The 71,384-nt window shown below is 37.1% G+C and overlaps 6 protein-coding genes across 15 annotated transcripts in view; 3 read left to right on the forward strand and 3 right to left on the reverse strand.

Moving 5' to 3' along the window:
* Nucleotides 1-823: 823 nt before the first annotated feature.
* On the forward strand, nt 824-8,131 carry LOC140881462 (la-related protein 1A-like). 7 transcript variants are annotated; one of them, XM_073286793.1, is made up of 14 exons: nt 824-1,215; nt 1,925-2,474; nt 2,624-2,795; nt 3,306-3,396; nt 3,685-3,756; nt 3,883-4,385; nt 4,867-4,927; nt 5,167-5,274; nt 5,356-5,696; nt 5,844-5,987; nt 6,143-6,206; nt 6,592-6,737; nt 6,818-6,955; nt 7,569-8,131. In XM_073286793.1, the coding sequence occupies exons 1-14, from the start codon at nt 967-969 to the stop codon at nt 7,714-7,716; spliced, it is 2,787 nt and encodes a 928-aa protein (XP_073142894.1). In that variant the 5' UTR covers nt 824-966; the 3' UTR covers nt 7,717-8,131. The 7 variants fall into 7 exon arrangements, with proteins under 7 accessions (XP_073142894.1, XP_073142898.1, XP_073142896.1 ...); XM_073286797.1 differs by having other exon boundaries at nt 6,851-6,955; XM_073286795.1 differs by having other exon boundaries at nt 5,176-5,274.
* Nucleotides 8,132-12,493: 4,362 nt separating this feature from the next.
* Nucleotides 12,494-14,509, reverse strand: LOC140885128 (uncharacterized). Of its 2 annotated transcripts, XM_073292062.1 has the most exons (6): nt 14,473-14,509; nt 14,166-14,371; nt 13,943-14,074; nt 13,431-13,581; nt 13,167-13,344; nt 12,494-13,044 (listed from the first exon to the last, which is right to left on the reverse strand). In XM_073292062.1, the coding sequence occupies exons 5-6, from the start codon at nt 13,281-13,283 to the stop codon at nt 12,754-12,756; spliced, it is 408 nt and encodes a 135-aa protein (XP_073148163.1). In that variant the 5' UTR covers nt 13,284-13,344; nt 13,431-13,581; nt 13,943-14,074; nt 14,166-14,371; nt 14,473-14,509; the 3' UTR covers nt 12,494-12,753. The 2 variants fall into 2 exon arrangements, 1 of the variants encoding a protein (XP_073148163.1); XR_012150814.1 differs by lacking the exon at nt 14,473-14,509 and having other exon boundaries at nt 12,494-12,858; nt 12,990-13,344; nt 13,943-14,199.
* A 592-nt stretch (nt 14,510-15,101) lies between these two features.
* Nucleotides 15,102-16,799, forward strand: LOC140884202 (ubiquitin-conjugating enzyme E2 19-like). The gene is made up of 6 exons (XM_073290882.1): nt 15,102-15,331; nt 15,724-15,751; nt 15,868-16,095; nt 16,188-16,251; nt 16,370-16,429; nt 16,575-16,799. Exons 1-6 carry the CDS (start codon nt 15,192-15,194, stop codon nt 16,616-16,618), a joined length of 564 nt encoding a protein of 187 aa, XP_073146983.1. The 5' UTR covers nt 15,102-15,191; the 3' UTR covers nt 16,619-16,799.
* A 33,455-nt stretch (nt 16,800-50,254) lies between these two features.
* LOC140884544 (uncharacterized) lies at nt 50,255-54,960 on the forward strand. 3 transcript variants are annotated; one of them, XM_073291324.1, is made up of 6 exons: nt 50,255-50,369; nt 51,698-51,875; nt 51,995-52,097; nt 53,258-53,426; nt 54,311-54,427; nt 54,637-54,960. In XM_073291324.1, the coding sequence occupies exons 2-5, from the start codon at nt 51,798-51,800 to the stop codon at nt 54,378-54,380; spliced, it is 420 nt and encodes a 139-aa protein (XP_073147425.1). In that variant the 5' UTR covers nt 50,255-50,369; nt 51,698-51,797; the 3' UTR covers nt 54,381-54,427; nt 54,637-54,960. The 3 variants fall into 3 exon arrangements, with proteins under 3 accessions (XP_073147425.1, XP_073147424.1, XP_073147427.1); XM_073291323.1 differs by lacking the exon at nt 50,255-50,369 and adding an exon at nt 50,922-51,097; XM_073291326.1 differs by lacking the exons at nt 50,255-50,369; nt 54,311-54,427 and adding an exon at nt 50,922-51,097.
* A 2,117-nt stretch (nt 54,961-57,077) lies between these two features.
* LOC140884794 (transcription factor BEE 3-like) lies at nt 57,078-58,528 on the reverse strand. Its single transcript, XM_073291652.1, has 5 exons — nt 58,089-58,528; nt 57,852-57,977; nt 57,689-57,754; nt 57,531-57,599; nt 57,078-57,435 (listed from the first exon to the last, which is right to left on the reverse strand). Exons 1-5 carry the CDS (start codon nt 58,476-58,478, stop codon nt 57,205-57,207), a joined length of 882 nt encoding a protein of 293 aa, XP_073147753.1. The 5' UTR covers nt 58,479-58,528; the 3' UTR covers nt 57,078-57,204.
* A 3,936-nt stretch (nt 58,529-62,464) lies between these two features.
* LOC140879439 (DDT domain-containing protein PTM) overlaps nt 62,465-71,384 on the reverse strand; it is a 12,851-nt gene continuing 3,931 nt past the window's right edge. The window contains exons 3-9 of the mRNA XM_073283133.1: nt 67,281-68,436; nt 66,262-66,550; nt 66,045-66,169; nt 65,246-65,706; nt 64,885-64,913; nt 63,449-64,051; nt 62,465-63,219 (exon numbers count right to left, since the gene is read on the reverse strand). Of these exons, the coding sequence (XP_073139234.1) occupies nt 62,615-63,219; nt 63,449-64,051; nt 64,885-64,913; nt 65,246-65,706; nt 66,045-66,169; nt 66,262-66,550; nt 67,281-68,436 (3,268 nt within the window). The 3' untranslated portion in view covers nt 62,465-62,614. The remainder of the gene's footprint in view (nt 63,220-63,448; nt 64,052-64,884; nt 64,914-65,245; nt 65,707-66,044; nt 66,170-66,261; nt 66,551-67,280; nt 68,437-71,384) is intronic.

Consider the following 71,384-nt stretch of genomic DNA (forward strand, 5'->3'; position numbering starts at 1 on the left):
CTTCTAAATACCATTATGGCACATAAAATTGATGGTAAAATCGTTTCACATAAGTTTTTTATGTTTTTAATTTAAAGTTCATCAAATTAATTGAAATTTAATTAATCTTAGATACATATTTTGATTAGATAATAAGATAATTTTATTGATAAAACATTTTTTTAAAATTTTTAAAAAATAATATTTCTTTTTAAATCTTTATATCCTATCGTTATCTATATTTTTGAATCCCATCCTAATTTTATCTATAAAAACAAATCTATCATATTCTCGAATAATTTTTTTTTAATCATATGTTCTCGATTTAGCCCATCCTAATTTTATTTTATTTTTAGTATCCGAAAGGAAGAAGATTATAAGAATACTAATTAAAAATCCAATATATATACCTATATCTTACTATATTATTATAGTAAAGAGCCATTAATTAACTAACTTTAAATTAATTGGTGAAACTTGAGATTAAATTACGATTATATTTTAATTTAATTTCAAACAAAATCAAAAATATTAGACAAATTAGTCATTTTATATGATCTCCTATTTTTTTGCCATTAGATTTTATCTTATTTACCAACATGACATTCTCTATCTTTATTTGTATGTTTAAATATTTAGATTAGATTTTTATCACTTTTAAAATTTTAAATATTTAATTCATCATGTGACTTCTAAAAATAAATGAAAATCAATTAGTATAAAAAAATTTTATATATATGCACGCATCGCGTGCAATGAACACTAATATAATATAATACTAAAGTAATATATGAATGTTTTGTGTCACTATTGTACGATACAATTTGGGGAAGCAGTATAAATAGTGTCCCTCTAGCGCACGCAACTGTTTCCCTCTCGCGGTCAAACTGTGAACTCGGGTCGGAAATTCTTAAAAACCCTAGTCTCCCCATCACCCCAACACACACTTCGTCACATTTTTCACACTCTTTTGTGCTATTCATTGCGATGGGGATGGGTGGCAATGGAGGTGATGTTGATCAGCACCACCGTCAGACTGATGCCGTTGATGTCCCGCCTGAGTCACCGTGGAAGACTTACACCACCGCCTCTCCTGTCAAGGACGCCGATACGGACTCCTGGCCAGCACTTTCCGAAGCCAAGCAGCGCCCAAAGATCACTGCTAATATGTGTTCCGACTCCGTTCAATCTCCTCCGCCGCAGCAAGCTGTGGGTGATGGTTTTGATGCTACTCAGGTGATTGCTTCCCTGCGTTGTTGGGTTTGTTAATCAATTTTGTTCATTGTTTGATTACTTTTGATTGTCGTTTTTAATGCATACTTGATCAAGAACTGAATTTCTTCAATCAATTAGAGAAGAGTTATGAAGTAAAGGGTTAGTCTTTTGATGTCAACGGAGGATTTTTTTTGTCTGAGTTATGAAGTAAAGGGTTAGCCTTTTGATGTCAACGGAGGATTTTTTTGTCATAGCTTTTGTTATATGTATGCATATTTTAATTGTTACATTCTTTTTTCAAAAGAGCAATTTGCTGTGCATTTTTGTTGTGAATGGGTATTGTCTCCACAGTTTTATGGACCCAATGCTGTAATCACAGCAACATTATCGCCTAGTTAATTGATAAGGTGGACCGACCATCAAAAACCTTAAGCATGGTCTCTGTGCTTGCTTTGACATGCCTAATAGACATATCTATGAGCTTTCCATGTTTGACCACATGCAGACACATTTTAGTTTCTGGAGTTATCAAGTCTTTATCTGTCATATAACTTGTAACTGCTTCCCGAACTTAAAAAAATTATATTACCATTTGGAAAGGTGGTATAGCTCTTTTACATCAGATGGAGGGTGACTGCAAATTCTCTGTTCATAAACAAATGTAATGCTTTGCAAATGCATGATGTATCTGTAGTTTGTACTTACAAGAAAATTTCATCTGATCCTGCAGGCTAAAGTTGACCAACTGAAGACAAATGGGCGAGGTAATTTTAAATATCCTCGCAAGCCGCATGGTATCTATCATAATAAAACTGGCCCCAAACTGGGCTCAAGTGGTGCACCTCCGATTCCTATACGGACACCAGCACCCAAACCCATCTATTACCATCCAACTGTTCCACCAGTTTTTAATGCCATGCTTCCTATGCCACCCATTTCCGGCTGTGGATATGCTCATCCGGTTTCCCATGGTTCTTTTCCCGGAGCTGATACTCAAGTTTTAAAGTCTGGCAGTGATGCTCCAGCCCAAGAGTTTGTTCCACCAGTAAATGGTGTATTTTATCCTTCGCCGCACATAGATTCTAGTGCCAATTATTCCAATTCTGTTCGAAGAAGCCCCGGGGTAAAAAATAGAGGTGGCCAAATGAATCCTTCCTGGAATAATCAGAGGCCAGTTGCTTATTATGACACTCACTTGCAACAGAATATGGGGCCGAGACCTTTCGTTAGTCCTCCATTTTTTGGTCCTTCAGGCCTTGTCGACGGACCATATCTCGCAGGTATTCGAATTTCTGTGCAAGGCACTGTGCAAGTGAATGTGAATAGACCTCACGCTATGGTTGATCACTCACCCAGATTTCATTTTATTTCTTCTTATTCTTAAGATTATTTGCATGCACATTACCTAACGAATTCATCAATGATACAGGTCGCCCTGGTTTTATTAGTTTTTTTCCTACTGCTCCTCCTCCAGGCTATGTTAGAATACCTTATCAACCGCATTTGGTTCCATATCCTGTGAAACCTGGTGTTCCCATGCCACCCACACCAACAATGTCCTCGAGAGCCCGCATTGTCACACAAATTGAATATTATTTCAGGTGAGTTGTCTTGGAGGATCTCGGTGGCGGTATCTAAACTTTCTTTGAAATAAGAAAGAAAAACGAGTCATGCTCCTCTGCTCCTGTAGCGCTATGAGATTGATATTTACTATGAACTTCAATCCCAGACTGAAGGCGTCAGCTACTATATTAAATTTCATATCGATAAAATGCAACGTTAATCTGGTTCTTATGGATAAGTTTTTACCCCATTTTATTTTCTAGGCTAGTGAAAGTGCATCTGTTTTAGCAGAATGATAAGTTTTTGCAACCTTGCAGAATAATGATTTTTCATTGTGATGGGCTTAACTGTAAAATGGATACATGCTTGTTTCTTTGGAGCTGCCATGATTAGTGATTCCTTAAACAATTTTATATTTCGAGTAAATAGTTGACAGCTGGGATATGTTGATGTTTCAAAGATCCTTCTCGAGTAGGATACAGCTAACACAGAAACATTATTATATAAACAACATATGGCATCTAAGCATTGATATTTATGTTTGGCAGTGACAAGAATCTACAGAGTGATCACTACTTGATTTCCTTGATGGATGGAGAAGGTTGGGTCCCAATATCAACTATTGCAGAGTTTCCGAGGGTAATTTTTTCTTTTTGTTTTTTTTATGACCAACTTTACCTGAACATTTGTCAAATTTTGACTTCCCTTTCTTTTCCCTCATGGAGACTGAGAAATTGTTTACAAAATCATATTCCTTGGCGGAAAGCCCAGATCGTTTATATTCTCTTTCTTTTTAACAGATTTGCATGGTGCATGATGGTGTTAGTAAATTTTTCTGTCCTATTTTCTTGAGTTACTTTGTCAAAATTTAAATTGTTGATATGTTAATTATTCTACCAATTTTTTTCCTCAAATTTTGAATTTCAGATTAAGATAATGAATGCAGAGATACCATTTATCCTTGATGCGTTGCTGTCTTCAGAAACCATTGAAGTGCAGGTTGATATTTTACCTCTTTTGAACATCTTTAGTTCTCAGATTATCCTTGATTATAATATTGGAATTTCTATTGCTGTTTCTTGTCCAAACAATATTTCCTTGATCTTTCAACTTCATTGTATACAGGGTGAAAAGATAAGGAGACAGAACACATGGTCTAAGTGGGCTCCTTCTACTGCTATTAGCAAATCTTCACCTCCTGTCTCGACTGCATCAAAGAATGATGACCTCAATGATAGTAAAACAGACAGCTTTGAAGAAACAGAAGAGTTTCATGCACCAAATAAAAGCTCTGGGGATTACCTATCCATCAGCGCAGATTCTAAAAAAGAATCTGTCGTTGCAGATGCAAGACAACATGGGGATAAACCTTTTGTCAGTGGTGAAACACTAAATATTACTTCAGGAAATAGTAATTTAAGGATGGCATTGGATTTGAATCCTGATAACAAGAACAGTTGCACTGAAAATAATAATGACCCAAAAAAAGAGATCCCGGTGCTTATGAATCAGGATGTGGATGATATAGATGGCTCAGCAAATGATTTTTCCAGCACACTTATATTAGATAAAGCTCTGGAACTGGAGCTGAAAATGGCTAGGGATTGCCATAATTTAACTCTGGGAAGGTGTTCTATTCTTGATTTACTGTTATTTGCATTTGTTAAGTGTGTGTTTGCTATATTATTTTTGTGGTCGCGGTTATTTTTAATGTCTGTCCTTATTTAGAGTTTTGGATTCATTCAACGACCCAATTCCATGATATTTGTTCAAAAGTGTTTGAACCAAAAATTGCAGTTTTTGCAAGGAACACATGATGCAGTACTCGTGTAAATGACATTTTAGTTAGGTTCATCCTTGATATACTATCTTATATACGTGAGATGCCACCTACGACAGCACTAGAAACACATGAAACACCCTCTCACAAGTTAAGTTGTTACTTTAAAGTACATGCTCAGTTGAAAATTCTAGTATTTTTGTCTTTAGCATGTATGCTGTCTTTATACACAATGTTGATTGATTGATTCATATTTCCCGTCTCGTGTGATTTTTGTTGCACGTTCAAGGCACTTTTTACTTACACACATCTCTGGTCATTCGTTACAGGAGTGAAGATGACAATGATTTCAATGACCAAGTCATTGAGAGACTTGTAATTGTCACTCAGGTGAGGCCAAAGGATTATCTTTCAGTATCATTTAACAAACTTTTAACATGAAAGAGCATTGTTCGAATATACTGTCCTCATTTTTTAATTTTTCAGCTTGTATAGGGCGTTTGTAGTTTTTACTGCTATCGTAGGCTATAATTTTTTTAAAAAAAATATTTACATGTAGAATTTTTTCTCTGAAAATTTGAATAAAAGATATAGAAAGTTAAATTGTTGAAATAATAATTAATAACTAGGCTATGCAGCAGAATAATCGGACGAGTGAAGTACCTGGTGAAGAATCAAAAACCATGTCCAGTGAGCTTGCTTCTGCCATAAACGATTCCCTCTATTTTTATGAGCAGGTTGATATATTATTTTTGAAATTTTTGTTGCTTTTGTACTCCCTGTTAAATCAATTGTTTTAGTTATCTTGCGTAATGCAGGAGATCAACTCAAAACTTTCTCCTCATTGGGATTCCAAGACTTGCAACGAGACCTGTGACGAGAACTCAATATATCCCCGGAATGATTTTCCTTTGAATTCAAAAGCTCCTGATTGTTCGACCAGGGAAATCGATTGTGAATGCCCCTGCCTTGTAAATTTTAATTCTCAATGGAAGCAAAATGAAGACTGCTTCAAGCCGCATTCCTTGCAAAAGCAGCGACTTTTTCCTGGGAATTTTAGATCTCAGGGAAGTGATCAAAACTCTCTTGGCATCGTGTCTGAGAGTCCACCAAGTAATTCGATTGGTTTTTACTTCTGTCCACCTCCAGATACTAATGGGTGAGCACTGCAGTTGTTGTCTCATGCTTCCTCAAACTTTTGATCAAGCCTTTTTCTGTCAAATGATATAGGAAATATCTGAATTGCTTTCAGAGTTTATTGCTGAACATACTCTGGTCCAATAAAATGCGATTTGAATATTTGCAGGTTGAGGGATTCAAAGTTGTGTGCTTCACCTTGCAAAAAGCTCTCAGGCACGAGTCCACCGGTTGGGTATGTGCCAAAGTCATTTCCACCATTTCGGCATCCAAATTATAGGCTTCTGGAGGAAAATCATTTCAAACAGCAGATGTAAGGAGATATATTATTAGGATATTCATACAATTGTGCACATCTGGATATAGGACATATTCATAGTAATATACTTGCTTTGACATTTCCTTGATGATTTGGGCTTTTTTTTGCAATGAGTATTTTTTAACTGGGGTCACTAATTTTTGTCTCAGCTACAAGGAGTATCACCAGTGCTGCCTTGGTGAACGAAAGAATCTTGGGATTGGCTGCAGTGAGGTATTGTTCAAAATTTTAAGAGAGAAGCTTATTCGACATTTGTTTGGAGATGATTTTGTTCAAGTTCTTATGGAAAAATAGGTCTAATTGGGTGTATGGATAAGCATGGTGGCCATGTGAGTGCAAGATTATTGTTCCCCTGAGTAATATGTACACCCATAGACGTTCATCTGCCTATGACCTATCTGCTCTTATGGTGGTTAAACTTGGTTTTTCCAGATGCAAGTGATGAATATTATCCAACATTATCTCATTAGCCCGTTCATAGTTTTAGAAATAATAATAATTTTATGCAGGAAGAGCTGGGAATTCTGTTGCTGGCAATAGGCATTACTAATCTATTTTGTATGTGATGTTATCTACTAAAGCCTCTTGTTACTTGCAGAAAATGAATACGCTGTACAGGTTTTGGTCTTATTTCTTGAGGGATAGATTTATTCCTTCCATGTATAACGAGTTCCGGACTATAGCTCTAGAAGATGCTGCTGCAGGTTGTAATTATGGAATCGAGTGCCTTTTTAGGTTTTATAGGTACGGCTCGTATCTTTCTTAGTTTACTTCTCGTCCACATTAGTTGAATTTTGTCTTATTCTCCTGCCTTGCTTTGCTAGATTCTCATGGCGTGCAGCTATTTGTTGTTTCAGTTATGGTTTGAAAAACGTATTCAGAGAGCACCTGTACGAGAGTTTTGAGCAGCTGACATTTGACTTCTATAAAAAAGGGAACCTTTATGGCTTTCAAAAATATTGGTAATTTTAGAGTTCTATGACTCTTTGTATTTTCACTTGCGCAAAATGTTAGAAGTGCGATACATTAGACTTGAGAGGTCGTGTTTTACTATGCATATCACTAAAATATATTAACATTTGTCAAGTTATAGTGCATAGAATTGCAAAGCAAGTGCGGATAAGCTACTTCAATGGAACGAGAAAGGGAACAGATGCCATTGTTATGGTGGAATATGAATTAGGAATGGATCTAATGAGTTATTCACTGAACTTAGGGTCTATTCGCATAATTACTGTCTGTACCAAATAACTCGACGATCATTTTTAGTCATGTCTATTTCGATACGTCTTGTCTTGTCTCCCTGTTTGAGGGAAGATGTCCGTGTCAGAGCTGTTTTCTATTTGATAGGCTAAATTACTCATTAGCATTCCGGGGTTGTGTTATGGAGAGGTTTTGGGATGAAGATTACATGCATATCCATGGTTAATCTGGATAAAATAACACCACTTACTGCTCTGAACAGCATGATTTTCTCATATGCCGTGAACTATATGCATGATGCATGACATTTGATTTTCCTCCCATGTTTCACACCTTCTGTTACACTTACACCAGGTTGCTCGTTCTTGACAGGGAGTTTCACCATTTTCGGAAGGACCATGGCCAGACAGAACCACTGAAGAAACATCCAGAATTGGAGAGACTGCTCAGAGATGAGTATCGCACTCTAGATGACTTCCCCCGACCCGAAGATCAGAGTGCTGTCCTTGAGAGCTGCTGATATTCTACCAGCACAGGTGCTGTGATGTTGCAGTGGCAATCAACTGGCAAAATCTCAATTTTTGGGAAGAGAATGCTGACACAAAGTTGAGTATGATTTATGTACATAATCCGTCGACCGCGCTCGTGTCGTCCTCTTCAAACCGGATACGACCTTTGACGGGTGAGAGGTTCCGAGGTCTCGCTCGTGCTTTCTTTTTTAACTTGGCTGGTCGCTAGTTGAGACTTTTTCTTTAGTCAATCGGGCTTCTAACTTGTATATATTGAGAGGATGGAGATTTTTTTTTTCCAAAAGGCAAAAAAAAAAAAAAAAAAAAAGAAAAAAAAGAAAAAAAAAGAAAGGAGATAGGGGTAATGAAAATAAATAAATAAAAAAGCTGTCGAATGAAATTTATCGAGAGATTAAATAAATATATTTGAAATTTATCCTTTCTTTGTTGTAATGCTAATGTTCCATCTCTAATGGGTTCTATTATTTTTACTTTTACTAAAATATGGATAGGTAAAATATTGGGCGTGTGGACTGTGGGTGCATCTATTTACACATTTAGAGTTAGGCACGTTTGGTATAAAAGCTAGGCTAAAAAAATATTTTTTTTAAAAAAATTGCTTTTTCAATTAATAAGGTGTTTAGATGATCAAATAAGTGTTTAAAAAAGTATATTTTTAAGTAAAAAATAGCTTTTTTTAAAGCAAAAAATTATAGCTTAAAAAAATATTTTTTAAAAAGGTATTTACGAAATCCAAATGGACTCTTAGATATATTTTCTTAGATATGTTTTCTGATTGGTACTTGGGCTAGGGGCTAGATTTAAATAAAATTGGGTATTATATATTCAATTACATTCCTTGTGTGCCTATTTGGGAATGTTTCGTCCCATTATTTTATACAATTAAGTTTTTATATTTTCTACTACATGTCTATAAATATTCGATATAATATTTTTATTGTTAAATAGATGTAGAAGTAGAGTCAAAAAGCCCAAAAAATTATAGCTTCTAAATTATTTTTTAAAAAAAAAAAAATGCCTCTCGTAAGTCGTAACCAAAAAGTGTATTTTTAAGAAATTTTTTATTTTTTGGAAAAAATGTTATCCTACAACACAATTAAAATAAGTAGAACGAATTGAAAATCTTTCAAAAATGGTTTGACACAAAGAATATTAATAAATTTTAATTTCAGCCAAATCAAAAGTAAAAGTACTTCAAGAAATGAAATTGGTATTGATAGCTCACTTGATTTCTTTAAGTTCGTTCAAATCCTTCAGAACAGTTAATATAAACTTAATCCGCAATGCATTTTATGAACAATTAATCTGTTGTGTACAGATACACAAGTTATTTGATGTCTTGATATTCCACTCTTTGTTTGACAAATGCGGGGTACAAAACACGACAAGCCACAAAGCATAAACATCATATGTCAATGATCTTACAATTAATGTATTTATTTGGAACAATATATATGTTCTAAAATCGCTAAATTCTATAGAAACATGAACATATATTATTTTTTCTATGGTCCAATTTCCCTTAGTTACACATGAACACAACAATTAAAAGATGTCATACTCAGATGAATTTCAACTCATGGAGTATTACCTATATCATTTTATTGATATGGATCAATCTCACACATCTTGTGAGGACCCCGACAATCCAAAGATCGACTACACTCATGCAAACACTGCCTAAATGTTAAACAAATGTAAATGCAAAAGAGTAGTGCCTAAACCAGTTCATGAATATGCATAGACTTGAAACGAAACTCAAGCCACAAGGCAAAAAAAAAGAAAAAAAAAAGAAAAAGGGGTAACTAATTACCCATATCACTGAATGAACTTGATAGACCTACAAGCTGCAGATTCAAGTACAGTTTGCAGAAGGATCTTCATGATGATCTTCTTCCTTGGGCAACTGATTCAGATCAAAATCCAAGATTTTAGGAGCAGATTGCGTCTTCATATTATGGCGTCCCTGCTGGTGACCTCCAACTCCAAGAGCTTGGGCAGATGGGAGAAGCCTGTAGATTAATCTTGATATCCGCGGCCTGACCATCATGATCAGTACATAAACATCCCTCCCCGGATGAAGTAATTTTGGCGGCGCTCAATGATTTTTCTTCAATTATATTTGCATTTTTGGTCATGTATATTTGTTATTTTACGATTTCGATCCTTTAAATTTTTAGATCTCTGTGTGTTTTTTTTGACAATTTTATTCATTTTTTCGATGTGACACAAATGTAGTGCTGATGTGGAGCTGATGTGTATATAGTGTCACGTAAGCATTTTCGAATTTTTTTTTTATTTTTTTTTGAAAAAATATATTTTAAATTTTAAAACCTTAATTTAATATTTCAATATATATATACAACATTATTTGGAATTTGTACTTCATTAAAAATATTATTTTAGTAATAGTAGAATTTTTTAATTAATTAATTTATTTTTAAAAAATATATAACTAAAATTAATATTTTGAATATATTTATATGGTTATTTAGTTTTCAAACTATGATAAATCTATAATTTTTTCTATTTATATAAATCTTTTAGTTTTTAAGAATTTAAAATATATTATTAATTATATTATATTATATAAACGGTTAAAACGGTCCGACCGGTTGGACCGTTTTTTTATGGTAAATCGGTTCGATCACCGGTCCGGTTATGAAAACATTGACTAAAATTTAAATATGAAAATATAGAGAATCGAAATCACAAAATGACAAATATACATTACCAAAATTGACGTTTTCCCAAAAATATAAATATAAAAAAATTGATCGTTAGAAGTAGATAAGAACCTTCTACTGTATTTATACCGATCAAATTAAATCTTAGTTTGAATATAATTATCTTTTAAATTAGATTAGATGATATAAATTTTTCAGTTTAAAAATAATATTTAATGATTATGGTATGCTAATGTGCAGTTTCACACACATATATATATATATATATATGAATTTCTTTCAAGTGCCTACCTACCATACCCACCACCATGCCCACCAATGATGTGGCACTATTCTATTGGATATGATAAAGATGTGATAAATTGTAGGTCCAATAGAATAGTGTCATATCATTGGTGGACATGGTGGTGGGCATGATAGGTAGGCACTTGAAAGAAACTCATACATATATATATATATTTCATCTTTAAAAGAAAAAAAAAAGAAATTTTGGATACAATAGTATGTTGAAAGTTTAATTTAAGGATAAGGTTTTTATTACATTTTGTGATACAATACCATAAATTTCAAAAAAAAAATTTCCAGAATATTGCACAAAAAACTGGCAGATGGAGACTTGCGGGCATGCCAAGCACGATGCACGCTATGGAAAATGGAAATTCTGATTTCTATCCAAACAATTTGAATCCCAAATACACCATCGGTCTCGGTTTCATCCATAATGCATAAAAAACGCCAAATACTTGTACTACAAAGAAAACAAACACAAGATGAAAGCAATCAAATTAATGACAAAACTTAATTCAGTTGTCATTAATACGATGAACACGAACTATTACGTAAATGAAGTTGAAGGAGACGAATAGACAACGATATACAAAGATAAACATCCCAAGACTCGCCCCGCCTCCTCTTGGCCCCTACCCGCCCCACCCCGTCCCATGAACCCGACAGATTCAATTTGGGTTAGATCCGTTGGATTCGCCAAATTTTATATAATTTAAATTTTATTAAATAAAAAATTTAAATAAGTTAAAAATTTAACAAAACATCATTAAATTTATTTTTTAAACTTATATTAATAATATTTATGACAAAAAATATTCTTACAAGTTAAAATATATCATTTTTTTAATTAATAATTAATAACAAAAGAAAAGTTATAATAATATATTTTCATATTAATAATATCATAATATATTAAAATCATTTCAATCCAAAAATATTATAAATTCAAATTATAGATAAAATATTGATTATTTAATATAAAAAAATATAATTATATATTATTAATATATATACAAATAAATTTTACATTTACATATTAATATTTATATTTTTGGCGGGACGGGTCCGGTCCGGCGAACCCCTAGACCCGTCCCAGAGGGTCGAGTTCAATGCCGGATTGGATTTAGACACGAATCATTGCAAAAGATATCCTCTTGCTTGACTTAAAGAGAGGTTTATCCGTTCATTAGATTGTACCAAACCCACGGTCATAAAAAATCAAAGTGGCAAAATAAAAAAAGGCATAAATAAAACACTGGTTTAAAGAATGTCATAAATAATAATCCAGTCTAATACTTTTATATCTAAGCGGCCCTCAAAAATCAAAATGAAAAAAATAAAAAAGGCATAAATAAAACACAAAGAAATGGAACAAAAGAGTCAAAAATCGAAGAATACAAAAGCACAAGGAGAAATGGAATATGTTTACGAAAATGAAGGTCTCAACATGTTAAGTACCGCTGCATCCAAAATGAAGGTCTCAACACCCAACTATCACTCCAAACAGATAGCAGAGCACAGTGAGCAGCAGGAGAATATGTAAATATAAATGTACGCATCTGTATTACAGACATACACGGGTTGATGTATATTTAATTTCATGGCTTTAGAAGAATAACCATTTAAGATCTGGATCAATTGTATGGCAGTATACTTCCAGGGATTTTTGGTAAATATTTATTTATTTATTAGTTCCATTTTGCCATTAATTAAATGCACTGAAGTTTAGTAGTATATATACACCAAAATATTGACCTAAATGTGGTAGAATACATTATTCAACATGGTGATGAAGAAGGGTCACGACAACCCCTGTAAAGCTTCATTAAACAAGAAAGAAGACGTCCACTCAAGAAAATTACGTAGTGATGTGAATCACAAAGTAAACATGGATCTCCATACAAATCCACACAAGGGGCAATTGTAGTGTCAAAAGCCAAAACCAGAACACCAGGGGCAACAACACTTCTAACTCAATGAATCATTTACTGCTGAGCACATGCACTCTTTGGACTAAACAAATATTCCTCCAGGACTGAATTTGATCTGGATTTAGTGCATCTGGGAACTCAACGTTGCAATGAATGTACAGTTCACCCCTAACAAATGGCCTTTGATACATTGGCATTCCTTCATCATTGATGGCCTTGTAAGAACCTGCAAGAATATTATGAACAAAGAGAAGCCGTGTGAGTATTGCGGATAAACCAGTACACTGATTGTTCGTGAAGCAGGAAGTATCACGACCTCAGTCAGAGAAAGTGCATGTTCAACAGGAAGGTCGTCGCCTTTTCTCTTGAATTTAGGATGCTCTTTCTGCTGGAATACAAAAACTGTGTCAGGCTGCAAAGGAAACACAAATTTAAGAGTGCAATTCAACTAGAATATAATCCTACTAAAGAACACAGAGGATCACGTCACTTTCAACATGGACTTCCAAGACTTCTACTGAACAACCTTCTCACCTTTGCACTGGGGGCCATCCATCTTAATACAGATTTCTGCTGAAAATGATGATGCGCTGCCAATTCTTCTTGCTGTTGGAAAACAAGGATGCTGCATTTCTGAATCATCAACACCATTTGCACTTCATTGAAGCTTCGTGCCAGATCCTTGACACCCTGTGCACTTCATTGAAGCTTACTGCAGAATTTGAAAATTCACAGGTGAGCTGATAGGAACAAGTAAACTCTGAATCATTCGTTAGATAAATAGAACTGATCCAGTACATTTCCTAAATACAGATTTCTGCTGAAAATCACTATGCACTGCCAACCTCTTCTTGGTGCTGGAAAACAAGGATGCGGCATTTGCTGTATTATTCCGGGCCCAAGCTGCTTAATTGAGACCTTCACCGAAGCTCCTGACTTTGATCCTTTACTGCAGAATTTGAAAATTAAAAGGTGAGCTAAAAAACAAGATAGGAACAAGTAAACTCCGCAACAACAAGATAGATTCAATACACAAAGACAAAAACCGAAAAAGAATGACATAGGCCAACAATAACATTTGCCAGAATTCGATGTGAAGATGTATTGTGCGTTATAGTTCCATCAATATCCTTCATTCTTCACATACAATCACAAGTTTTAATATGCATGAAACCACAACTGCCAAACTCATAAACTACTATATTTAAGATCCAAAGCCCATCAACCCAAAAAAACTTTCATCACTCAGACCCATTAAAAATCAACCAATAATCAAGTACATCAATCACATGTATATCGAAATATGTTACCTGGCTTCAAGACTGCTCCAGGGGATTTGATAAGTAGCTGTCTATTGTCCAAGTGAGTTAATACAAATTGTAATCCACACAATGCCTCAGTCAGAGTTCATCGCCCATTCTCTTGAATTTGGGATGCTCCTTCTGCAAAGGAAACACAAATTTGAGAACATGTTAATTCTATAAATTCAAATAGAATATAATCATACTAAAGAACACAGAGGGATCATGTCACTTTCAACATGGAGTTCCAAGACCTTCTCCTAAACAACCTTCTCAACCTTTGCGCTGAGGGCGTTGATCTTTATCATCAATAGACTCTCCAATGCCTTTGCCTTCATTACAAGGATGCTGCATTTGCTGAATCATTCCAGACCAAAGTCTGCCTAATTGTGACCTTGATGCCAGATCCTTGACACCTTGTGCACTTCATTGAAGCTCCTGATTTTGATCACTGCAGAATTTGATAATTCACGGGTGAGTTAAAAAAACAAGATAGGGGGAAATAAACTCTGCAACCAACTAACGATCCCATTCCTGACCTCCAAATTGGCTCTCACCAAAGAAGGATGAGAAGATTTCATTCACACTGTCTGAATAGAACAATAAAAACAATTTTATATTTATTTTTTTGAGAAATTTGTAGTTGCCAAAATCTCGATTCACTCTTGAGACATGGGTTGTTGGTTAAAATATAGTTGAGAAGTTTGAGCAATATTTTATTTTATTATTAATAATAATTTATGTGTATAATTTTTAAAAATCCAAATTATTGAAATATTAACATTAAATAAAAAAACTGAGACTTTTCTTTTTGTTACAAGGTTCGGCACGACAAATACATTGGATGTGATGGTAAATAATTTATTTTTTTGAAAGAATATGGTAAATGATTTATAATACGATGATAATATATAAAGTGAAAGATATGCATAGTTCCAAAAAAAATAAAAAAAAATAGTTTAATTTAAAATTATTCCAGAATTCAACCCAAATATGTTCGGGTTTGCAGACCCGATACCATGGACGCCCAATTGGCCTATTCAAATCTAGCCGTTAGACAGCAAGACTTTTCCGGAGTATCTGTAACGGTCAATATTTTTATTTGAATTCATAACCCAAAACTGAGGCCATTTTTAATTTATACATCTTATTCTATTCACTCCTTCATATCTCTCCGCCGAACAAGAACAGAATCCGTCCATTCTTCTTCGATTTACTGTATTTCTCAAATCTTCAATTCGATTTCCGGGAATTGAAGATGTCCGCCGTAAGCAACTCCTACAGCCAAGACAGGAACCCCAACACAAACACCCCGGCGGCTGATGCTCCGGCGGCGGCGCCGTCAAAACAGCCTGTACCCACCGCGAAAACCGTGGATACCCAGTCTGTTTTGAGAAGGTATGCATGAGTTGATGAATTCTGGGATTTTTCTCCTTTGCCCTAATTTTCTTGATGTTTCTGTTGATCCTAGTAAACTCTTATTCTATGATGATTCACGTGTTGTATTTTAGGGTTTCTGTGATCCCTCCTCCTGATATTTATGATTTGAGAGGGCGGGGTCGATTGAAATCGTGTGATTTTTTTTTTTTTTTTTATCTACACTAACACACGCCAATCCCCGATCTGTTCGAGTGATTGATGGATTTTTCTAACAGCGAACATGTATTGATTTGGGGGTTTTTTCCATTTATTTTGTCGGTCTCTAATGGAGCCCAAAATGTTGTGATTATTAATGCCCTTGGTACTCTGATGTTACGGCAAAGTCTAACTTTTGCTGATTCAATGAACAGGTTACAATCTGAGCTCATGGCACTTATGGTGAGGACTATGAAATTCCACCTAGTATATTTATTTGAAGGCCTTAAATGTAAAACTTATATGAATATCTTCGGCGGCCTGATTTTTTTTCCATGTTTTCTTGCAATTATTTTTAGATGGGTGGTGATGCTGGCATATCTGCATTTCCAGAGGAGGACAACATATTCTGCTGGAAAGGAACAATCACGGGGAGCAAAGATACGGTTTTCGAAGGAACCGAATACAAACTCTCCCTTTCCTTCCCAGCTGATTATCCTTTTAAGCCTCCGAAGGTTAAGTTTGAGACCAGTTGCTTCCATCCCAACGTCGATTTGCATGGGAACATATGCCTGGATATATTACAGGTTGCTAATGAATTGCATCTACTACTGTATTCTTGAATGCATTACCTGATGTTTTTCATGCCATTTGATTATTTCTTCTCTGATATTCACAGGATAAATGGTCGTCTGCTTATGATGTGAGGACTATCTTGCTGTCAATTCAGAGTTTACTTGGAGGTGAATACATTTTCCTTCCATTATCGACCTCAAATTTAGGAATCAAGAACTGTTTCCCCTTTGGATTCCTTCTATGATTGTTTTTGATCTTATTTTCCTGCTTCTGATGGTATTATAGAGCCAAACACAAGCTCACCTCTGAACAACGTGGCGGCTTCACTTTGGGAAAACCAAGATGGTAATATCACACGCTATACTCCTTTTAATGGAGATCTGTAACGAATTCACGTGCTTCCATTTTTATAAATCCCTGAAGAGCTGTGTGGGGTATGTCCGTATGTGTGATGTGTCTGATTTGAGTTTCGTTGCTTTGTCAATCTCAGAATATAGGAAGATGGTCGAGAAATTGTACAAGCAATCTACCTAAAGTTTATCGGTGGAGATGTTTTCTGCTGTCAAATGCCGATCAAGTACCCTTTGGAAGGGGAAGAGATAATGGGTTGAATGAAGAGATTGTTTTTTACATGCTAGCATAGTTATTTGCTCGTGGGAAAAATTGATTGATTGTCAGACTGTTGATTGTTTTTTTATTGTTCTTTTCATTAATAGAAATCTTGGCTCAGAATGCTATATTTTCGAACTTCCCATGATTGTTCCCTACTCTTGTTTTACTCTCATGTTTCAGACAGCAGTTTGTTCCTACTCTCGTTAACGAAGACATTGAAGGGGGTATGCACAATGACCACCAAATCTGCATTTTGTTGAAATAACAAAATGGTATAATCACATAGGATAATGATTAAATGATCAAAATATATTGTAATAAGATTATAAACTGATTTCAAGTTGGGAGACAAATTTAAGGAAGACTTCCATTTTCAAGTTGTTCCAAAATTTGAAACTTGGTGTTGTATGAACTGGCAACATTGCTTATTCATAAAACCAGTATGATTGGAGTAGGATATGATTGATATCGCACTAAACGTTTTCTAATCTATCTGTTTTTTATAAAAATATTTCGCTATATACGAAATTTTAATGAGAGAAATATATATATTTTTTGTCTAGTAATTTATTAAATTTTTTTGTCCACTAACTTTTCAATTTTTAGTACAATAAATTTTGAATTTCGGCTATTTTGATCCATCTATCACCCAAATGTTTAATGTTTGCTAAAAACAATGATTAGGAGATTGTTAAAACACATTCTTGAGTCACAATCATCCAATGGTTTTGTTGGAATGCATGAAACTTATAAAGTTTATTTGTCTTTTTTTTATGTTAATTTATTTTCATATAAATTAATTTTCCCTCCAAAATCAAGAAATTCGCAAATTTTGGGCAACATTAGCTTTAGGCATTGTCTAATTGGCATTTTCCAACCAAAAAAAAAAAAATTGAACATTTCGGTTTTAGATTGACAAAAATAACCGAAATTCAGAAGTTATTGTACCAAGACAACACTTAAAAATTAATGAACTAAAATAAAAAGAGAATTTACTAGCCGAAGGAAAGTGAGAAGAACCTGAAATTGGTGAGAGAGACGAGTGAAAGCGGTTGTTGTCAGCTGGTGTGGTGGGTGAAAAGACCCGATACTATTACTATTTTTTTTTTTAAATCCTTGCATGCAAGATTCGTAACATAAAAACTTAAATAATATACTCTCATAAATCCATGCATACGCAAAACTCATGCATACGCAAAACATTTCAAAACCAATAAACTGTGAAAGAGAAAATATTAAAACATGTGCAGAAATAACTGCTTTAAATCTCAAAAAAACCACTGAACATAAACTGAGCATCGGTCACGGGTGTACTAGCTGCATTGGATACTCATACGCCTTCATTGCCAGTAGGGACCTCCTCATCATCATCATACCCATAATACCTGCACCATCTAAATCTAGTGAGCCTAGAGGCTCAGCATGCTCTATCCAGTAATAAAAATATGAAACCACATGCAAACACATATCGTATAAAATATCGTGAATATATCATATACGTGCATGATTTTAAAATAATGCATCATAAGAAAATATGTCATCATCGGTCATACATACATCATAACTAATCATACATAGCATAATTGAGCATGTCATAATCATAAAAAAATGAGTATGGTCATATCCATGAATGTGACTAATAACTGTGCCGACTGATCAGTCTAAAAGAAACAACGTACGTGGCGGTGAATAATCACCTCTATACCGATAGTAAACTACCTCCGTGCCAGTGGTAAAACCACCTCTATGCCGGTAGTAGAACTACCTCTGTGCCGGTGGTAAAACCACCTCTATGTCGGTAGTAGAACTACCTCTGTGCCAGTGGTAAACCACCTCTGTGCCGCCACATCACTTCAATTTCCATAAAAATATTTTTCATGTTCAATTCTCAATCATAAACACATTATAAAAATATTTCATGTATGCATGTACTTAAAATTTATCATTATTTCTTTATTTCATGAAAAATTACCCGTAAATATATATTTAATTCATGCATGTATTTTTTTAGATATATATATATATAAGTATGAATTTTATGAAAAATATATATTTACGGACCATTTATTTTCATAGACTTGTTCGAGCTGCTGACCCCCTTAACTTAAGCCCATAAATTGCTAGAATGGCCCGTTATCAATTTAGACTGACTTATAAATTTAAAAATTGATTCATCAACTTAAGCTAGCTCATTAATAACTTAATCTAGCCCATAAACTCTTAATCTGACCCGAATCATACTTAGCTCAATTATGCATTAAAGCTAACCAAGTACATGATCCAATAATTAGCCATTTAAACAACTAATTAAATTATTCAAACTCAAAAATAAAATAACCCGACCATAAGGACCCTAACTCAAACTCCAACCCATGGATCAACAGGCTTGAACGAGTACATGGTAGAAATACATCATAAGTTGAGTCATATGCATGCTTTCATGAGTTTGTTCTAAACCACATACAATGCACTCCAACATACTTTTAATGCATAAAACCTTGTACATATGATTTAAATGGGGAGCAAGAATGGATAGAAACATGCCTTTGCGTTTCTAACGCACGAAAACTTAACTGGTTTCGTAGATCGTGATTCGTAAATCTCATAACCTTTCAATTCTGGAAAGCTCAAATCCCTAACTACTGATTTATGCCTCTTAATATCCTCAATTAGCTTTCGATCTGTGAAAAATCATATAATGGTCAAAAGTCAACCTTAGTCAACTATGGTCAAACTTTGACCAAAGAAATTTTGCAAACTTTATTGCGTTCTCACCGCTTCACGACTTTGAATCTCGACTCGAAACTTGAATATTTGGATCTATCACGTCGAGATGATAAAAAATGGTTAACATGTCAAAATCCGGTAGCTCGCCGGAGAAGACGGCGGCGACGGCGAAACTTTGTCCAAAAATAATTAAATTTTCCAGATTTGTAGAGTTCGACGAGACGATTCCAACCATCTAAGCCACGACCGGAACGGAGCTCCGACGCGGCCGGGATCTTAAAATTTCAGTCAGCTCCGATTAGCTCGATTTATTCACCAAAAATACTACAATAAGCTCGGGAAATGTTCTACACATCACCTACTATCATTTAGAAATTCAAAAACTAACAAAAACAAGCTCGAATCGTGAAAATCTCGGCAAAGAAGACGATGAATAGTACATTCACCAAACTCGTCTGTTCTTCGTCGATTTCCCGGCGATCCAACCGTTGGATTTTTGATTTCTTTATACCAATAGATTCTTTTTGATATTTTCTACAATCTGACCGTTCGGATCTTTGATCGGTGTTACGGTGAATGGCCGGAAAAATAAAAAACGTGGACTGCTACAGTGAAACCGAATTCTGTGCAGAATCCGTCTGTTCTAACTCAATTTCTTAACGATCCAACCGTCCGATCGTCGATATCTTTACACCAATAGCTTTGTCTTGATGTTGGATACAAAGTGACCGATCGGATCTTTGATCGGAGAAGCGATGAACAACCGGCAACGCGATCTTTGCGACCTGCTATAGTACAAGTCGAGAAAATCCCTTGAAAATGGGGAAAAATCCGAATTTGTGTTTTCTTAATGGTGTTTCAGTGTGTGTTTTGCTATTTATAGCAACTCGATAATTTCCTGACCCGGATCAATTTATTTGATACTCAACTGGTAAAATTAGTCTCTAATCTGATATTTTTTTTTCCGGTATACACCCAACATCTATAAATTTAAATTTCTGAAATTATTGACTTTGACCAGTCAGTTGGACTCATAATTTCTCAAATTAATTATTGAGTCAAACTTAGACTATGACCAGTCAACTTTGTCAAATACTTTTCTAAATTAAATTATCTGGCATAAATAATTATTTTTATTTCAATATCTCAATAATTATTTCCGAATGCTAATATTCCAGATATCCAAAAATAGTCAAACTCATTGACTAATTGTCAAGTGTATTTTATGAATACATTCTATAACTCATTTGGAAATAATAATTATTTCATCCACTCAATAATTATTTTAATTTCCAATTAATTCGTTAATAAATTTTCGGGGCGTTACAATTCTCCCCCCCTTAAATGGAATTTCGTCCTCGAAATTGAAATGCAAACTGAAAGTCTCTGGATAACGTGTTTGCATATCAGCATCGGCCTCCCAAGTAGCCACTTCTGAATGATTCAGTAATCGAACCTTGACCATGAGAAGAACTCGCGTCCTAAACTTCCACTCCTCACGTGCTAAGATTTGCACTGGTCGTTCCTCGAACGACAAGTCTGGTGTCAAATGCAGAGGTTCTTAGTCTAGTATGTGAGATGGATCTGAGATATACTTTCGCAACATCGATACGTGGAATACAATGCACAAGTAGTTGTAGTAACCCAGGAACCATTTTAAGATAATAATATGTTAAACATGATTAAGGGTTGGTAAGTAACCAATTCCGAGGTTTAGTCGGACTTTAGAATTAAGAATTTAAATTTCATGTTTCTGAGTTAGTTCGGACAATCCGAAGACAACTTCGGACGACCCGAACTCGACCATCGGGGGCTCCGAAGGTGATCTTGTTGACTTCGGAGTTAAGGCACATTCGGACGATCCGAAGAGGACTTCGGACGGCCCGAACTCCCTTGTGCCAAGCAAGCAGGATTACTCAGCATGGTGTTTTGACAAGTGTCGGATTTAGGCCACTTCGGACGACCCGAAGAGACGTTCGGACGGTCCGAACTCGACGTGTCTCGCATGCAGACAGTGAGTTGGAACGGACGATCCGAACTCAGCTTCGGAGGATCCGAACTCGTCCGGAAATTTTCCTATAAATAAGGCTCGTTCGATTTCATTTTGAAATACGAATTTTTGAGTTTCCTTCTACAGTTATATAGTGTGAGATATACACTTGAGGGCCCTATCGGTTATAATAGAGGTTCTGGAATAACCAAGTTGTGGTTATAGTCATCCAGGACTAGCGTCTCCAAAGGGCTATCTACGGACGAAGGTATGGTTCGGGAATCTATTTAAGTTTTGGGAGTACTTATTAGCTTAGTTAAGGCTTATAGAATTTATGTAGTGATACGGTGAACTTTTGAATATAGGCTTGGAACCTAGGATCCTACTATACTTGAACTAGCCTAGAGGTACGTACACATTGACTGAGATTGCCAGCGAGTATACATGTTTATATGTTGCATTTATTTGGCATTATTATATGGCATGATATATGATTTACCGCTTTCTATATTCATATGTCATGTGCATATACACGTTGAGCCTATACCTTGTTATACCTGACTATAGAGCCGCTCAGCTCTATACTCGATAGTCTGTCACTGAGAGTACCGCGACGGAGGGGGCATTTATGTCTGTCTACTCTGGTGTACTAGACGAGTGTGGTTGCACCCAGAGGTTGATCCGTGCGGTGGCAGCACTCATGTGGCGCCGGTACTGAGCATGACTTTTCAGATGACCCTTCGTCTGTCATCATGTTGCATGCATTATATACATATGTTTACTGATGTCTATGTACTGGGCGTTAGCGCTCACGTCCTACTTGTTATCTTGGACACCCTATGCCATGGGCAGGTCGCAGGATGGACGGAGCTGGTAGTTCAAGGCAGGATTAGGGAGCAGGAGCCTTGAGGAGTTTATTATACAGCAGGATCCGTTATAGCTGTATAATGTTTACTTTTAAGAATTTCGATTTGGTTGTATCACTACAGTATTAAGCCTGGATTTTTTTTACTAAGCTGCTATGTAAATTATGGATTATGTTTCCGCACATTTTTACTCTGTTAAGTATGTTGCTGTATTAAGTTTAATACATGCTATTAGTTGCCAGTTAGTAGGTGATTCCATGAAGGGTCACTACATTTTTGGTATCAAAGCATGACTTAGATTTTGGGATTAGTACTTGGGATTTAGTTTAGTCTTGAGTAATTCTTGCGCATTTGGAATTTTAATGCGCAATTCTTTTCAGGATATGGCTGACAAGAGTCACGGTAGTGTTGTCCAGGGAGGTGGTCATCATCATCGTCATCACCGTCATCATGAGGGTAGACGTCGCTACACTATCAATAAGTTCATGCAAGTAGGACCGAAACCCTTGGTGGGAGGCGAGAATCTTGAACAAGCTAGAAGCTGGATGTCTAAACTCGAGAGTACTTTCCGAGCTTTCGATTGCACTGAGGAGCAGAAACTGAAAGTTCTAGAATTCGTTCTAGAGGATCGAGCACGTTTTTGGTGGGTTGTCAAGGCTGCTCAGTCACGTACTGAGAGAGGACAGGTGACTTGGGGGGATTTCTGTCGGGAGTTTCAGAAACTGTATTTTCCTCCGGCTGTTCACCAAGCACGATCTATGGAGTTGCTTACTTTGAGGCAAGGATCAATGACTATTGATCAATATCAGCAACGATTTCTTGATCTGCTATCTTTCAGTCCTCATATCAATGAGAGTGATGCGTCGAAGTATGATATCTTTCTACAAGGTTTGAACCAAGATATCTACTCTCAGGTGATTGTCTGTGATGACCCGGTATCTTTTGAGACTTTGGTGAAACGTTGCCGTCTTGTGGAGACTAGCAACAGGCGGGCACAGTTGATGATGCCAGGACATCCTAGTGGATCTTTTGAGCCTCGAGCTCAATCTGTAGTGCAATCTGTACCTACGTCTTCTTCTACTCCTAGTACTTCGTCTGGTTCTCGTGGTTCACGAGGTACATTCCGTTTCGGAAAGAAGAAGAAGAAAGAGGAATTCTGTAGCCATTGTGGAGGGAAGCATCCTGCAGCTTCATGTCGGAGAGCTACTGGTGCTTGTTATATTTGTGGTCAGCAGGGACATCTGCGGAGAGATTGTCCTCAGCGTATGGGTTCTGATAGTGGATCGGGATCACAGGTTGGATCTCAGGCTTCTAATTTTCCACGTCAGCAGCCAGCACCACAGAGTTCTTCTGGTTATCGTCCACAGACTCAAGGGCAGGTGTTTGCTCTGTCTCAGGAGCAGGCTACTGAGGAAAGCGATCGTATGTTGGCAGGTACCTTTCTGTTATGTGGTATTCCTGCACTTGTATTAATTGATACTGGAGCATCGCATTCCTTTATTTCTAGTCGCTTTGTTAAGAGACATAGATTACCTTATGTATCATTAGATATGGATTTAGTTGTATCTACTCCGTTGGAGCAAGAGATAGTAACTAAGCGTCTAGTGATGGGTTGCCTTCTGGAGTTTGAGGGTAATGTGTTAGCAAATTTGATGATATTAGCAATGGCAGATTTTGACTGTATCTTGGGAATAGATATGCTGACTTTGTATCACGCTACTGTGGATTGTTATCCGATTGTTATCAGGGTCTGCAACATATAAACATGTATACTCGCTGACAATCTCAGTCAATGTGTACGTACCTCTAGGCTAGTTCAAGTATAGTAAGATCCTAGGTTCCAAGCCTATATTCAAAAGTTCACCATATCACTACATAAATTCTATAAGCCTTAACTAAGCTAATAAATACTCCCAAAACTTAAATAGATTCCCGAACCATACCTTCGTCCGTAGATAGCCCTTTGAAGTCGCTAGTTTCGGATGACTATAACCACACCTTGGTTATTCCAAAACCTCTATTATAACCGATAGGGCCCTCAAGTGTATATCTCACACTATATAACTGAAGAAATAAACTCGGGAATTCGTATTTCAAAATGAAATCGAACGAGCCCTATTTATAGGAAAATTTCCGGACAAGTTCGGATCCTCCGAAGCTGAGTTCGGATCATCCGTTCCAACTCACTGTCTGCATGCGAGACACGTCGAGTTCGGACCGTCCGAACGTCTTTTCGGGTCGTCCAAAGTGACCTAAATCCGACACTTGTCAAAACACCATGCTGAGTAATCCTGCTTGCTTGGCACAAGGGAGTTCGGGCTGTCCGAAGTCCTCTTCGGATCGTCCGAACGTGCCTTAACTCCGAAGTCAACAAGATCACCTTCGGAGCCCCCGGTGATCAAGTTCGGGCCGTCCGAAATCCTCTTTGGATCGTTCGAACTGGCTCAGACAATGAAATTTTGTTTCTTGCTTTTGAAGTCCGATTAAATCCCGGAATTGGTTAATTACCAACCCTTAATCATGTTTAACATATTATTATCTTAAAATGAGTTCTGGGTTACTACATTCTCCCCACCTTTAGACATTTCGTCCGCGAAATAACATCTAAAGACAAATCAAGATAACAATATGAAACATCAAACCATATTTTATTACAACAACTGTAATTACATCTTACATGGTAAATCAAAAGTACAAAGCAAACAACTAAGGATATTCCGCTTGCATACGACTCTCAGTTTCCCAAGTTGCTTCTTCAACGCCTTGGCGCTGCCACTGTACCATCACAAGTGGTATAATCTTGTTCCGAAGAACTTTCTCCTTCCTGTCTAGGATACGGATTGGTCGTTCAACAAAAGACAGATCTGGCTCTAGCTGAATATCAGTAGACTGAATCACATGAGATTCATTAGCTATGTACTGTCGAAGCAACGACACATGAAAAACATTATGTATATTGGAAAGATTTGGCGGTAAAGCCAAACGATATGCAACATCTCCGATCTTTTCCAGTATCTGGAAAGTTCCAATAAAACGAGGAAACAACTTGCCTTTCACGCCGAATCTCATCACCTTCTTGAAAGGTGATACTCGAAGGAACACATATTCACCAGGCTCAAACTGAAGTGGCCTGCGACGAATATTACCATAACTGGCTTGTCTATCTTGAGCAACTTTGATCATATGCTTGATCAAATCTACCTTGTCTACAATCTGCTGCACCAATTCAGGACCCTCGACCTGTCGTTCCCCGACTTCATCCCAGAATAACGGAGTACGACACCGTCGACCGTACATTGCCTCGAAAGGTGCCATATCGATACTACGATGATAACTGTTATTGTAGGCAAATTCGATCAAAGGTAACTGATCCTGCCAAGATAAGCCAAAATCCATGACAGAAGAACGTAGCATATCCTCCAGCGTACGAATAGTACGCTCTGACTGCCCATCAGTCTCCGGATGATATCAGTGCTCAAACTCAGAGTGGTACCCAATGCCTGCTGAAAACTACCCCAAAAACGTGAGGTAAATCGCGGGTCTCTATCACTGACTATGCTCACTGGAATCCCATGTAATCACACTATCTCCTGGACATATAAGCGTGCCATGCGATCATACGAATACTCCTGGTTGTAAGGAATAAAGTGTGCTGATTTTGTCAAACGGTCAACAACGACCCAGATAGCATCACACTGACGTGTAGTCATAGGCAAGTGGGTAACAAAATCCATAGTTATGTGCTCCCACTTCCATTCGGGAATCTCAAGATTCTGCAGTAATCCACCTGGTCGTCGATGTTCAGCCTTGACCTATTGACAAACCAAACATCTAGAAACAAATTGATACACAATTCGCTTCATCCCTTTCCACCAAAATCTAGTTCGCAAATCCTTATACATTTTCATGCTTCCAGGATGAACAGATAATTGACTCCTGTGAGCTTGAGAAAGAATATCGTTCCTGAGCTCCACAACATTAGGTACAACCACTCGATTAGATAAGCACAATAAACCATCTGCCTGAAAATGGAATCCAGATGTATTAACTCCATTGGCTAAACGTGCCAAACGCTGAGTCTCAACATCAGATATCTGAGCATCTCTGATCCGAGAATACAATGTTGGCTCAGACAAAATAGTATACAACCGAATCCCATTTCTCCCTTTCTTGTGCTTGAGCATAAAACTCAATGAACATCACTCTTGAATCATGTGAGATACTTCACTAGTCTGAAGTGCAGAAAGTCTTACCTGCCGACTCAAGGCATCAGCAGTAAGATTAATAGAACCTGGATGATATTTGATTTCACAATCATAATCTTTCAGAAGATCCATCCAGCGTCTCTGTCGCATATTCAACTCCGCCTGAGTGAATAAATACTTCAAACTCTTGTGATCCATGAATATCTCAAATTTCTCGCCATAAAGATAATGCCTCCAGATCTTGAGCGCAAATACAATGACGGCCAACTCGAGATCATGCACTGGATAGTTAGTCTCATGCGTCTTCAACTGTCGAGAAGCATAGGCAATAACATGTCCATGCTGTGTCAGAACACATCCTAACCCCTGACCAGAGGCATCAGTATAGACAACATAACCTCCTGATCTAGAAGGTAAAGCTAGCACAGGTGCAGTAGTAAGACGTCCACGCAGCTCGTGAAATGACTCCTCACAATCTGAGGACCATATGAAGGAAACATCTTTCCGTGTAAGCTGCGTCAAAGGCCTTGCCAACTGTGAAAAATTCTCGATGAACCGACGGTAATATCCAGCTAGACCCAAGAAACTACGAATCTCAGCAACCGTCATCGGACGAGACCAGTTCAACACTGCCTCTATCTTACTAGGATCAACAGATATTCCTTCACTAGAAATCACATGACCGAGAAACACTACCCAATCAAGCCAAAATTCACACTTGCTCAATTTTGCATACAGCTGCTTATCTCGTAACGTCTGTAAAATAACCCTCAAATGCTGTGCATGCTCATCCTTGTCATGAGAATAGACAAGAATATCATCAATGAAGACGATGACAAATCTATCCAGATATTCTCGAAATACCTGATTCATCAGATTCATAAAGACTGCCGGTGCATTCGTCAAACCGAATGGCATAACCAGAAATTCATAATGCTCGTATCTGGTCCTGAAAGCAGTCGTAGAAATATCCGAGTCTCGTACCCGCATCTGGTGGTATCCAGATCTCAGATCTATCTTCGAGTAAACAGAAGTACCCTGTAGTTGATCGAACAGATCATCAATCCGTGGCAAAGGATACTTATTCTTGATGGTGACACGATTCAACTGCTTGTAATCAATACATAATCGCATCGATCCATCCTTCTTCTTGACAAATAAAACAGGTGTTCCCCACGGAGAAACACTCGGACGAATATATCCCTTATCAAGCAGATCCTGTAATTGCTGTTTCAATTCCCTCATCTCTGAAGGTGCCAGACGATAAGGTGCTCGGGATATAGGCGTAGTTCTTGGTACTAAATCAATACCAAATTCAACCACTCACTACTGAGGAAAACCAGGAATCTCATCAGGGAATACATCAGGAAACTCGCTGACAATCGGTAACTGATCAATACCCGTATTACTCGTGGATATATCAACTGCATAGATGAGGTAGCCCTCCCCACCTGACTCCAAGACATGACATGCCTTTAGAGCCGAAACAAGTGGCATCGGAGGTCGCGCACCCTCACCATAAAAATATCAGCTATCACCCTCAACCGGATGAAACTGTACCAGACGCTGATAATAATCCACAGTAGCGTGATACAAAGTCAGCATATCTATTCCCAAGATACAGTCAAAATCTGCCATCGCTAATATCATCAAATTAGCTGCTAACACCTTACCCTCAAACTCCAGAAGGCAACCCATCACTAGAAGCTTAGTTACTATCTCTTGCTCCAACGGAGTAGATACAACTAAATCCATATCTAATGATACATAAGGTAATCTATGTCTCTTAACAAAGCGACTAGAAATAAAGAAATACGATGCTCCAGTATCAATTAATACAAGTGCAGGAATACCACATAACAGAAAGGTACCTGCCAACATGCGATCGCTTCCCTCTGTAGCCTGCTCCTGAGACAGAGCAAACACCTGCCCTTGAGTCTGGGGACGATAAACAGAAGAACTCTGTGGTGTTGGTTGCTGACGTGGAACAATAGAAGCCTGAGATCCAATCAGTGATCCCGATCCACTGGCAAAACCCATGCGCTGAGGAAAATCTCTCCGCAGATGTCCCTGCTGACCGCAAATATAACAAGCACCAATAGCTCTCCGACATGAAGCTGCAGGATGCTTCCCTCCACAATGACTACAAAACTCCTCCTCCTTCTTCTTCTTCCCAAAACGGAACATACCTCGTGAACCACGAGATCCAGATAAAGTAGTAGGAGTAGAAGAAGATGTAGATCCAAATTGCACAACAGATTGAGCTCGAGGCTCAAAAGATCCACTAGGCTGTCCTGGAATCATCAACTGTGCCCGCCTGTTGTTAGTCTCCACAAGACGGCAATGGTTCACCAAAGTCTCAAAAGATATCGGGTCATCACAGACGACAACCTGAGAGTAGATATCTTGGTTCAAACCTTGTAGAAAGATATCATACTTCGACACATCACTCGCATTGATATGAGGACTGAAAGGTAGCAGATCAAGAAATCGTTGCTGATATTGATCAATAGTCATTGATCCTTGCCTCAGAGTAAGCAACTCCATAGATCGTGCTTGGCGAACAGCCGGAGGAAAATACAGTTTCTGAAACTCTCGACAGAAATCCCCCCAAGTCACCTGTCCTCTCTCAGTACGTGCCTGAGCAGCTTTGGCATCCCACCAAAAACGTGCTCGATCCTCTAGAACGAATTCTAGAACTTCCAATTTTTGATCCTCAGTACAATCGAAAGCTCGGTGTAAGGCCCGAGATTATTTAATTTTAATCCGAGAATATTTAATTTGAGAATTTTTGGAGTTTAGATTTAAATTCTAATATTCTTAAATTATTTAGGATTGAAATTGAATTAAAAAGAAGTTTCAAGGGCCAATTTGCAAATAGTGAAGAAATGAAAGGCCAAAGTGCAATTATGGCTTTTTGAGTGGGACACTTGTCTACACATGCATAATAACATGTAATGTGTATGAAATTCATCAGAATTTATCAACTCCTTCAGCCAAGAACCGAGAGCTCCCATTTTCTTCTTTGAGATTTCATCTTAAATCTTCAATATCTCAAGATCCGTCCGGCCGATTTCAATTCCGGGCATAGTTCTACGATCCTCTCGTCAAGAGCTATGAATTGATGTAAGTATTGATGAGATTCAGTAGATTTCGAAATTGTGTGTGTGAAGAACTCAAAATTTGAGTATGGATATATGTTCTTGAGATTCTATGTGTTGTATTATCTCAATCGGGTCGAAGATTGGATGCCGTTTCTATTTTTTTATGAATTTTTCAGCATATATTTCGAAATGGTAGCTGCTGATATGCTGGTATATTGATGTATTTTGGCTGGTATATCATGTATTGAAGTAGATATGAATGATAGATTGGTTGGATTTCAGTTTCGGTTACCGATTCCATACCATTACACCGTCGATTTGAAAAATGATCAAGTTTGAGTCTAGATTGTTTGAGCTGAGTATTATGTGAGTTCTTGCTGATGTTCTTAGACATGTTTGATGTATTTTCAGATTGAAAACAGGGGACTTCAAGTTAAGAATCACAACTTCAAAACCGATTGACGAAAGAACAAGGTTTGTGACTTGTTAGCCTTGAAGATTGAGAAGAGTATGAGCAAATTTTGATTGTGTTCTTGTTGTGCAGCTATATCAGATTTGAAGAGCTTTGAAACCAAGTTTGAAAGGTATAAGACAACCTTTGAATAAGGGCTTGTACATTCAAGAGATTTTTCTTGAATGCCCTTTCAAAACCATATACTATGTGCTTATATGTGTTGTATTTGCACATTTACTTGCTTGTTTTACTTAGCTTGTTATTAGTTGGCTTTTACTCTTATGCTTCTAGATTTTGATGCATTCATCTTGAGCCAACAACCCTTTGAGATTTGAAATGGCAGATTCGCCAAAATAATACGGACGTTTGGATATATATAAAGGAACCTAGGAGATAGATCAACTCCTATGGTTAGAAACTTGATATAGTATGCCAAAGTCTGGGAAAAGAGCTCAACGCCACCCCGAAAGGGAGAGTAGGTGGGAGATTTGTTGTGTTCTTCTTCCCCGGGATCCCAAGAACCGATATAGAACTTGATAGCAGATTTTTCAGTCATGCATTGCTATAGATTGGTTTAATGCTTGTTGAGATGTTTATATGAGTATTTCCTTAAACTCTATGATATGCATGATATAGTTGTTTTATACTGGGATTCAATTCTCACCGGAGATATCCGGCTATTTCTATGTTTGTATGTGTGCATGGGAATAGATGGGGCGAGCACAAGACAAAGAAGGTTGTAAGAAGTACGAGATCAAGAGTAGCATGTGGTGAACTCGGGTTTATGCAGTAGAGTCGATGTCAACCTTTGTATCTAGATCTTGTATATGTTTTGTTATAAACACTTACACATTAAGACTTGTATGTTTGGCAAGAATAAGAACAATGTAAGATCTTATGGGTTGTATATTAAGTTCCATGTTTAGTTGCTTGATTAGCTCATGGATTTGCATGTTTTCTTCTAGATTTTGATGTTGAATTCATGCTTCATAAGTTAGAGGATGTTTGAGATTCAAAACAGGGGCAAAACCTTCACTTTTCTGCTATTTGGAAGCCTAATCCGAGGGCCAGGTGCGCCCGCCCAGCCCAGAGGCGCCGCCGCGCCTAACCAAGGCACCTTGGGTGCCTTGGCCCGAGCCTTAGGCGCGCCCGCGCGTCAAGGTCTACTAAAAAAAAAAATTGTTTATCTTTTGCGACGTGTTTTTGCGTCGCCAAATGTATGGTTTTGCGTCGCCAAATGTCCTGTATTATTTATTTGATTTTTGAGCAGATTAATTTTCTGATTGAATATTTCTTGTTATTAATCGCCCTTTAAGATGAGATTAGCACCCGAGGTCCCCACAACAGGTGGTATCAGAGCGTAAGTTCTGGACTGATTAGAGAGAAGCGAGCGGGGTAGATCGAGTCCTCTTGATTGATTGATTTTTCTTGCATGATTTAATGTTTTAGATTAAATTGATCACATGATTATGTGTATTGATTTTATAAGCATGTGTTATGCTTTATCAAGTATGTATTATTTGAGAATGAATTAGAATCGGTTTTGGATCAGAACTTGATCTCTAGAGAAGGCATGAAAATGCTAATCAGAGGGGGACTGAAACAGAATGGGTGAGTCTGATATATTGATACTTTTGTGTGCTAATCCTTTTGAATATCAGATATTCCTCCTCGTCAAGCGCTGGTTACTAGACAGACATTGGTCGTTCCTCCGCCAGAACAGGCAGATGTACCACAGGCCGCAGAAGCTCCTAGACCAGAACAGGGTAGTACATCCAATGATCCAATGGATGTTACAGCAACACCTATGGAGACTTTACTAAAAAGATTTCAATCCTTCAAGCCGCCTACTTTGAAAGGAACTGAGAACTCAGTTGAATGTGAAGGCTGGTTAGAGGATATGGAAATGTTGTTTGATTCCCTAGATTATGCAGATGACAGAAGAGTCAGACTAATTGGGCACCAACTACATGAGGTTGCCAAGAGTTGGTGGATAACAACCAAGAGAGCTCTTGAAAATCGAGGTACACCTATCACTTGAAAAGTATTTACAAAAGAATTTTATCAACGTTTCTTTCCAGTATCGTACAGAAAGGACAAGGGTGCAGAGTTTGCAAATCTGAAACAGGGGAATCTGAATATAGAAGAGTATGTTGCCAAGTTCTCTACATTGCTAAAGTTTGCTCCACATGTAGCTGGAAGTGAAGAGGCCAAAGCTGATCAGTTCATCAATGGACTGAATCTAGATGTCTTTACCCTTGTGAACTCTGGGAGGCCGAATAACTTTGCTGATGACTTGATAGAGCAAAGGGAGCGGAGGCTGGTTTGATTAAACAACGAGGAGCATCGTTTGTTGCACAGTATCAACGACAATCACAACCCCAAGCTCAGTTTCAACAATCATTTCCTAGATTCGAGGGAGGTAGCATCAGCGGTGGTAAGAAAGATTATCTGAAAGCAAAAGGAAAGCAGTTTAAGAAGTCAGGCAGTGGTTCATCCAGCTCTAGTGGGCCAAGACAGAGTACTGCTAGACAGGGTTCAGGCTATACAGAAATGTATTGCAACAAATGTGGAGGAAGACATCCCAGTGATCAGTGCAGAGGTGTGCCTGGAAATTGTAACATATGCCATCAGCCATGACATTTTTCCAAGGTGTGTCCACAGCGTGGTCTTGTGAGGTCTCAAGGTGCGGGGTCATCACGATCAGTGGCTCAGCCTGAAAGGCAAGCATCTACTGTACACTCCTTCCAGCCACAGCCTCAGCAACAGAATAGAGCAGGAGGTAGTCAAGCAACGAATCAACCTCCAAGACAACAAGCTCGAGTCTTTGCCTTGACTGAAGAGCAGGCTCAGGAAGCACTTGATGACGTTATAGCAGGTAACTGTACTCTTTGTGGTTATCCTGCTTATGTGCTCATAGATACAGGTGCATCCCATACGTTTATATCTGAACAATTTGCTATATTACATGCATTGCCTGTTGAGTCATTATCTGCTGTAGTATCTATATCTTTACCTTTGGGGAGCGGTATAGTATCAGTGAAATCTGTCAGAAATTGTATACTACAGTTAGAAGGTAATGTGATAAAAATAGATTGTATTGTGCTTGGGTTGTCAGACTTTGATTGCATTATCGGAATTGATATGTTAACCAAGTACAGGGCTACCGTAGACTATTTTCAGAAAGTTGTGAGATTCAGACCAGAAATGGCAGGGGAATGGAAATTCTATGGTAAAGGTTCGAGATCTCGAATACCTTTGATATCAGTTCTATCTATGACTCATTTATTGCAGAAAGGGGCAGAGGGATTCCTTGTTTATGTAGTAGATGTGTTGAAAACTAGCCCAGAATTGGCAGATCTGCCAGTGGTTAGTGAGTTTGCTGATGTCTTTCCAAACGAAATTCCAGGATTACCTCCAGCTCGGGAGATAGACTTCAGTATTGAATTGATGCCAGGTACGTTATCGATTTCTAAAGCACCTTACAGAATGGCACCAATAGAGTTGAAAGAATTAAAAAAACAACTTGAAGATCTATTAGCAAAAGGGTACATTAGACCGAGTGTTTCACCCTGGGGCGCTCCGGTTCTATTTGTACGAAAGAAATACGGTTCAATGAGACTTTGCATTGGCTACCGGCAATTGAATAAGGCGACGGTAAAGAATAAATATCCATTGCCCAGAATAGATGATTTGTTTGACCAGTTGCAGGGTTCCTCAGTGTATTCCAAGATTGATTTAAGGTCTGGATATCATCAGTTGAGAGTTTGGGATGAAGATATATCGAAGACCGCATTCAGAATGAGGTATGGTCATTTTGAGTTCATTGTTAAGCCGTTTGGTCTGACGAATTCTCCAGCAGTATTTATGTGTCTTATGAATAGAGTATTTCAGAAATATCTCGATGACTTTGTTATTATCTTTATTTACGATATTTTGATTTATTCTAAGAATCTGTGTGATCATGCCGAGCATCTCAGAATTATTTTAAAGACTTTGCGAACAGAAAAGTTGTATGCCAAACTGTCAAAGTGTGAATTTTGGTTGAAGAAAGTGGTCTTCCTTGGGAATATTATATCCGGAGATGGGATTTCTGTTGATCCTAGCAAGGTTGAAGCTGTGATCAGTTGGCCTAGACCGACATCTGTACCAGAGATACGGAGTTTTATGGGCTTCGCAGGTTATTATTGCAGATTTATTAAAGATTTCTCCAGTATTGCCAAGCCTATTACTCAGTTAACTCAGAAGAATGCACCATATGTCTGGACTGAAGCGTGTGAAGCCAGTTTCCTTGAGTTGAAGAAGAGATTGAAAAGTGCACCAGTTTTGACTATTCCTTCAGGTACTGGTGATTTTACTGTATATTGTGATGCTTCTCACAGGGGATTAGGTTGTGTGCTTATGCAGCGATGACATGTCATTGCTTATGCCTCGAGACAGTTGAAACCACACGAAACCAGATATCCTATCCATGACCTGGAACTTGCAGCCATCATATTTGCATTGAAGATATGGCGACATTATCTATACGGTGAGAAATTTGAGATTTATTCTGACCATAAAAGTTTGAAATATCTATTTTCACAGTCTGAACTGAATATGAGGCAATGAAGATGGTTAGATTTACTGAAAGATTTTGACTATGAGATTAAATATTATCCGGGAAAGTCCAATGCAGCTGCAGATGCCTTGAGTAGAAAGGTATGTGCCTTATCCTTATCTACGATAGGTATCACTAAATTGGTAGAAGATTTCTGTGTTTTTGGATTGATATTTGAAACAGATATGAAGTTTATCAGAATTTGTGCACTTCAAGCTGAGCCAGAATTGTTGGTTAGAATTAAAGAAGCACAGAGAAATGATCAGAGTATTCAGAAGTCCGTTGACATGGTCAGATCAGGGCATCAGTCTGAATACAAGGTTAGTGTAGATGGTGTTTTATATGTAAATAACAGACTTGTTGTTCCAAATATTTCAGATTTGAAACAGCAGATATTAAAAGAGGCTCATTGCAGCAGATACAGTGTTCATCCTGGTGGCAGAAAAATGTACAATGATTTGAAAACTCAGTATTGGTGGAAACAGATGAAATCTGATGTTACAGAGTTTGTATCTCGTTGTCTGAATTGTCAGCAGGTAAAGGCCGAAAGAAAGAAACCAGGTGATTTATTGCATAGCTTACCTATTCCAGAATGGAAGTGGGATCATATTTCTATGGATTTCGTTAAGAAGCTACCACGTTCATCCAGAGGTTGTGATGCTGTTTGGGTAGTTATCGACAGATTGACGAAATCAGCCTGTTTTATTCCGTACAGAATGACATACAGACACGACCAGATGGCAAAGATTTATGTCAGAGAAGTGGTAAGATTACATGGTGTGCCTAAATCTATCGCTTCAGATCGAGACCCTAGATTTACATCGCACTTTTGGCACAGCTTGCAACAAGCTCTTGGTACTCGATTGCACTTAAGTACTGCGTATCATCCTCAGACTGACGGACAGTCAGAGCGGACTATCCAAACACTCAAGGATATGCTTAGAGCTGTAGTGCTAGATTTTGGCACTAGTTGGCAAGATTCACTACCACTTGTGAAATTCTCGTACAATAACAGCTACCAGACTAGTATCGAGATGGCTCCATTTGAAGCAATGTACGGAAAAAAGTGCAGATCTCCTCTTTATTGGGATGATATCTCAGAAACACCTGATATTTGGCCAGATATGATTCGAGAGATGACCGAGAAAGTAAGACTGATTCAGAAAAGAATGAAGACAGCACAAGATAGACAAGCCAAGTATGCAAATGTTTGACGCAGGCCTTTGTGTTTTGAACAGGGGGACAGAGTATTCTTGAAGATTTCACCTTTCAGAGGCACTGTCAGATTCGGCAAGAGAGGGAAATTATCTCCACGATTTATCGGTCCTTACGAAATTCTCGAGAAGATAGGCAATCTTGCCTATAGACTTGTTCTTCCTCCAGCTCTTTCTGGAATACATGATGTCTTTCATGTTTCTATGCTGCGGAAGTATCAGCCTGATATTTCTCATGTTCTCCAGCCAGATGAAACAGAATTAGATGAGACTCTGAGTTACTTTGAGAAGCCGATACAGATACTTGATCAGAAAGAAAAACAACTCAGAAACAAGACTATTCCTCTTGTGAAAGTTCAGTGGAGTAGACATGGAGTTGAAGAAGCAACTTGGAAAGTCGAATCAGATATGAGACAACGCTTTCCAGAGCTATTTCACTGATGTGAGTTCTTATTCAGTATTTCTGTTATTTCCTTATCTTATATGCGTATAGACTGCATGCGATTTCGAGGACGAAATCATACCTTAGAGGGGGAGAATTGTAAGGCCCGAGATTATTTAATTTTAATCCGAGAATATTTAATTTGAGAATTTTTGGAGTTTAGATTTAAATTCTAATATTCTTAAATTATTTAGGATTGAAATTGAATTAAAAAGAAGTTTCAAGGGCCAATTTGCAAATAGTGAAGAAATGAAGGGTCAAAGTGCAATTATGGATTTTTGAGTGGGACACTTGTCTACACATGCATAATAACGTGTAATGTGTATGAAATTCATCAGAATTTATCAACTCCTTCAGCCAAGAACCGAGAGCTTCCATTTTCTTCTTTGAGATTTCATCTTAAATCTTCAATATCTCAAGATCCGTCCGGTCGATTTCAATTCCGGGCATAGTTCTACTATCCTCTCGTCAAGAGCTATGAATTGATGTAAGTATTGATGAGATTCAATAGATTTCAAAATTGTGTGTGTGAAGAACTCAGAATTTGAGTATGGATATACGTTCTTGAGATTCTATGTGTTGTATTATCGCAATCGGGTCGAAGATTGTATGTCGTTTCTATTTTTTATGAATTTTTCAGCATATATTTTGAAATGGTAGCTGCTGATATGCTGATATATTGATGTATTTTGGCTGGTATATCATGTATTGAAGTAGATATGAATGATGTTGGATTTAAGTTTCGGTTATGCCGTCGGTTTGAAAAATGATCAAGTTTGAGTCTAGATTGTTTGAGCTGAGTATTATGTGAGTTCTTGCTGATGTTCTTAGACATGTTTGATGTATTTTTAGATTGAAAACAGGGGACTTCAATTTAATAATCACGACTTCAAAACCGATCGACGGAAGAACAAGGTTTGTGACTTGTTAGCCTTGAAGATTGAGAAGAGTATGAGCAGATTTTGATTGTGTTCTTGTTGTGCAGCTATATCAGATTTGAAGAGCTTTGAAACCAAGTTTGAAAGGTATAAGACAACCTTTGAATAAGGGCTTGTACATTCAAGAGATTTTGCTTGAATGCCCTTTCAAAACCACATACTATGTGCTTATATGTGTTGTATTTGCACATTTACTTGCTTGTTTTACTTAGCTTGTTATTAGTTGGCTTTTACTCTTATGCTTCTAGATTTTGATGCATTCATCTTGAGCCAACAACCCTTTGAGATTTGAAATGGCAGATTCGCCAAAATAATACGGACGTTTGGATATATATAAAGGAACCTAGGAGATAGATCAACTCCTATGGTTAGAAACTTGATATAGTATGCCAAAGTCCGGGAAAAGAGCTCAACGCCACCCCGAAAGGGAGAGTAGGTGGGAGATTTGTTGTGTTCTTCTTCCCCGGGATCCCAAGAACCGATATAGAACTTGATAGCAGATTTTTCAGTCATGCATTGCTATAGATTGGTTTAATGCTTGTTGAGATGTTTATATGAGTATTTCCTTAAACTCTATGATATGCATGATATAGTTGTTTTATACTAGGATTCAATTCTCACCGGAGATATCCGGCTATTTCTATGTTTGTATGTGTGCATGGGAATAGATGGGGCGAGCACAAGACAAAGAAGGTTGTAAGAAGTACGAGATCAAGAGTAGCATGTGGTGAACTCGGGTTTATGCAGTAGAGTCGATGTCAACCTTTGTATCTAGATCTTGTATATGTTTTGTTATAAACACTTACACATTAAGACTTGTATGTTTGGCAAGAATAAGAACAATGTAAGATCTTATGGGTTGTATATTAAGTTTCATGTTTAGTTGCTTGATTAGCTCATGGATTTGCATGTTTTCTTCTAGATTTTGATGTTGAATTCATGCTTCATAAGTTAGAGGATGTTTGAGATTCAAAACAGGGGCAAAACCTTCACTTTTCTGCTATTTGGAAGCCTAATCCGAGGGCCAGGCACGCCCGCCCAGCCCAGAGGTGCGGCCGCGCCTAACCAAGGCACCTTGGGTGCCTTGGCCCGAGCCTTAGGCGCGCCCGTGCGTCAAGGTCTACTAAAAAAAAAAAAAAATTTGTTGATCTTTTGCGACGTGTTTTTGCGTCGCCAAATGTATGGTTTTGCGTCGCCAAATGTCCTGTATTATTTATTTGATTTTTGAGCAGATTAATTTTCTGATTGAATATTTCTTGTTATTAATCGCCCTTTAAGATGAGATTAGCACCCGAGGTCCCCACACTCGGAAAGTACTCTCGAGTTTAGACATGCAACTCCTCGCCTGTTCAGGATTCTCGCCTCCCACCAAGGGTTTCGGTCCTACTTGCATGAACTTATTGATAGAGTAGCGACGTCTACCCTCATGATGACGATGTTGATCATCATGATGGCGGTGATGACGATGATGATGACCACCTCCCTGGCCAAAACTACCGTGACTCTCGTCAGCCATATCCTGAAAAGAATTGCACATTAAAATCCCAAATGCGCAAGAATTACTCAGAACTAATTCTAAATCCCAAGTACTAATCTCAAAATCTAAGCATGCTCTGATACCAAAAATGTAGTGACCCTACATGGTATCACCTACTAACTGGCAACTAATAGCATGCATTAAACTTAATACAGCAAAATAAATTAACAGAGTAAAACATGCGGAAACAAAACCATAATTTACATATCAGCTTAGTAACATAATCCAGGCTTAAATCTGTAGTGATAAAACCAAATCGAAACCTTAAACAGTAAACAATATACAGCTATATCGAATCCTGCTATATAATAAAATCCTCAAGGCTTCTGCTCCCTAGTCCTGCCTTGAACTACCAGCTCCGTCCATCCTGCGATCTGCCCCATGGAATAGGGTGTCCAAGATAACAACTAGGACGTGAGCACTAACGCCCAGTACATAGACATGAGTAAACATGTGTATATAATGCATGCAACATGATGACTAGTACAGGGTCATCTGAAAATCATGCTCAGTACCGACGCCACATGAGTGCTGCCACCGCACGGATCAACCTCTGGGTGCAACCACACTCGTCTAGTACACCAGAGTAGACAGACATAAATGCCCCCGCCGTCGTGGTACTCTCAGTGACAGACTATCGAGTATAGAGCTGAGAGGCTCTATAGTCAGGTATAACAAGGTATAGGATCAACGTGTATATGCACATGACATATGAATAAAGAAAACGGTAAACCATATCTCATGTCATATAATAATGCCAAATAAATGCAACATATAAACATGTATACTCGCTGGCAATCTCAGTCAATGTGTACGTACCTCTAGGCTAGTTCAAGTATAGTAAGATCCTAGATTCCAAGCCTATATTCAAAAGTTCACCGTATCACTACATAAATTCTATAAGCCTTAACTAAGCTAATAAGTACTCCCAAAACATAAATAAATTCCCGAACCATACCTTCGTTCGTAGATAGCCCTTTGAAGTCGCTAGTTTCGGATGACTATAACCACACTTTGGTTATTCCAGAACCTCTATTATAACCGATAGGGCCCTCAAGTGTATATCTCACACTATATAACTGAAGAAATAAACTCGGGAATTCGTATTTCAAAATAAAATCGAACTAGCCCTATTTATAGGAAAATTTCCGGACAAGTTCGGATCCTCCGAAGCTGAGTTCGGATCGTCCGTTCCAACTCACTGTTTGCATGCGAGACACGTCAAGTTCAGACCGTCCGAACGTCTCTTCGGGTCGTCCGAAGTGACCTAAATCCGACACTTGTCAAAACACCATGCTGAGTAATCCTGCTTGCTTGGCACAAGGGAGTTCGGGCCGTCCGAAGTCCTCTTCGGATCGTCCGAACGTGTCTTAACTCCGAAGTCAACAAGCTCACCTTCGGAGCCCCCGGTGATCAAGTTCGGGCCGTCCGAAGTCCTCTTCGGATCATCCGAACTGGCTCAGACAATGAAATTTTGTTTCTTGCTTCTGAAGTTCGATTAAATCCCGAAATTGGTTAATTATCAACCCTTTATCATGGTTAACATATTATTATCTTAAAATGAGTTCTGGGTTACTACAAATCAGATATTTCGAGAGTATCTGGATAGATTTGTCATCGTCTTCATTGATGATATTCTTGTCTATTCTCATGACAAGGATGAGCATGCACAACATCTAAGGATTGTTTTACAGACGTTACGAGATAAGCAGCTGTATGCAAAATTGAGCAAGTGTGAATTTTGGCTTGATCGGATAGTGTTTCTCGGTCATGTGATTTCTATTGAAGGAATATCTGTTGATCCTAGTAAGATAGAGGCAGTGCTGAACTGGTCTCGTCCGACGACGATTGCTGAGATTCGTAGTTTCTTGGGTCTAGTTGGATATTACCGTCGGTTCATCGAGAATTTTTCACAGTTGGCCAGGCCTTTGACTCAGCTTACTCGGAAAGATGTTTCTTTCATATGGTCCTCGGATTGTGAGGAGTCATTTCACGAGCTGCGTAGACGTCTTACTACTGCACCTGTGCTAGCTCTACCTTCTGGATCAGGAGGTTATGTTGTCTATACTGATGCCTCTGGTCAGGGATTAGGATGTGTTCTGACACAGCATGGACATGTTATTGCCTATGCTTCTCGACAGTTGAAGACACATAAGAATAATTATCCAGTGCATGATCTCGAGTTAGCCGCCATTGTATTTGCGCTCAAGATTTGGAGGCATTATCTTTATGGCGAGAAATTTGAGATATTTACGGATCATAAGAGTTTGAAGTATTTATTCACTCAGAAGGAGTTGAATATGCGACAGAGACGCTGGATGGATCTTCTGAAAGATTATGATTGTGAAATCAAATATCATCCAGGTTCTGCCAATCTTACTGCTGATGCCTTGAGTCGGCAGGTAAGACTTTCTGCACTTCAGACTAATGAAGTATCTCATATGATTCAAGAGTGTTGTTCATTGAGTTTTACACTCAAGCACAAGAAAGGAAGGAATGTGATTCGATTTTATACTATTCTATCTGAGCCAGTATTATATTCTCAAATCAGAGATGCTCAGATATCTGATGTTAAAACTCAGCATTTGGCACGTCTAGCCAATGGAGTTAATACATCTGGATTTCATTTTCAGGCAGATGGTTTATTGTGCTTATCTAATCGAGTGGTTGTACCTAATGTTGCGGAGCTCAGGAACGATATTCTATCTTAAGCTCACAGGAGTCGATTATCAGTTCATCCTGGAAGCATGAAAATGTATAAGGATTTGCGAACTAGATTCTGGTGGAAAAAGATGAAGCGAGTATGTATCAATTTTTTTCTAGATGTTTGGTTTGCCAACAGGTCAAGGCTGAACATCGACGACCAGGTGGATTACTGCAGAATCTTGAGATTCCCGAATGGAAGTGGGAGCACGTAACTATAGATTTTGTTATCCACTTACCTATGACATCACGTCAGTGTGATGCTATCTGGGTTGTCGTTGACCGTTTGACAAAATCAGCACACTTTATTCCTTACAACCGGGAGTATTCTTATAATCGCATGACACGCTTATATGTCTAGGAGATAGTGCGATTGCATGGGATTCCAGTAAGCATAGTTAGTGATAGAGATCCACGATTTACCTCACGTTTTTGGGGTAGTTTTCAGCAGGCGTTGGGCACCACTCTGAGTTTGAGCACTGCATATCATCCGAAGACTGACGGGCAGTCAGAGCGGACGATTCGTACTTTGGAGGATATGCTACGTTCTTCTGTCATGGATTTTGGCTTATCTTGGCAGGATCAGTTACCTTTGATCGAATTTGCCTACAATAACAGTTATCATCGTAGTATTGATATGGCACCTTTCGAGGCATTGTACGGTCGAAGGTGCCGTACTCCGTTATTCTGGGATGAAGTCGGGGAACGGCAAGTCGAGGGTCCTGAATTGGTGCAGCAGATTGTAGACAAGGTAGATTTGATCAAACACAGGATCAAATTTGCTCAAGATAGACAAGCCAGTTATGCTAATATTTGCCGCAGGCCACTTCAGTTTGAGCCTGGTGAATATGTGTTCCTTCGAGTATCACATTTCAGGAAGGTGATGAGATTCGGTGTGAAAGGCAAATTGTCTCCTCGTTTCATTGGGCCTTTCTAGATACTGGAGAAGATCGGAGATGTTGCATATCGTCTGGCGTTACCGCCAAATCTTTCCAGTATACATAATATTTTTCATGTGTCGTTGCTTCGACAGTACATAGCTGATGAATCTCATGTGATTCAGTCTACTGATATTCAACTAGAGCCAGATCTATCTTTTGTTGAACGACCAATCCGTATCCTAGACAGGAAGAAAAAAGTTCTTCGGAACAAGACTATACCACTTGTGATGGTACAGTGGCAGCGCCGAGGCGTTGAAGAAGCAACTTGGGAAACTGAGAGTCGTATGCAAGCGGAATATCCTGAGTTGTTTGCTTTGTACTTTTAATTTACCATGTAAGATGTAATTACAGTTGTTGTAATAAAACATGGTTTGATGTTTCATATTGTTATCTTGATTTGTCTTTAGATGTTATTTCGCGGACGAAATGTCTAAAGGTGGGGAGAATGTAGTAACCCAGGAACTATTTTAAGATAATAATATGTTAAATATGATTAAGGGTTGGTAATTAACCAATTCCGAGGTTCAGTCGGACTTTAGAATTAAGAATTTAAATTTCATGTTTTGAGTTAGTTCGAACAATCCAAAGACAACTTCGGATGACCCGAACTCGACCATCGGGGGCTCCGAAGGTGAGATTGTTGACTTCGGAGTTAAGGCACATTCGGATGATCCGAAGAGGACTTTGGACGGCCCGAACTCCCTTGTGCCAAGCAAGCAGGATTACTCAGCATGGTGTTTTGACAAGTGTCGGATTTAGGCCACTTCGGACGACCCGAAGAGACGTTCGGACGGTCCGAACTCAACGTGTCTCGCATGCAAACAGTGAGTTGGAACGGACGATCCGAACTCAGCTTCGGAGGATCCGAACTCGTCCGGAAATTTTCCTATAAATAGGGCTCGTTCGATTTCATTCTGAAATACGAATTTCCGAGTTTCCTTCTACAGTTATATAGTGTGAGATATACACTTGAGGGCCCTATCGGTTATAATAGAGGTTCTGGAATAACCAAATTGTGGTTATAGTCATCCAGGACTAGCGTCTCCAAAGGGCTATCTACGGACGAAGGTATGGTCCGGGAATCTATTTAAGTTTTGGGAGTACTTATTAGCTTAGTTAAGGCTTATAGAATTTATGCAGTGATACGGTGAACTTTTGAATATAGGCTTGGAACCTAGGATCCTACTATACTTGAACTAGCCTAGAGGTACGTACACATTGACTGAGATTGCCAGCGAGTATACATGTTTATATGTTGCATTTATTTGGAATTATTATATGGCATGATATATGATTTACCGCTTTCTATATTCATATGTCATGTGCATATACACGTTGAGCCTATACCTTGTTATACCTGACTATAGAGCCGCTCAGCTCTATACTCGATAGTCTGACACTGAGAGTACCGCGACGGCGGGGGCATTTATGTTTGTCTACTCTGGTGTACTAGACGAGTGTGGTTGCACCCAGAGGTTGATCCATGCGGTGGCAGCACTCATGTGGCACCGGTACTGAGCATGGCTTTTCAGATGACCCTTCGTCTGTCATCATGTTGCATGCATTATATACATATGTTTACTCATGTCTATGTATTGGGCGTTAGCGCTCACGTCCTAGTTGTTATCTTGGACACCCTATTCCACGGGCAGGTCGCAGGATGGACGGAGCTGGTAGTTCAAGGCAGGATTAGGGAGCAGGAGCCTTGAGGAGTTTATTATACAGCAGGATCCGTTATAGCTGTATAATGTTTACTTTTAAGAACTTCGATTTGGTTGTTCACTACAGTATTAAGCCTGGATTTTTTTTACTAAGCTGATATGTAAATTATGGATTATGTTTCCGCACGTTTTTACTCTGTTAAGTATGTTGCTGTATTAAGTTTAATGCATGCTATTAGTTGCCCGTTAGTAGGTGATTCCATGCAGGGTCACTACAGTAGTAGCGCTATATGGTTGAATAACGTACCAATCCTCTCCAGAATTTTGGAAGGACCAATAAACTTCGGAATGAGCTTGTCGCTCCTACAAAAATGCATCACTTATTTCATAGGTGAATTTTTCACAGAGACGTGGTCAACAAAGGCAACTCAAGGTCTCTTCGTCGTCGGTCAGCATAACTCTTCTGATTCTAATATCGAACTTAAATCTGATCAAAACATAACTTTCCGAGTCGGCTGAAAATTCGCTTTAAGATCTAATTTGGGTCAGCAAAATCCTCAATATCTTTAGACACATGATTCAAAAGCCAAAATTCAAAGAAGACGGTACCCAAACGGCTGGTTGTCTCCTCATTTCGCCATATAAATATGACCATTAGGCTCCACTGCGCACACATGTGGTAGAGAGAACCTCTCCAGAAGGTATGGTAACATTATAACATGTATTAGAAACCTCAGGTACAATGCATACTCGCCTAATAGCATATGTGATATGAACGAATGCTTAGTTCAGATCATGCGTCGGATAATTCTGCCCGTGTATCTTTAGCTATATCGAGGCATAAGCTATCACTATGTCACACTGCATAAGTACAGCGCCTAAGCCCATCTTAGACGCATCTGTGTACACCACTAACTCCTTGTTTGCTACTGGATCCTACACTAACGCAGAAGCGAGTGCCTCCTTAAGCTGATCAAAACTCCTCTGGAAATCAGAACTCCACACAAACTTCGCATTCTTCTTGGTCAAGGATATCAAGGGTACTGCAATAGATGAAAAGCCCTTAATGAACTTCCTGTAGTATCCTGCTAGACCCAAGAAACTGCGAATCTCTGACAACTGTCTCAACCTTAGGTGGATCCACTGTTATTCCGTCCTTAGAAACAATATGCCCAAGAAATGTCACCTGCTCGAGCCAAAATTCATACTTGCTGAAATTCGCATACAGTGGATGCTCCATCGGGATGTGCAAAGTTGTCTACAAGTGCTGTCTATGCTCCTCCATGCTCCTAGAGTAGATCAAGATCTCATCAATAAACACAATGATGAACTTGTCTAGATATGGCATCACCAAAAACTCCTAATGCACATCACGTGTCCGGAAAACAGTTTTGGACATGTTAGAATCTCTGATATTCAACTGATGGTATCCAGATCATAGATCGATCTTGGAGAATACCGAGGCTCCCTGCAACTGATCAAATAATTCCTCTATCCTCGGCATTGGATACTTGTTCTTAACTGTAACCCAGTTAAGCTCCCGGTAGTCAATACATAGTCTCATGCTGACATCCTTCTTCTTCATAAATAACACTGGTGTTCCTCAAGGAAAAAAAAAACTAGGGAGAATGAAGATCTTCTCCAATAGCTCCTGAATCTGCTCCCTCGGCTCTTTCATCTCAGTAGGAGCAAGTCGCTACGGTGTCTTAGAAATGGTACGGTGCCTGGCAGAAACTCCATGCTGAACTCAACCTCTCGAACTGGGGAATTCTGACAACATTCTCCTGAAAGTCGTCTGGAAAGTCGCATACAATTTCTACATTCTCAGTAGAATTAGTAAAGAAACCCCTTTCAACTTCTAAGTAATAACTTCCTCGCACGTACACGAGAGATGACGTGCAGGGTACTGTTGCTCTGAGCTGCATAAAAAAAATAATTGGGTATCCGTTCTTAGAATTCAGTGATACTGTCCTCTTCTGAAAGTCAACCGAAACTCTTCTAACTGTCATCCAGTTCATACCTAGAATAAGATCAAATCATGTCATCGACAGTACAACCAGATAAGCTTCCACAGCATTCCTCTGTTGCTCTAACTCTAACCCACTGAGCACACTGAAAGTGAATAGAATATCCCGAGAAGGTACGGTAATATCATAACCCGTATTAAATACTTCGGTTATAATGTCAACCATACTAATAAACTTCTGAGAGATAAGTGAATGCGTAGTTCCAGAATCTAGCATCGCAATTGTAGAAATACCTCTAACATTAATCTTCCCTGCATGCAGAAGATTTCCTAGCAGACAAAGACAATAGTTCTAGAGAAACTATTACGAACCAATTAGCATCTAAAGTCCGAACCTAAACATACTCGATTCCCAAATTTGGTTCGCCACTTACAAAAATTATAGTACTCATAAAATACATCATAAATCCTAAAAATCATGTCTTAAATATGGATATCCATAATGAACTTTACGTACAAATCTTGAGATCAACGCAACTTATACCAAGCTTTCACCAAAGAAATTATTCTCGAAAACTATCAAACTTATAGGAAAATAAAAATTCAATCTCAAATTTTATATTGCATAGGCAATATAAAATAATAATCCCAAGTGGTTAATTCTCATTCTAAATTATAGTTTCCTCCGATCTATCGTTCTCGCAGTCATCCTGACATCCTTCAAGTAAAACACGTTTCAAATGCACACTGCAATTTCCATAAACTCCACACGCAACCGCTATGCATAACTAAGTATCTTAACTTAAAGTCCTTATAACATATTTCAGTGAAAACATAACTCACGTGTCTCATACGTAAAACATAACTTAAAGCATTTAAATCTTACAAACTGGCAATGCGGCTTCTGAGCTCCACGTAGCAGGCTAGTCACCCTACAAGGACCATGCTCTGATACCAATTGAAAAGACCCGATACTATTACTAATTTTTTTTTAAATCCTTGCATGCAAGATTCGTAACATAAAAACTTAAATAATATACTCTCATAAATCCATGCATACGCAAAACGCATGCATACGCAAAGCATTTCAAAACCAATAAACTGTGAAAAGAAAAAATATTAAAATATGTGCGGAAATGACTGCTTTAAATCTCAAAAAAACCACTGAACATAAACTGAGCATCGGTCACGGGTGTACTAGCTGCACTGGATACTCATACGCCTTCATTGCCAGTAGGGACCTCCTCATCATCATCATACCCATAATATCTGCACCATCTAAATCTAGTGAGCCTAGAGGCTCAGCATGCTTTATCCAGTAATAACAAATATGAAACCACATGCAAACAAATATCGTATAAAATATCGTGAATATATCATATACGTGCATGATCTTAAAATAATGCATCATAAGAAAATATGTCATCATCAGTCATACATACATCATAACTAATCATACATAGCATAATTGAGCATGTCATAATCATAAAAAAATGAGTATGGTCATATCCATGAATGTGACTAATAACTGTGCCGACTGATCAGTCTAAAAGAACCAACGTATGTGGCGGTGAATAATTACCTCTATGCCGGTAGTAAACTACCTCTGTGCCAGTGGTAAAACCACCTCTATGCCGGTAGTAAAACTACCTCTGTGCCGGTGGTAAAACCACCTCTATGTCGGTAGTAGAACTACCTCTGTGCCGGTGGTAAACTACCTCTGTGCCGCCACATCACTTCAATTTCCATAAAAATATTTTTCATGCTCAATTCTCAATCATAAACACATCATAAAAATATTTCATGTATGCATGTACTTAAAATTTATCATTATTTCTTTATTTCATGAAAAATTGCCCGTAAATATATATTTAATTCATGCATGTATTTTTTTAGATATATATATATATATAAGTATGAATTTCATGAAAAATATATATTTACGGACTATTTATTTTCATAGACTTGTTCGAGCTGCTGACCCCCTTAACTTAAGCCCATAAATTGCTAGAATGGCCCGTTATCAATTTAGACTGACTTATAAATTTAAAAATTGATTCATCAACTTAAGCTAGCTCATTAATAACTTAATCTAGCCCATAAACTCTTAATCTGACCCGAATCATAACTTAGCCCAATTATGCATTAAAGCTAACCAAGTACATGATCCAATAATTAGCCATTTAAACAACTAATTAAATTATTCGAACTCAAAAATAAAATAACCCGACCATAAGGACCCTAACTCAAACTCCAACCCATGGATCAGCAGGCTTGAACGAGTACATGGCAGAAATACATCATAAGTTGAGTCATATGCATGCTTTCATGAGTTTGTTCTAAACCACATACAATGCACTCCAACATACTTTTAATGCATAAAACCTTGTACATATGAAGACGGCGGCGACGGCAAAACTTTGTCCAAAAATTATGAAATTTTTCAGATTTATAGAGTTTGACGAGACGATTCCAACCATCTAAGCCACGACCGGAACGGAGCTCCGACGCGGCCGGGATCTTAAAATTTCAGTCCGGTTCCGGCGAACTTTAACAGCTCCGATTAGCTCGATTTCTTCACCAAAAATACTACAATAAGCTCGGGAAATGTTCTACACATCACCTACTATCATTTAGAAATTCAAAAACTAACAAAAACAAGCTCGAATCGTGAAAATCTCGGAGAAGAAGATGATGAATAGTACCTTCACCAAACTCATATGTTCTTTGTCGATTTCCCGGCGATCCAACCGTTGGATTTTCGATTTCTTTATACCAATAGATTCTTCTTGATCCTTTCTACAATCTGACCATTCGGATCTTTGATCGGATCTCCGGTTAATGGCCGGAAAAATCAAAAACGTGGACTGCTATAGTGAAACCGAATTCTGTGCAGAATCCGTCTGTTCTAACTCGATTTCTTAACGATCCATCTTGGTGTCCATTATTGAGATGTCACTCAATTTTATGAGACAAATCTAAGATCTGATTCGTCTTATGAAAAAATACTATTGTTTTTTGTCAAAATATTACTTTCGCTTGACATGTTACCAGACTGATTTTGGATCAGATTAAAACGATTCCTAGGAGGTTGGTGATGAAACACGAACTCATCCATCATATTGGATGGGTTTTGGATATACCGAATTGGAAGTGTTATCATATTAAAAATCGAATTAAAGTATGCTCTAGATTGAAATTGGATTGGATCAGATTGAGATAAGATTGTAATCTAATATTGTATTCGATCAAATCTAGAATCAATTATATTGTATACAGATTGAATCGGATTAAACCGGACCAAATTTGGATCAATATTTTTTTTTATTGATTCAACATGTTAACTATGTCTGTATTTTATTGCAGATCAGATTGATTCAAGAAAAAACACAATTTTTTTTTGTAATTGACATTGGGACAACATTTTTTACACTTTTATTAGTTTATTTATTATTTATTATTTATATTTATGTATATAATTATAATTATATGAAAAGTATAATTATAAATATTTACGTCAAAATCGGAAATTCGGTTCGTTTTATTCGGTTGGTCGATTGTGTTTTAAAAAATTATCGGTCAAATCGGTTTTCTCGCTTCAGTTTCGATTTTTTTGAAAATATACATCGGTTAAACTAATTAAACCGATATTTATTTTTATATTAAAAATGTATATATTGGATCTTAACTTTCTTGACGATGTGTTATATTTATGTTGGGCTTTAGAGATGAATTACCCAATTTTATTTAAATCTACCCCTAGCCCAAGTACCCAATCAGAAAACATATCCAAGAGCTTGTTTGTATTTCGTAGATATCTTTTAAAAAAATGTTTTTTTAAGCTATAATTTTTTGCTTTTGAAAAAACTCTAATTTTGATTTATAAATTTTTTTTAAGCACTTATTTAATCATCAAATCACCCTTATTGACGGATAAAAACACTTTTTTAAAAAAGTTTTTTTTGTTGACTTTTTTAATCAAATGGGGCTTAAGTCTGAAGTCTCGTTCGATTTTGTGTTTTTCAATTGAGCAATGCTACATGTACAACCAAATTTGTACAACAATTTTTACGCCACAAAAAATTCAATACAAAATTTTAATTTATCAAATCTCACGAAATATGACGAAGTAATAGCAAAATATCACCAAATATCCTTGTACTATGTATTGGTTTAACCTCAAGCATTGTTCTTTCCAATTTCCCTATTTGTTGCGCAATAAATCCTGAGAGCAGAATTCATCCCCCTCATCTTCGCTTCACATCGCCTACTGAGCGGCAAGATTTTCAGGAAAATTTTTGGCTGAAGGCACGCACGCAAAATTGGTAGGTTTTAAACTCTTTACTTTCTCCCCTACGAACTATAAGATTAGAGGGGGGGTCGTCTTACTGGTTGGTTTCTGTGGTTTGCTAGCTTAAGCCAAGGCAAGGAGATTGAGAATTTTTGTGAGAGGGCAGAGTAGGGAAATGATTTCTCGTCTTCTCTTTTTTATTTAGTGATTGTATTTGGGGGTTTAAAACTTGAATGTAACGAAAGTTTAGTTTGTATTCGAATTTCGAATCATGTATTATTGTATTTCAGTTGACATATTTTGGTGATGGCTTTAACGTTTTTAATAAAAAAATTCGGTTATAACCAATTTTTTATAGCAAGTTTAGTTTGTATTCGAATTTCGAATCATGTATTATTGTATTTCAGTTGACATATTTTGGTGATGGCTTTAACGTTTTTAATAAAAAAATTCGGTTATAACCAATTTTTTATTGGTTCGATTGAGTCGGTTTTGTTAGAAAAATTCGGTCGGTTCGATTAGCCATATAACCTGATCAGTCTGTTCGGTTTTAATAGATTGCACATCCCGGCCCCATTATAGATAGTCGGCGCTTCATTCTCTGAGCTGACGCATCGAAAATCAAAGTCCAACAAGAAAACCCTTTGTTGGCTTTGCCCTAACGTTAAATAAACTCCATTTTCATCGTTTGTCTGCTGTTTATAGATCGTTTTGATTTCTCTTCACTGTTGCCCGAACTTTCGAACCAAGGGCTAGTAATAGGTAAATTTTTTTTATTATTATTTTTAATTTTGATCTCTCTTCGCTGTCTGCTGTCCGTCGATCATTTTCTTTCTCATGCTTTTCAATTTTCGTATAATCCTTTGGAATATCCAAAACCTTTGGAATATCCAAATCTTGGAAGAGAAAACTGGCGTGGCCCGATGGTGTGTTTGCGTTAAATGCATAATGTAATTTGATAATGTCAGATTAATGCATCGATTTCTGCTTCATGCTTCCGTTTCTGATCTTTTTTTTTTGTTTGCTTCATGAAAAGAAAATAGGTTTCTGCGTCATGCTTTGATTTCTGCTATGTTTTTTTTGGCTGCTAATATTGGAGCTTGAGCCCGAAAGAAATTTCAAATTGATTTATGAATTTAATTGAAGCTTCAGCAGTGCTTTCTTACTTGTTATTACTTGTTATTGAAAAGCCTAGTTTTTTTTTTCTTTTAAACTAAAAAGATCAGTTATTTTGGATAACTGATTTTTAATTGGTTCGGTTTACTTGGTTTTGATTGAGCAATTCGGTCAGTTCGGTTGGTCTGGAAAAAAAATTAGTCTGTTTGATTTTACTAATTTGTTCTGTCGGTTCGGTTATGACAGATTGCTCGCCCCTACAAAGAGCTCCTTGAATCCAGTTTTGAAGGGAACTTTGATTTTGTGAATTTTGATTGTGGAGGTAGTAGGCCATTGATTTGAGCCCATGGATAAGCAAAGCGTGCTAGGGAATAATGATATGGACGATGTTCTCTGGCTTTGCTCTTTAACGGAATCTGAATTGGTAAATTCAGTTATGTTTTCAAGTTTCGTGATTTTTTTCTCTGTTGGTGCATAATCTTTTCATGTGAGGATTTAATGAGTTAAACTAAGTGGTTTGAATCTCATTGATTTGTTCACCAGAATTTGTTGATGGGTTTAAAGAATTTGGTCCGTTTTCGTGCGGAGAAGATTGATCACAAGGATTTAGTGGAGAAATTCGACCTAAAGATGCTTCGAACCCTCGGTATGTTCTCTCATGAATCTATTGAGTTTGGATTTTCTATTGATATGGGAAGATGAGACCTTTTCTTGATGATTAAAATATGACATTTTCAATTTTTGTCACTTGTCTATTTAAATGTCTGTATGCTTTTATTATCATCAATATTATTTCTCAGAATCTCTTATTATATGCAAAAACTTGATAATGAAGATAAATGATTATAGTTGAATTTTCTTCAGATGCTATACTTTCAGAACTCCCATGATGGCAGTTGAATATATCTTGTTTATTACATAGTTATTAAAAGGTCATGAGGCATGCGCCTGACCTTAAGACATAGCGAGGACATTGTGGGACCAGCCTTCACGCATGAAGCACACATCTTGGTGCTACATCTTAAGCTATATTTTAGGCTCGCCGCGAATGGAAGAATTGTGTACTTCGAGTCAAATAAAATAAACTATTATACGCTGTACAAAGTAATCTACTTCAAAAACATCTAAATTTAAAATGCTCTCAGTTATTGCACTTCACTTTAATGAGGTATGCTCCACAACTGCAACCGAAACCTTGGTTTCATGGAACATTCGCACCTTTAATAAATATATATATATATATATATATATATATATATATATATGATATGACATCTATTACTATGTTATAAAGCAAGAGGATGCTATAATAATTAATTTTGGTATTTTTAAGTGAATTTCCAAATTTACACTCCGTCAAATAAAGAAATTTTTTTAATCAAACGTGCTAGTTATAGTTATTTCAATTGATTTTCAAAATTTAAAAAGTAACCCCCACATCATCTGTTTGAAATTGGTTTCTCTCTCTTTCTTTTTTTAAAAAAAAAAAACAAATAACAACTATTACATATAAATTGTCCTCTAAAATTGCAATTTAATAAACACACGCATTGTGTGTGCAAGATGCTAGTGATTTATTGTGCCTAGATGCTAATGCAAATGTTAGATGAATTTGTGGTATTAAAAGATTTGGGTAATTGGGTTGCTCTTTTAAGCTCGCCAGTTTTTATGGTAAATATGTCCCCATATTAGTAGTCTTTCTTGTCTAGAAGTATGTTCACCCTTTATATATTGGATACAAAATTTTCTTTTACGTTTGGCAACTCTGCATTGATCGACTGCTGCTCATAACCGTAATATTTACAGGTTTCCTTCTCATGGAAAATTTGAAAGGGCAGCTTAAGGATTTACTGGGGACTACAGTTTTTGGTTCTAATATATTGAATCATAATCTCAGTGGTGATTTATGTAGCATGACCATCGAGGATTTATATCCATTCATCTGTTCTGATAAGAGGAAAAGATCTCATGATAGGTAAGTAATTTTTGTGAGGTGCATTCAACATAAAGTCGTGTTGAACAATATCGTAATATCTAAGGTTACCAGTTCCTAAAAAGTCTCATATTCATGTTCTAGGAAACAGCTTGAGTGATTTGTCAAGCAATGAATATTTGGGGTTACAGTTGCTCATATTAAGGCTTTATCTATTTTTCTGGATTTCTGGATGTTAGAAATTTTGGTTCTCTCTCATTATAGATTCATATGTTTGTAAGCCTTGTGGTGTATAATTAAAGGGTTCATAAAGTTAATATCTTGTTCTGCACCGCTTTGTTTGTTGGTCAAGATTCATTGAACATATGTACTCATGTTATATTTGATGTTGACATTGTTGTAAACATTCACATCATTTGAACATATTGTTGGTGAATTGATTTCACCTTGAATGAAAGCAGGGCTATAAGTTAAGTAGAGTCAGCTCACGAGCCTACTGAGAAAAGCCAATTCTCAAGCACGTGAATTTAAGCATGAGCTTATTTCTTTTGGATTTTATGAGCTGGAGCTAAGCTCAGTATTTTCCATCTATCTCAAGCTACCCAGTCAAATTTCACGAGCTCAATTGAGCTTGTGTCAAGCTGGTGTCATTCTTACCTCCTATGACAGGGGAAGATTTGGTGATTGACTCTCCCCGAAAATGTTTCTAAAAATATGACCTTATATATATCTTTTTACCACGAGAAAGGTCTAAAAAAAAAATTATTGCTTTGAGGTTTGATTTCAAACTATCCCCCTATATGGAACGACTTTTGGGCGATAGAGATTTAGTAACATCTAAATTTTACCACCACATCGATAAATTCTGAAACAATTAGTGTGTTCCATGAAAGTGGTAAAGTTTGCATCTGATTCTGCTTCAGCAGAATCCTTGCCGGCCCCACTGGGTCTCTCTCCCTGAGGCACAGACTTTTGCTCGTGATATTCTTGGTGTAAAGCGGAAGAAGCAGATTATAAATTTTTCATGTTCTTCGGGGATACTGGCAAGTTTATCACACTTTTTTATTTGATAGCTCAGCCTAATGATACTCATCATATAATCACTCTTGAACTTTACCTCGCCTGTTAAATTTTGTCCGATGATTTGCTGGCACACGAATGGGTTTATTTGACATTTGAATCGTGGACGGTTTTAAATTTCAAGAAGAACTTTTTTTTCATGCTGATTCTAATCCATTGTGTTTCTGTATAGGTATCATCGGAAACGGGACATGTCTGCAAATCAAAAGCAGAAGACCGGTGACTGACGGTTCACTTGGACTTCGTAGAGTTGTCGAACTTAGCTAACCACAGCCATTAAAACCGAGAATATCCAGTTGCCGCTCACTCTTTAGAATTTGGTGCTGCAGATGCTGATATTGTATCACTGCTTTGAGACGGCCTCACTTGGGGCAAATTTTGTTAATTTTATATCTTTTGAGGGACAAAAGACTTGAAGAACCTTATTTTATACAAAAGACAAAGGAAAAAGTATACCCGTGATTTACTTTGTCACTGCACATTATATTATTTACATGGACGCATTTGTTTGTTACTTTTTCACGAATTCATACGTCCAAAATTCGATGCTGATAAATTGTACTTCAACCAGTTACCAAATGTCAAGAATCACACACACAAACGAAATTCTGAAACATGCTGATGCGGTTGAAGACATGGGAGTTAAAAATTGGATATTTCCTAGGATTGCATTATTCTTCTCTAGTCCAATACAACTTTAAAGAAGCCCCGATTTGTTCTTTTGGTTTGAACGTTGGTTTCAGATATTATATGTTGATCCATTGAATTTAATTGATAACGTCCTTTGTCCGAGTGGTTTAAGGCTATAATTTGAAGACGCCAAAAATATCTTACACTGGAGGGCCTTCACCAATCACCACCTATACGATCTTTTCAAGACTAACAAAGGGTTGAATCTCATAATCTTGATATATTGACTAATTAACAACTTCCACCATCTTTAAAGCTTGATGGACACTGCTCTTGGATCCTTGAACTTGCCCATATTAGTTAAAAGGAATCTGTCCCATCTTCGCCTGGTATATGTGCAATTACGTGACCCCGGATCGATATTAAGAATGTGATTCTATCCAATTTGTTACAAATGGGGTCCCCATAGGCCTAGTCCCTCCTCCTTGTTCATGCATATGCTCCAAGAAACAGGCAAGAATGAGTCAAAAGGTAGTCAATGGAGAGATCGAGTGAAAAGAGGAAGAAAAGGGACCTTAAAGGTTCATAAACTCTTATCATTTAGAGAATTTGGAGAACCCACATTGTGCATCATCTTTGAGGCAGGCTCTGGCCCATTCAAAGCTGTAATTTAATGGATGCAATGTATCTGCTCAGTGGTGCTCTCTGTGGTTGATAATTTTATAGAGTAAAATGCATTATGATCCCTTTTCAATCATTCATATCATGAATTGGCAACATCTGTGAGATTTAGTGTAGTGCATTATTTCTTTTGTGGGTTTCACTTGCATTTGTCGACATGGGTTTTTTTTTTGTAGAGGGATCCTCATGTTTGACAGGTTTTGTTGTTTCTTGAATATTTTTATTCAATAAAGCGTTAAAGAAAAGGTATAGGGGAATGTTAAAAGTCAAGTTGCTGATTATCCATTCGTTTCCATATCATGTTGCCTTCATTTGGACTATTGTCTCCACTAAAAACACCAACAAATCTCACGCATTGGTTGCTTGTATTTTCACTTGACATCTAAGATTAGCCACTCCATTTTCATTCTATTCCAGTGTCTTAGTTGGAGACAGTTGTTACATCATCTTCTTGCCCAACACAAAAACTCAAGGATATCTGATCTGAACCTAACTCATGAAAAAATAACACTTTTTATACAAATATGGATCGACTCGATAGGTCTCAAAAACATAAATACGTGTTATCAGTTAACATGAAAATTCCAAAATTCATATTTAAAACTTTCATGTGTTTTGTTTCAAACCCAACAACATTCATTCCATTTAGAGTCTTATCCCCCAACACCTACCCAAATTGCACCTTAGTTGCAAGAGCTATTGTCTTTACTTTAAAAACAAGATTTTATATTTTGAAGGGCCCTACTCCTCTCCCCCACTCTCGACATGTTAATTGAATGTCTATTTAGGTGATCGCTATTTATCAATTGTTAATAATTGGTGAGGCCAAGAAATTTAATGCATCCACCCCAGAAAAAAACAAACAAAAAACAAGAAAAAGAGCCGATGAAGAAACTATAATGACAGATAAGCTTTCAATGAAAATATGATCCACTGGAAATTTTTGTCCTTTCTCCTCTTAAAAATATGGATTTTCTTCATTCTCTGTTGTGTAAATTTAATGTGAAATGTGGAGTTCATTATGCTGTTTGAGCCCATACTTTTTATTCGAAAACTTTTGGTATATCGGTGAGATTCTGTTTGCGAATTTGATCCGCATCATCATGTTATAAATATTAGAAGTCAAAGACATAGTTAGCTTCTGTCTGTTGTTATATGTCACAAAACATCAAGTCTTGCTGAATAAATCCAAGTCGTTACACGTTTAATCCGACATCTGATTTGCGATTAAATGCAACACAATCCAAGAAAACAAGATGGCAAAAAAAAAAAAAAAAAAGATTACACTTTATTAATAATAACACTTTGTTAATTCCACCACGTGTCAGCCATGGATACAATCGAGTATAGTTCTTGACTTCTGGACTTGAGTTATACAGATTAAATTCAGACCAAAAATTTTTAAAAGGGAAAAAAAATCTTGCAATCTTCAACTGTTCTTATGTGGCAATTGTGGGTAAACCTCAAAATTGAGATTAGATGGAGCAAACTGCGCAGGGGAAGGCCCCTGGCTTGCTAAATCTTGAATCTTGAGCGCTTCAAATGGTGCTTTTGCTTTCTGCAGAATATACAGAGGAAGTCCTTGCATGGCCTCCATGATATCTATGTCTGAATTGAAGTCATTAGCTGTGCTTGCTGCTGTGAGCTTCATAGACAGGAACTGCATCGCCAGATTCGAAAAAATTGCATCAAGATTTAATCTTTTGACTAAAAATTACTTCAGAAAGTTGTATATGGATCGATTCGATTACTCACCTCTACCTGATTCTGCAGAGACTGAACATAGTTGATAATCTCATCCAACATCACTGCCATTCCCATTGTCTGTTCAGTGGGTGAGTATATATTAACAAGGTTAGAAAATGATCAAAATAATTGAACAAAGAAGTATTTGAACTGAAAAGATTCATCACCTTATAACATCCTGGAACAATGTCTTGCAGACATCTTAATCTCTCGTTTATTTTCTCTCTTCTGACCTGGTACAGACAGCAGATTTTGCAGTTAATTTTGTTGTGTTCTTAGATTTGTTTGGAGAGGAAAAAGTTGATGAAAGAAGTATACGAAAGCACTCACTCTTTCTGCTAAACTGTGGCTATCAGTAGCTTGGCCCCTTTTGGCTCGAACGTGTACCACTTCCCTTGGCTTTTCGTTTTCCTCTTCATTTTCGGCGCTCTTCACTTTCTTCCCTTTTCTTGAATTCTTGAAACATATTAAAACAAAGATTTGTCAAACAACAGAATCTAGACTTGATCAAGAATTTGAATCCATGTGAAAATAAGAAACATGATCAAGAACTATTAGAAAGCTTACATTTTTAGCCGTTTTTCCATTGGCAGACACTCGAGGGGATGAATTAGCAGAGCTACTCTGAGGGGTGTTTGCAACTATTGCTTTCCTTTTCTTTTCTCTTCGACCATTCTCGTTCGAGATAGTTTGGTTACTAGTAGCAGGTGGCACCACCACAGAGCTGTTATCTTGCATATATAATCCAGGGAAAGGTTCCGATTTCCCGGTGATGCAATCTGCTAGACGTGGGAAAGAATTGTGATTGGGATAACCAATCAAGCTTTGGAAGTTCAAGGCAAAGGATTCTTGATGACTTGGATTTAGCCCTGAAAAATGTTGCAAGAATTCGATGCTTGGATCAATGTCTGATAAAGAGAATGACTGTCTGTGGTTTTGCAAGAAGTGATCTGCCATTTCTATTTAAGGGAAAATTGTTTTTAAGGTGTGTGTCTGCTTAGGCTGAAGCTAATGGCTGTTTTTCTTTGTAATAACAAGGTGTGTATTGTGATTGATACTATATATAAACAAGGCAAGATCACAATTTTGAGTTATTTTTTTTTCCTTATTTTGTTAAATTAATGTGGGAAAAAGATTCAATCCAAAGGCGACACGTGGCAATTTAGGCTTCTCTGGTAGTGTTTGGTGATATATCCAAAATTTGTGGTCCATTATAAGCGATTGGCTTTTAAACTCACTAACATAATAAAGTGGCATTTCTTTTATTTTCAATTATGCCCTCTTTAGTTCCAAATTCAATGAAGATTTCGCCCCTTTTTGTTTGATGTAACACAAACTTTGGTGGGTGCAAATTCGATTAAGATTTTTTCCCTTTATTTTAGCAGAGTCAATCGTAAAAAAATTTGTATTATTTTATCTTTGTAAATTGTATTTGGGTTCGGAAGTATATAATCTGAAGATAATAATATTTGATCAAGTGAACATCATATCACAAATTTTCTTTTATCCAAAAGTATTTATTAAATGAGCAACTACTTCCCATAACTAATAGTGATCCATGACCTTATCTTCTTCATTCTTCGTAGTCCGCTGATGTCGAGAACTCACAACTAGAGTTCAGTTTCGCTACGATTCAGATAAAACTTCAATAGAGCCCGACCCTCAATAATATAACTAGAATAATTCAAGTATAGACAAAAAATGACCCGAAAACCTCTTAATACTTATGAAAATATCGCGCTTATTCATAGACCAAGATCAGAAGATTGGAACTAGGGTTCAAAAGATCTGATCCTGCAAGTCTGTCAGTTATTTCAACGTTTTGACACGTTTCTGGACTAAGGATAACAACGAGACGGATTTGGGCGAACCCGCGACCTACACCGATCCGTGAACCCGACGGGTCCAATCCGGGTTAAGACCCGTTGGACCCGTCAGAATTTATATACTTTTAGATTTTTAAAATAACAAATTTTGAAAGTTTAAAAATTAACAAAATTCATTAAATTTAATTTTTAAAATTATATTAATAACATTTAAAACAAAAAATTATTCTCACAAGTTAAAATTTATCAACTTGTATTTAATTAATAAAAAAATTATAATGCTATATAGAGTTTTGATCTCACGCACTCTAGGGTGCGTGGGGTTCCACGTGTAATACAAGATCGGGTCTAGACCCGACCCATTATCATCCCTATGCCGGACACCTGAATTTGGATGTTCCAAACTGCACTTCAAAATGTCCAAACTGTTACGTTTCAAAAATCGTGGCTAAATTAATTTAACCACGGTTTTAACTACGGTTTTGATCGTGGCTAAATAGCTTGTTTTTTTATACTGAAAATCAAAAAGATGCGTCACGGATTTGTTTGTCTCTTTGGGTTCCGATGGTTCGATCCGATCCAATTCGATCGGTCCAAACTTGTTGGGACCTTCTGGACCTTTTCCGAGCGCTCCGATGCTGATTGTTTATCTGTTTACTTAACTAATAACTCTTTAAACATGTTTTGATATTTAATTATGTAAAACATAACTCGAGTCACTGAAAACAAATGTAATTTGTATAAAAATTAGAGTTTTAGATTACCTCCATTTACTTATAATCTATATTACAACATCTTATTGATCAAAACTTTTTTTAAGTGATTAATAATGTAGACACTGTTTAGTGTGATTTACAGAACATTAAATTATCACACATCATTGTCTCAATATTCAAATGATTAGAGACATGGATCATTCTGTTATTCATATATATTGACATTAGTTTGATTTCCAATTATATAGGTCAAAATTGAACCAACTAAAAAAAACCAAAATTCCATTAAATTAATAATTTTATTTATATTATTAATTAAAATAATTGTATCAAAATTGAATTAACCGACGAAATAACGAAATTGTTTTGGTAAAAAACCGAACCGAACCGGAGAAAAATGATTCGAATATCAGATTATATAGTTTTAAAATCAAAAACCGAAAAAACCAAAATAAAAGATCGAAAATTGAACCGACCAATGAATACGCATAGTCGAAGCACCAATTCAACACCGAAGGGCATGGCATAATACTCACAATCTTTTTCTTTTGTTTTTGACACAATATCTTACTATCTTATTAAAAAAAAGCACCATTTAATAACTGATTTAAAATTAATTTGATAAAATCGAAGATGAAATATATAAAATACACTTCAAAAAGCCAAACCAAAAAAGGAAAAAAAATCTTTATCTCTATTTTAAACTTCATGCGCTCATGATTTTCTCATTTTTCGTACCTCCTTTTTATTTTAAATTTAAATCTATTAGAAATAAAAATATAACAATAACAAACATAATAATAATAAATATTCATGTTTAACAACACACGCATTATGTGTGTGGATGCGACTAGTATTCATAATCTTATCACACTGCATTCCTATGCCGAGCAGGATACCATATTTCGAAATAAAATAATAAATAAAAAAGAACCAAATAATGCTTCTCCTTCTGTGTATTTTGTGATCTACATTTGCCAATATAAAGTTCGTACTTCACAACCAAAAACTTTTCGAACTGAACTTTAATACACCTCTAACTTGGGAACAAAGCACACAAAGTCTCGAAATATATATATATATATATATATAACACCAAAAGGCAAGAGCCAGATGTGCTCCACTGTCCTCCAACATGCAGCATTCAATTTTCAAGCAGTTTGTCGAATTCTGGATATGACATGCCTGCCTGCATATCGGGCAATTGTATCAGCAACCCGTGAGAACGGAGAAAAGGAAAAAACTACCCTCTATGTAAACTCAACTGAATCTAAAACCCCGCGTTTTTATGGTTTCGGGCATAAAACCCTTTACAAATATGGCAAATGTACTTGAGGTTTAACACGGGTTAAATGCACTGGATTTTTTAAAGCACGGGGTGTTAAAAGCCTGATAAATTCACACAGGGCATTTTGTGATTTTTTTGTATTTTTACAAGGGTGTAAAATGCTATTTGCTCGAAATGCATATAAAATAATAATAATTAAAACAAAACAAAACACCCATCATCAACTAGTACGGAAAAGTAAAATTCACAGCTAATTGAGCAAACATCAAATTTCATGGTTTCCGAACCTGGTGAATAAGAAGTTCATTTCCATCTTCAACCAGCACACTCGAAACATTGATTTGATAGTCTCACAGTGATTCCATAGCATACACTTCATTGTTCCTGGCAAATCAGCTTGAGATGTAGGCTGTGGAGGCATAACATAGAATCATTTAACCACAACTGGTTAGTTTGCTAGCGAAGTACAATAACTTCCCCATTCTGAGATGAAGGCTTCTGGTTGAATATATATCATAAAAGTGAAGGGCTAAAAGGAAACAAATTAACATGGAAATCGTTTTGCACCTGTACTAAACAAGCAGCAATGCATGAACTTTTAATGTGATCTTGCTAAAAAGATGAGCAATATCACTTGTTTTGCCACAGTACACAGCATGGATTTACAGTTCCTCAGTATCAAAATGAAAGGATTTGCTATCCGTTTAAAGGAGAAAAATACTACACCAACTGCAAACAGTAGAATGAATCAACTCTTTTAAAAAATCAAATATAAACGTTAATTAATCACTAAAGAATTTAAACCTAACCAAAGATACATATCAAGTTGCAGCTCGAGCACTAACCACTAAGTAAACAGAGGAGATCGAGATGCGCTTTTCTAATCAAACAGCAAAAAGATTTAGAACCGCGCCTCAAGACTGCTGCCTTTTTATAGAATCAATTCAAAAAATGGAACAATTAAGACATCCAGGAGATCAGGCAAAAATAGAGTGACAATGAGATAACACAGTACAATAAATTTAAAGAAAACCATTATTTTACCTCACAAAAAGTAAAGGCAGAAACAATCATAACAAACAAAACAAAGCATATATTTGCTAAAGAAAAAGAAGCCGGAAGTTAGTTCTTCATTCTCGGAAAACAGATGGAAATTATCTTTAATGAACTTCTGACTTTTTCAGCTATTTCAAGTTTCACATAATGTTTGAACTATGGTATTACGACATTGTCTAGAAAAGAGAAAAGTATCAGCTGCTAAACTTATCTACGTTTTCCTCTCCCAACATATACTATATCACCTGACTGCTTTTGGGACAACTCATGAGAGTTAGATAGAGGTTCACTGGCCACAGATTCTAGTTTATTGTTTGTCAAACTATTCCCCACAAGGTTATTGGTTAATGGTGAAAATTCAGCTTCTTTATCCACCAGGTTGGAAACGGAAATTGCAGACTCAGTAGTTTCAACGGCATTGAACACCTCTTGCTTTCTTTCTTCAACAGAACCATTGATCGGTAATATCTTCTCATCTAGCGCCAAGTCTTTCTTTTTCTGCTCTGGCTCAGGCATCAATCCAGGTGACTGCTGCTCAAGGACCCAATCCAATGATGCATTGCTCACTCCATCATCAGACCTAAAGTTTAAATCTTCTGGTTTGTTGTACGAGAGAGGCAAATCCTTATAATCTTCCTCTGGGCATCCCATCTCGGGATTATTTTCGGGCATCAGCTCGGTCCCGTTGATTCCAGGTGGAAAATTATAGGGGCAGAGAGGAGGTGTCCTATTAAGACACTTGTGACACTTAAAGCCGATGAGATTCAAAATTTTATCAGCAGTGAGTCCCAATACATCTCCATGAAACCAAACTGCGGGAAGCAGCAAAAGAAAAAATCAGCTTGGGAGAATATAAAAACTTAAATGAAAGAGGATCATATTTCAATGACTGAAAAAATAACTAGTTTTAGCTGCTTTGACAATACCGGAAACTTGAACAGAGCCATTGTCAAAAACAGGAATAATTTGTGAATAGATTGAAGTTTGGTGCAGGTAAGTAAACAAATGGGTTTCTCATGCCGATAGTTAAATGATCATTACCTCCACAAATTTCGCATGCCACATAAGCCAGGTTTGGCTTATATTCTAATTCACAGCAAAGGCTGCATTTTGGTTTATCATTGCTGGAAGCCACTTCCCCAGCAAGCACAAGAAGCATTTTGTCCCGGAACTGCATCAATCTTTCATCATCTGGTTTTCTTGACAACAGCAGACCATTCGACCAGTAGCTGCTGTTAACGGGTGTCCTCTTCTTCTGCCAACAACCATTCTTCAGCTTCTTCAACTTGTCCTTTTTGGATTTAGCTTGTTTTTTCTTCTTGCCTTTTTTCACCTTAGTGTTCTGTGATGACAGCTTCGACATGCGTTCAGCATTCCTAGCAGAACGTCGCAAAGAGATAACTAAAGGTGCCCCTTTTGACTTTTTAGACTTAACTTGTGGTTTTCCTTTCACCAGCCTTTTCCTTTTCCCCGATTGCACCAGCTTCAGTTGTTTGGAAGCATTGGTAGGTTTTGACAACCCAGATTTTCCCTCTGTAGCTCCACTTTTCACAAAGTCCCCATCCGGGCATTTATGACAAGTATATGTAGGATCATCGGTAATATAACCAAAAGATTTTCGAACATGCCTTTTATGAAAAAAGCCTGAAAATTGATTCAACTATCAAATGAGTAGAAGTTATAGGTCACATAAGGGGAAAAAAAAGGAATAGCCAAATGAATCAAACATGCAACATAATCTACCAGCTAAAGTCAAAACTAGTTCCAGAGCATAAATACATCAATATATAAGCATTCTCATTCAAAAAATTGTAGCCATCTCCAACAACCAGAGTAGCCACCTTTGTCAGCTAAATGAATCAAATATTTCCATTTCCTGACCACCACGACCACTGCGATTAATGCTATGTTAACAATATGACTTCTAACCACAATACCAACCAACCGCCGCAATGATTGGGCAGGAAGTTTAACTTAAAAGTTGATAGTACAGCCATTTTCAGTTCAAGACCATTGAATTAATAGGACCTTTGATATCAACGAATCTAATTCTAACAATAATATTAAATTTTCAGACTTCATCCATAGTCTTTATTCCAATAACCCCTTCAAATGTCGGAATTGATAACTTACAAGCACCAAGCTATTTCTAATAGTATTATATAGGACTAGCGACACCTTTGGATCATGTCCCTTGGCTCTTCCAAACAGACTTTAACATGCATGGGCACTAATTTTCAGATACTCCTGCTGTTCTCCATCTATCACACAGATTATGTTGGGATACTTCTGCAATTCTTTAAAGTGTGTCCGTGGCAACAGGGGATACCAACGTTTTCTACTGTTGGCTTCCAAAATTACAAGACTAACAAACTAAACAAGGCAAATGCAACAGTCATTTAATATTGCTAAATCAGCGGTCACAAACAAATGCATAGGTCGTCAAGAAGAAACCAAACTAGATGACGAGCATTTACCTTTGCAATACTGGCAGCTCACTGCTTCCCTGCACACAAAGAGGAATAATCTGGTCATGCCAACGCAGAACCAAAAGTGATACTTACAAGCAAAGCAAGTCTCAAAGGCAAAGATATAATGAACACGAAGGGTAAAACCAGTCCATGAGGAAAGAATCTCATTTAATTATGTTTGCTCAGATCTTTCCATAGCATGAAAGTACTACAGATGGTTTCTTTCGATATGAAACAACAAAGTCAATCGTCTGACCATAACTTCGAAAAAAGTTGCACATTTTGCTCTCGGATCTCCTTACAATAATAATAACATGATTGAATGTTCTCATTCAGACCATGAATACACAATAAAAGTCGCACATACCTGATTAGAACATCTTTGTTACAGTGCTGACACTGATAATTCTCCAATCTCTCAGCTCTAGAGAAAAGGTATGAAAATCCCCTTTCCTCCAATGGCTTCCTTATTACTCTACTGTTCTCACGAAGTTTTCCAGAACTCATCTTATTCGATTTACGGGAAATTCGCTTCTCCTCAAAATTTTTCAAAAGATATAATGGTGTATGTGACTCTTCCAACCAATATTTCTTCCTTACGCTTGATGCATCTTCAAGCATGGTTCCATGTCTTGCAACAACCTCAGGGATAAATCTTCTTTTGCCAAAATCTAAAAGATACCTGACAACTGTTCCCTCAGAGAATTTCCTGCGAATAGTAACCTTTTTAAATGATCTGGCAGATTTTTTGGATTCCTTGTCCATTTTTGAGAGAAGGTTAGTTTGGCCAATATCATCCCATCTGATGTTTGCATCAAGCTCTCTAACCTGAAAATGATATTCGTGAGCATTTCCTTTCATTATATGACAATAAATTTGCTAAAGCTACTCTCCACACCAGTATCCCTTTTTCCCTCTTCTATGAGTAATAGCTGATCAGAGTACACTTTCCCTAGCAGAACACAAGCTAAAAACTATGATTATCACAAGTGTGATCTTTAAAGTAATTTGACCTCAGCAGAAAGCAACTTAGTGAGGAAAAACTAAATCTCAAGGAAAACCTGTTTCTGGAGGAACCTTAGCAATCTATACATGGTTGTCATTCGGGTGGACGAAAGGTACATAACAAGCCATTTGATTTGGAAAACAGAGGATGCGAGATATACCTGAAGAGCAAGTTGCTCCACGCTTCTCGATGTCTCAACAGCGGCTCGCCAGGCATCGCATTTAGTCCTCTTGGCATTTTCTCCAACTTCGGGATATAGAATGCCTGTTATCTTCTTGCATCCGCCTGAAAATTTTTTTAATTTAAAGTACAGTAAGACAACTAAAAAATCACAAGGCTTGCCTGTTTTGTCACGGAAACATAATAAATGTTTGTACCTTGTCGGGAGGCTTTGGAAACGAGAGAGTGAGGCAAAACCTTCCAATTGAAAAGCCCACGTGAACCCCTTCCACCCCTCCACCATAATAAAGTTAGCCCAGTCATGGCATTCGAAGATGGGGTAATCTGTGGCTCTGAACTCTTGGCTCTTTTCCTTCTTATTCCATGTTTGGAAGAAACTCTGGATGAGCTCATCACAATATGAGCAGCAGAACCCATTGTTGCAACAGTATCTACATTCTGTCGCCATCCCGTGGAGAGTGCCAAATGATTCAGATTTGCCTCTACCTGGTAGCAAAACCCTGAGATAATTAGATAACTAGAACAACACAAATTAGGAAAAATAAAAGATAGAAGTTTCAATGCAAAGACAGGACTGAAAAAGAACAAAAAAACTAGTTCAAATCAGAGGGAAGCCAAGACCTGAGGCAAAGACCTGGAAACTTATATTCATCTACGACATTTAAAATCATTTTCATTTTATTACAGGAAGAGAGAGAGAAAGAGAAGGAGAAGAAGAAAGAGGAAATTATAGTCAATGGACCCATTGTGTGTTTTGTCTTTAAAAATAATCTTCCACTGTGTATTGGAATACAAAGGAAAGGGCTATTTTTAAAAGAAAACACACACAGCAGGTCTTTTAAAAAATTGCCCTGAATAAAAACCAATATAATATTTTCCTAAAAAAGCAATATGGAATTCTCGTTGTAGGATGCAACTGAATTCCAATCTATAAACAGGAGATTTGATGATTTCTTCTAATGACTCATACTACTCATGACATAAGCTACTACAGTAGACAAATCTGTTAAATATCTACCAGGATTCTTCTCTGTGATACATGACCTGAAATAGTAATCCAGATCCATGGTTATTCATTTAGACATGGTAATCAATGAATCGCATCACGTGGCTAAAACATTTACAAAATGTTTTTTTTTTTTGCAGTGCATCTTCAGATAAGTCGAATGTATAAGGATTCAGTATGTATATGCATTCAAGGGAAGAATATGTGTACCTTGAGCAACAAAGTTTTCAGCGAAGTAATGTTGGTCACCCCAAGAACACATTTGCGCCAAAGCTCGGAATAATGTGGATTTAACCACGGGCCCAACAGCAGACCATGCAAATGATCTTCCATACATATGATATGGCACATGATATCAACAAGATGGTTTTTCCTATAATTTCCTGACTGAATACCAAATGCCTCGCTTTTAAAATTTTCTATAGCTGGAAAACTGTCATTCATGACGAATAAGCAATCCCTTTCTTCATCAGGAACTTTGCAATAGAAGCACCACCCACATTTTTCTTTCATAGTGTTCACAACAGAATTATGAATATTTGACCAATAAAACTCAGCAGATCTATTCGAAACAATCTTCAGTTGCCCTGCTATAATTCCTTCCACTGATTTCGGGGCACTAGACCCATCTGATGATTTAGACATCAACTCTTCGAACACAGATGATGCTGTTCGAGCAAATTCATAACAGTTGACATATTTTGTCCACGGATGCACTTGGGAGATTATATCTCTATTATCTATGGATGGTTGTGTGTTGCCATAATTTGCAGAATTTGGATTATTCCTTTGTCTGGTTACCAAGGTAGGAGATATGGTAAAATGATCTCCAGCATTTGCCAGATCCCCTGGAATCTGAGACTCCGGCGATATCTCAGTGCAGATACGCGAACTATCCAACCCACCTTCTTTTGGCACATCAATCATGAATGCTTGAGAGACTTCAGCTGATCCTTCAGAACTTTCCAATCTATTTTCCACCTTCACAGTATGGTTCTCAGTCCCCTGAATCACATGATCCCGCTCTACAATTTCAAGATCTATATTACTGGAATAGGTAGTTACAATCGACTTTTCATCAAACTTTTTCTCAGCATCAACTTTGTACTTGTTTTGTGTTTCTGAGGTTGTTGGGTGTATATCAAGCAGTTGTCTTTTGTTAGGAAAAACTGACTTTATAGAGTAGGACCGAATGTCCAAATAATTTCTGTTCCCATCAACTTCACGAACTATATTCCATTGCTTACAGATAGAATTTATAATTGTTTCATAGAGAAAATGTGGCGACTCTAGTGCTTCAATAAGGGGCGGCAAGCCATTTCTATCGTAAAACCAAAATGAATATTGATCACTGCATGACTCTAGCCTGCAAGAAAGAGATGTGGAGGTTAAAATACATTCAAATGCAAAAGTACAATAAATATACTGTAATTATAAGTTTATAACTAGGATTACAACTTACAAAATAATCATAATCTCGGAAATATGTAATAGATTACCCCAGTGAGGAAATAAATTTACAAAAGCATGTCATACTTTTTCTAAGCAAAATGTTATAACAATTAATATAAACTAATACTGCTTGTACGGTTCGTTTTTTGTAACGAAAACAAAAAATAAATGGTGAAATAAAAATATATAAAAATGGTGTTTACGTAAATAAATATCCACCAAAAGGCAAAAAAAAAAGTAGGTGGTATTTCCATGATTAAATAGCTATTAAAGTGCAAAAAGCATGCAGGAGGTCGTACCAACGAACCAAAGCCTCTCTCATGCTTAATGTTGTAAGTATAGAGATTAGATAGCATGTATTGTTTATGTTCCAACAAGTTATCAAGCACACCAAAAGTTCTATCACACATCCACAAAATTTCGAAGAAAATGAGGACAAAAACAAGAGAATCGAGTTGAACCTTCTAACATACTTTATTGGAATCAATAAAATAGGCCCAACTTAAAATCATAATTACCTCATAACGCATATGCCTAGACTTAATGTGAGGCTCAGCTCTTCTTCCTAGAGCGAGCTTAGGCACGATCATTACGAGAAAAGCAGGTGTCTCATCTCATGGCTAATGCACAGCTTAAAAGCTCAAGTCGGCACATTAAACTTAGGGACTGTGAAGTGTGAATCTAAAATGAAATGTAACATTGTTTTTCATTGTATTCACAAACTAAAGAGTACTAATGTAATGTCTGTTAAAGTGCAATATTTGCACCTACTAGAAGCGATCGACACATGATGCTTGGGTTGCTGTATAATTTATGACTTTTGGTAAAGTAACAAGTTTAATCCTCTAATCAGTAACAGAGCCAATGTCACATGTTCAATTCTCGTGGAGTGCTTGACCCGTGACGCTTGGATGGTTGTATGAAATATTTGAGTTGCACCGTTAGTAACATACATAAATTTTGATGAAACGGCGAGCGTTTGATCCTATACTGCCATTCAATAATTTTAAATTACATTTAGACCATAGTCCATAAATGACAAAAAATCTATTTATAATCTAAATTACGGAATATCATGTCTTGGATTATTATGATTAGGGATGTAATTTTCTATTTCTAAAGGCTCCTCGTGATGGACATGCTCATCCGAACACTTAGTTTCCAATCTATGGACACACTTTAATGTGCCTATCGCTTTTAGCCATGCTCCAAATACAATTTGTAACATTGCTTTGTTTGGCATCATTCACAGATTTTAATTTTGATTTCAAGATAGGGGCTGACTTTCCTATTTGAAAATTTTAAATCAATTTCAAATCACATGGTCGCGTTATGTTGAAGAAAAAGGGCCAGACTTGCATGACAAGTCAAGTGAAGACAACTTTGTCTTAAATAGGCATGTACATAATATATAGACAAACTGAAAAAATATATTCAAAATTGGGAAAAACACTAACTTGAAGATACACTAAGTTTTGTCTAGGTTTTACACTACACTTCGATTTGCAATTTACTACTTCTAATTTCCCATTCAAACCAAAATCAAAACATATGCCTAAGTTATGGGTTATTCCTGGTCTTCTGCTGTTTGGTTTCTATTACATAAAATATGATTTGGTTTGGTTCATAAAAATACATCAACCAAAACCAAGGGTTCTTGTGAAACTAAAACTCACACCAAACTGATATATACCACTGATGTTTTATGCCTATAATACTACTTTAGCTGAACGACCAAAAAATTACAGAGGCAGCGACAATTTTGTCCGAATATACCACCACTATTTAAAAATGAAACTTGGAATCAAAACCTCGACAATTCAAAAATCGAAGATATTATATACGTGAATGTTTTGATTCAGCCCACCTACATCTAATGATTAAAAAAAAAGGAAAAGCATCTCAACCTTTAAAGCAACACCAATATTTATGCTTTCATTATTAAGGGATAAACTTCATTGAAGTGCTAAGCAACTAAGCCTTTGTTTATTCACAAAGGTAGAGTCTCAGTGCACCGCAAGTCTGTACGCACATGCTTACGGGCTTTCAGTGAGTATCAGCATTGTTCTAAAAGACGGCACTAGGCGGTTGCCCACCGCCCCGATTTTTAGATAGTTGACGCCTCGGGGTGTTATTACATTAATCGGCTACCTAATGCCGCCTAGGCGGATTCTACCGCCTAGATTAATATATAATATTTTTTATTTTAAATCTTTTTAAAAAGATTATTTGACATGTTTACCAATCAATTTGTATCGGATGAAGATGAGGAACATGCCATGAATTTTGAGTTTGAATTCGATAAAGAGGAATTATAGGAATAATATGAAGATGATGAAGAATTAGATATTTAGGCTAAGAAGAAAAACTGATTGCCCCGCCTAAGCGTCTAGACCCTGGGCGATGGACGATCGCCCGCCTACCGCTTTTTAGAACATTGATTATCAGATATTCGATGAATTATTGTTTGTGTTTGGTCTCCTTTTAATGTTTCTTGATATATGGATATTTGGGTATTCTACTGAAGAACGTGATGTATGTGTTTTCCTTAAAAAGAGATTGTTTATTGCAGATACCATATTGTTCAAGAATGTTTTTGGTTAGTACGACACTACATCATACATACCTTTTCTAATGGTGTGTTCATTGGATAAACTAATAAAGTATAATACATTGGGTTAACAAAATTAAGAGTCTTACAAGGAAATGACGTAAAGACAAATTTAAAGTGATTGATCATGTATTCATGTTAGAAGATGTAAAAATAGAATGTAAATGAGGCTGCTTTAGGAAAGAAAATAAGTTTAGGTAGTACTGTTTGATTTCATTTCTGAAGATAAAAAATGTTTATGAGAAATAGGA

The sequence above is a fragment of the Henckelia pumila genome, chromosome 2 (assembly GCF_033568475.1).
Source record: "Henckelia pumila isolate YLH828 chromosome 2, ASM3356847v2, whole genome shotgun sequence".
Lineage (NCBI taxonomy): Eukaryota > Viridiplantae > Streptophyta > Magnoliopsida > Lamiales > Gesneriaceae > Henckelia > Henckelia pumila.

Bases quoted from the DNA above. Each gene is read 5' to 3' on its own strand.
- LOC140885128 (XM_073292062.1), bottom strand. From the start codon at position 13,283: ATGGTGTTGATGATTCAGAAATGCAGCATCCTTGTTTTCCAACAGCAA. The intron at 13,045-13,166 runs GTGAGAAGGTTG...TTTCCTTTGCAG, and splicing joins GGATGGCCCCCAGTGCAAAG to CCTGACACAGTTTTTGTATT.
- LOC140884544 (XM_073291324.1), top strand. From the start codon at position 51,798: ATGGATAAGCAAAGCGTGCTAGGGAATAATGATATGGACGATGTTCTC. The intron at 51,876-51,994 runs GTAAATTCAGTT...TTTGTTCACCAG, and splicing joins CTTTAACGGAATCTGAATTG to AATTTGTTGATGGGTTTAAA. The intron at 53,427-54,310 runs GTAAGTAATTTT...CTGCTTCAGCAG, and splicing joins AGGAAAAGATCTCATGATAG to AATCCTTGCCGGCCCCACTG.
- LOC140881462 (XM_073286793.1), top strand. From the start codon at position 967: ATGGGGATGGGTGGCAATGGAGGTGATGTTGATCAGCACCACCGTCAG. The intron at 3,397-3,684 runs GTAATTTTTTCT...TTTGAATTTCAG, and splicing joins CTATTGCAGAGTTTCCGAGG to ATTAAGATAATGAATGCAGA. The intron at 6,738-6,817 runs GTACGGCTCGTA...TTGCTTTGCTAG, and splicing joins TGCCTTTTTAGGTTTTATAG to ATTCTCATGGCGTGCAGCTA.
- LOC140884794 (XM_073291652.1), bottom strand. From the start codon at position 58,478: ATGGCAGATCACTTCTTGCAAAACCACAGACAGTCATTCTCTTTATCA. The intron at 57,978-58,088 runs GTAAGCTTTCTA...ATATGTTTCAAG, and splicing joins ATGGAAAAACGGCTAAAAAT to AATTCAAGAAAAGGGAAGAA. The intron at 57,600-57,688 runs GTGATGAATCTT...CCCACTGAACAG, and splicing joins TTGTTCCAGGATGTTATAAG to ACAATGGGAATGGCAGTGAT.
- LOC140884202 (XM_073290882.1), top strand. From the start codon at position 15,192: ATGTCCGCCGTAAGCAACTCCTACAGCCAAGACAGGAACCCCAACACA. The intron at 15,332-15,723 runs GTATGCATGAGT...TTCAATGAACAG, and splicing joins ACCCAGTCTGTTTTGAGAAG to GTTACAATCTGAGCTCATGG. The intron at 16,096-16,187 runs GTTGCTAATGAA...TGATATTCACAG, and splicing joins TATGCCTGGATATATTACAG to GATAAATGGTCGTCTGCTTA.